Genomic DNA, 68,256 nt, shown 5'->3' with positions numbered 1-68,256 from the left:
AAGCACATATGGTCCTTAGCACACAGGGAGTACCCCAAAAGTTTGGATACTTTCAACAGCCACGAGAAAATCGAGATTCCCCTTTCTACTTGGAGGAAATCCAGGATCCCTCCCGGAACACTTCTGGGGTGGGCAAACTTCAGTCAGGAGAGGGCCCCAAGGCCGAAACATGGGTCTGTGCTTAGCCTGACTTCCTCCAGATTCCCAGGTCTGGTGCGCCCCTCCAGAGCAGGGCAGGTGGGAATCTACATCCTTAAACCAGGAGAGAAACCTGGTGCAAATCTCAGCCTTACCACCTCCTCAATGCTACAGATACCCCCGAGGAAATCCCTAACCTCTCTAGGCTTAAGTTTCTTTCTTTCTTTTTTGGAGACAAGAGTCTCACTACGTCTCCCAGGCTGGAGTGCCGTGGCGTGATCTCAGCTCATTGCAACCTCAGCCTCCTGGGTTCAATCGATTCTCCTGCCTCAGCCTCCCGAGTAGCCAGGACTACAGATGTGCGCCACCACACCCGGCTGATTTTATATTTTTAGTAGAGATAGGGTTTCACCATGTTGATCAGGCTGGTCTCGAACTGCTGACCTCAAGTGATCCACCCGCCTGGGCCTCCCAAAGTGCTGGGATTATAAGCATGAGCCACCCCGCCGGCCTGGGCTTAAGTTCCTTTAAGAGGACTAAATGGGCCCTTCCCCTTACACCACGCGACATGGCAAACTCTTCAGAAAGGTCAGATTTCTGAAAGGAGAAGCGCCTTGGAGAATCTGACGGACCCTGGGAACCCTTTCTCCAAAACTGGGCAAAGGCAGGGATGACCGGGTTGTGAAATGTGTGTTTCGGGGTTGGGGGGATGGTGAGTCCAGGCTCTGACCTGGTTCGTGGAAGATCTTTTATCCAATGGGGGGCTTGGGGGACACTGGGGAGGAGGGAGGGACTCTGAAGTCACACAGCTGGGGCTTTAGGCAAATTATTTAACTTTCTTTGTGCCTCGGTTTCCTCCTCTACAAACTGGGGCTGTTTTAAAGAAAGGAATTCGGTATTTGTCAAGTGATTAGGTCGGAGTCTAGGACATACTATCTTCCCGATCCGGCGGGCTCGGCCTTGCCATCCGTGCAGAGTAAGGGGGGGCTCACCTTCTCGGGGCGCAGGGACCCCCGGCCCCCACCCCTCACCTGTGATACTGAGCTTGCAGTAGCTGAAATTCGTCTTTGATGCGGTCGCAGGAGTCCGAGGTGGTGAATTTGAGTTGCTGGGGTAGGTGCGAGGAGCCCTGTGGGGAGGGGGGGGGCGCCCGGGTCAGGCCGAGGCGTGGGCCAGGCCCCCCTCGAGGGCGGGCCAGGAGGGAGCGGCCGCGCAGCTGCGGCGCCCCCCCTCCTGCCCCACTTCCTGGGCCCCTGTTTACCGCCCCTGGCAAGGCCCCCACCCGCGCTTCCTGCCCCCGCCTCTCCCCGGGGGAAGCTGAGGGGGTGGGTGCGCCCGGAGCCGCCCCGTCCCCCGCCACCCCCAGGCAGTGGGGGTGCGTTTTAAGGCCCGCCCTGGATGGGGGGCAGGGTACGCCCTCTACCGCCCCTCCAAAGCGCCGGGAGTGGGTGCAACCGAGGGGGGTGGAAACGCGCCCTAGGGAGCCCCCTCCCCAAGTTGAGGGGCAGCGAGTCTCCCCTGCAAAGTCCCCTTGGGGGAGGGGGTCTCTCGGCGCCCAAAATCTTCCGGTGGGGGGAGCCCACCCCAGAATCCCAGCGCCCTTCCTCGGGGACGCGCTCTTTTCCGGGAGGGGTGCGCCCCGGATTGTCCCCCCCACCACAGGCCCCCAAAGGAGCCCCTCGCTGGAGGTGCCTGGCGGGGCTCCCGGAGATCCCCAGGCCCGAGGCCAAGGCCCGTCCGAGGCCCTGCCTGTCCCGGCGGGCGGGGGGGGGTTCGGGGCCCGGAAGCTGGGGGAGAATCGGGAACGGAGGGGGTGTCCGGGGGTCGGCGGCAGGAGGGGGATCGCGCAGGGCTCGCAGCCCGAGACCGAAGACAGGGCCCGGGAGTTGGGGGGGCGCCGGCCTTTGGGTGGGGGACGCGGGGAGGGGGCGCCGGGCGGGCGGGCCCCGCTTACCGAATGCCTGCTTTGTGGAAACATCATGTCAGTCGCGGCGGGGGGCGCGGGTTGCGCCCCGGCTGTGCGCCCCGGCTCGGGCTGCTCGGGGCGCCGGGCGGCCGCGCCTTTGTCCCGGCGCCGATCGGCAGCTCCCGGGGCCGCCGCCGCCGCCTCCCGCGCCCGGCCTCGCCCGCTTCCTGCGCCCCCTCCCCGCGCGCCCGGCCCCGGCGCGCCCCGGGCCCCGCTTCCTGCGCGCCCGGCGCCCCTCCCCGCCCCTCCCCGCCGCCCGCCTCCCCGCGCCCCGGCCCCACCGCTATTGTCTAATGGCGGCGACGCCGGCAGTGGCCGCGGCTCGGCTGCTGCGGAGGCTCCGGCTCCACCTGCCGCCGCCGCCCGTGCCCCGTGCGCGCCGCCGAGGGGGGGGACGCGCGCGCCCGGGGAGGCCTGCGGATCCCCACCCCGGCCCGCCTCCCCGGGGCCCGCCCGCCGCGGTGACCTTGGGCCCGGCGCGCCCCCGCCCCGGGCCGCGGCCCCCGCCACCCGCCCCGGCCTGGCGGCCGGCCTGGCCTCGGTTTCCCCATCTGTCAAAGAAAGGGACCCGGCTGCCCACGTTGAAGCCGCCGGCCGTGCGGTGGCACGACCTGGACGCGTGCCAGGGACGTACTCTGTGACCTTGGCTCGGGCTGGGCTGTGGTTCTCGCCGGGCCTCAGTTTCCTTTTCTGCAGAAAGGCAGCGGTCATGCCGCCTTCCTCAGGGAAGCCATTTTTGGAGAGCCTGTGTGCCAGGCCCGGCTGCTCCAGGGCCCTAGGGTGGGGGTGGGGGGGGGGTTGCAAGGTCCCTGCCCTGGTGAGGTGCGTGGAGACAGACAGAGACAAATTCACGAGCTGAATTCCCGGCAGGTCAGATGGTGGGGACAGCTCTGGGGAAAAAGCAGCTGGGAGAATGGCGGGCTAGGAGGGTGCAAGGTTGAACAGAGGGCAGGGAGGATCACAGAGGGCTGCCTCCACCCCTAAATGAATCCCAAGAAGGAGCAAGAACGGGGGGATGGGGGGCAGTGCTAGTCAGAGGCAGGACGGGCAGGTGCAAAGGCCCTGGAGCAGGACTGTGCCTGGCACGAGGGTCCCTGGGAGGAGGTCAGGAAGACCGGGAGGGAGGCAGGGCCTGGACCGGGGGCTTCATGCTTTTGCCCAGGCCCCCTGCCCCCAGCAGTGCTTCTGCTTGGGTTAATCTTTACTGCTGCATTTTGAAATTCCTAATCATTTTTGAACAAGGGGCCTTTCAGTTTTCTTTTGCACTGGGCCCTGCCAACTCTGTAGCTGGCGACGCAGGCCAGTCCCAAAAGGGCTTGTGGGCCGAGGAGAGAGAACAGGGCTTTTGCTCTGAGTGAGGTGGGAGCCCTCGAGGGCTGTGGGAGGAGGAGGGGCAGGGCCTGGTGGTTTTTTTTTGTTTTTGAGATGGAGCCTGGCTCTGTCACCCAGGCTGGAGTGCAATGGCACATCTCGGTTCACTGCAGCCTCTGCCTCCTGGGTTCAAGCGATTCTCCTGCCTCAGCCTCCTGAGTAGCTGGGACTACAGGCATGCACCACCATGCCTGGCAAATTTTTGTATTTTTAGTAGAGATAGGGTTTCACATGTTGGCCATGGTGGTCTTGAACTTCTGACATCAGGTGATCCTCCCGCCTCCTCCTCCCAGACAGCTGGGATTACAGGTGCTTTTGCTGTGAGTGAGATGGTAATCCTGGAGGGCAGTGGGAAGAGGAGGGACCAGACCTGGTGGCAGTTATGAAAGGATCCCTCTCTCTGCCATGCAGAGAACAGGTCCCAAAGAGGCTGCCGAAATAAGGCTGTGACTTTAGGGTCCTCCTCTGCTAAGTACAGTCTCTTCATCATCATCATCCACTAGGCAGCCTGCTCCCTCAGATGAATGGTTAGGCCTCGACTGTTCCTATCTGTAAAATGGATCTGGAACCCGAGGCTCCTTACGTTGGCAGATAAAGGTGAGAGCCCTCAGTGATCAAGATTAATAATCTTTTTATTTCTGTTCCTTCTCCACCTCCACTGCTTCACTTGACTAGCTTTAAAAAAAATTAATAATAATAATAATTTTTTTTTTGAGACAAAGTCTTGCTCTATCGCCCAGGCTGGAGTGCAGTGGTGAGATCTTGGCTCACTGCAACCTCTGCCTCCCGGGTTCAAAGGATTCTCCTGACTCAGCCTTATGAGCAGCTGGGTCTTCAGGTGGCCACCACCACCCTCAGCTAATTTTTGTATTATTAGTAGAGATGGGAGTTTGCCATGTTGGCCAGGCTGGTCTCGAACTCCTGACCTTGTGATCCGCCTGCCTCGGCTTCCCAAAGTGCCGGGATTATAGGCATGAACCGCTGCACCTGGCAAAGTGATGTTTTAATTTTTTTTTTTTTTTTTTTTTTTTTTTTTTGAGACGGAGTTTCACTCTTGTTACCCAGGCTGGAGTGCAATAGCGCGATCTCGGCTCACCGCAACCTCCGCCTCCTGGGTTCAGGCAATTCTCCTGCCTCAGCCTCCTGAGTAGCTGGGATTACAGGCATGCACCACCATGCCCAGCTAATTTTTTGTATTTTTAGTAGAGACGGGGTTTCACCATGTTGACCAGGATGGTCTCGATCTTTTGACCTCGTGATCCACCCACCTCGGCCTCCCAAAGTGCTGGGATTACAGGCTTGAGCCACTGCGCCCGGCCTTTAATATTTTTATTAAAAATAATTTTTTAAGAGACAGTCTTCTGTTGCCCGGGCTGGAGTGCAGTGGTGCAATTATAGTTTTCTGCAGTCTCTCACTCCCAGGCTCAAGTGATCCTCCCACCTCAGCCTCCTAAGTAACTGGGACTGCAGGCACGCACCACCTTGCCCAGCTAATTTTAAATTTTGTTGTAAGCCGGGCGCAGTCGCTCAAGCCTGTAATCCCAGCACTTTGGGAGGCCGAGGCGGGTGGATCACGAGGTCAACAGATCGAGACCATCCTGGTCAACATGGTGAAACCCCATCTCTACTAAAAATACAAAAAATTAGCTGGGCGTGGTGGCGCGTGCCTGTAATCCCAGCTACTCAGGAGGCTGAGGCAGGAGAATTGCCTGAGCCCAGGAGGCGGAGGTTGCGGTGAGCCGAGATCGCGCCATTGCACTCCAGCCTGGGTAACAAGAGTGAAACTCCGTCTCAAAAAAAAAAAAAAAATTTTGTTGTAGAGCTGGGGTCTAGGGTTGGGCGCAGCAGGCCACACCTGTAATCCCAGCACTTGGGGAGGCTGAGGCAGGAGGATTGGTGGAGCTCAGGAGTTCGAGACCAGCCTAGCCAACATGTCGAAGCCCCATCTCAACTAAAAATACAAAAGTTGGGGGGCGGTGGGAGCAAAAAACAAAACAAAAGTTACCTGTGTGAGGTGGCGCGCGCCTATAATCCCAGGTACTGGTGAGGCTGAGGCAGGAATTGCTGGAACGTGGGAGGCAGATGTTGCCAGTGAGCCAAGATCACGCCACCTACTCCAGCCCGGGTGACAGAGCAGGACTCCGTCTCAAAAAAAAAAAAAAAAAAAAAAGGAAGGAACGAAGATTAGGATTTTGGACTTTTTCTTTTTTTTGAGACAGAGTCTCACTCTGTTGCCAGGCTGGAGTGCAGTGGTGTGATTTCGGCTCCCTGCAACCACCTGCCTCCGGGGTTCAAGCAATACCGCTGCTGCAGCCTCCCAAGTAGCTGGGACTACAGGCGCGTGCCACCACATCCAGCTAATTTTATTTTTAGTAGAGACAGTTTCACCATGTTGGCCGGGATGGTCTCAATGTCCAATCTGCCCTCCTCAGTATCCCAGAGTGCTGGGATTACCGGCGTGCACTGCTGCACCCAGGCGTGGATTTTTTTTTTTTTTAAATTTTTGTATTTTGTATTTTTTTTTTTAAAGACGGGGTTTCACCATGTTGGTCAGGCTGGTCTTGAACTCCCGACCTCAGGTGATCCGCCTGCCTTGGCCTCGAAAGTGCTTGGATTACAGGCACCTGGCCGTGAATTTGTAAGAGGAATACTGTTTGTTAGGAGTCAGGCCTTCAGCCAACAACAAAGCTGGTCTTTTTGAACCCTGCCGCCCCGCCCCCACCGCCATGGGGACCAGACGCCCTCTCTCCTGGGAGGCCACCTGCCAGGGTGTATTTAGGCAGGCGCCTTCCAGTATCAACGTGCCCTGGACCAAACACTCCCATTTTCGAAGCCCCCACACATTCGGGGGAAGCGGAGCTGGACACAGATACCTTCAGCCGTGAGGTCAGGGTGGGGCCACCCAGGGGGACTCAGGCCTGTGAAGGAGTCATTGGGAAAGAATCATTTTTCCAAAATATGTTTTTTGTTTTGTTTTTGTTTTCCCGCCTAGAGGGAAGCCCAGAATTTTGGGCCACACTATAAATAAACAGCCAACCGACACACGCCTGTATGTTTGTTTTTTTCTTTTTCTTTTTTCTTTTTTATAAGATGGGGTTTCACCAAGATGGCCAGGCTGGTCTTGAACTCCTGACCTCAGGTGATCCACCCACCTCAGCCTCCCAAAGTGCTAGGATTACAGGCCTAAGCCACCCAGCCTGGCCCTGTATGTATTTTCTACGCACCAGGGGCCTTACCCACTTTAACCTTTAGGGACTGTGGTCACGCCCGTTTTAAACATGGGGAAACCAGCCGCTGCGGTGGCTCACGCCTGTAATCTCAGCACTCTGGGAGGCTGAGGCAGGTGGATAACTTGAGGTCAGGGGTTCAAGACCAGCCTGGCCAACATGGCAAAATGCCATCTCTACTAAAAATTCAAAAATGAGCCGGACGTGGTAGCGGGTGCCTGTCATCCCAGCTACTCCGGAGGCTGAGGCAGGAGAATCACTTGAACCTGGAAGGCGGAGGGTTCGGAGAGCTGAGATTGTGCCACTGCACTCCAGCCTGACCAAAATAGCAAAACTCCGTCTCGAAAAAATAAAAATAAAAATAAAACAGGCCGGGCGTGGTGGCTCATGCCTGTAATCCAAGAACTCTGGAGGCCAAGGTGGGCGGATCACCTGATGTCGAGAGTTCAAGACCAGCCTGACCAACATGGTGAAACCCCGTCTTAAAAATAAATCAATAAAATAAAATAAAACAAAAAAGAGATGGGGAAAAGTTCTCCCTGGTCGAGTCACAGAGAGCTGAAGTGACTTGGCCAAAATCACACAGTGGGTAGGGGACTGAACATAGATGTAATCCCAGGCCGTTGACCTTGACCCTGGGCCTTTGACCACCATGCTGTGTGGCTTCTGGCAGGGACACGATGGCTGCAGGTGCTGCTGGATTGGGGAGCTGGGATTTTACCTGGAGGGCACTGGGGAGCCATGGCAGGTTTTAGAGCAAGATCTTCCTTCCTTCCTTCCTTTCTTTCTCTCTCTCCCTCTTTCTCTCTTTCTTTTTTTTTTTTTTTTTAAAGACAGGGTTTCACCATGTTGGTCAGGCTGGTCTTGAACTCCCGACCTCAGGTGATCCGCCCGCCTTGGCCTCCAGAGTGCTTGGATTACAGGCGTGAGCCACCGCGCCCGGCTTATTTATTTATTTATTTTTACTTCCTGCAACTCTCTGGCAGTCTTGCCACGAGAGCACCAACACTTTTCAGTTCGCGCCACTGCACTCCACCCTGGGCGACAGAGTGAGAGGCCATCTCAAAAAAAAAAAAAAAGAGATTGTCTCAAAATAGTGTTTATCCTGATGACTTAGGTATTTGGCATTCCCTTAACTTTTTAATCTGATTTTTTATTTTTCGAGACAGGGCTGTCACTCTGTCACCCTTGCTGGAGTGTGGTGGTGTGACTTCTGCTCACCGAAGCCTCGACCTGGGCTCAAGCAGTCCGCCCACCTCAGCTTCCCGAGTATCTGGGACGACAGGCATGTGCCACCACGCTTGGCTAATTTTTGTTTTTTGTAGAGATGGGGTCTTGCCATGTTACCCAGGCTGGTCTTGAACTTCTGGACGCAAGCAACCTTCCTGCCTCGGCCTCCCAAAGTGCTGGGATTACAGGTGTGAGCCACCCCACCCGGTCTCTCTTAAGTTTTACGCCTGAAGAAAGGAACTCACTCCTGAGTACACCCACCCTGGTCCTCCTCTGCCTCAATCAAATGGGAAAATCTGGTTTTGCTGGGTGTGGTGGCGCATGCCTGCAGTCCCAGCTACTCGGGAGGCTGAGGCGGGAGGATCGCCCAGGAGTTCTGGGCTGTAGTGTGCTATGTTGATTGGGTGTCCGCACTAAGTTCGGCATCAGTATGGTGACCTCCAGGGAGCGGGGGACCCCCAGGTTGCCTAAGAAGGGGTGATCTGGCCCAGGTCAGAAAGGGAGCAGGTCAAAACTCCCGTGCTGATCAGTGGTGGGATGGTGCCTGTGAATAGCCCCTGCACTCCAGCCTGGGCAACATAGCGAGACCCTGTCTCTAAAAAAAGAAAAGAAAAGAAAGAAAATCTGGTTTTTGGACATTCTGGCCCAGATAATTCATTCTCTTGGGGGGGAAAGGGGCATCCTGGGCACTGCAGGGTGCTGAACCATGTCCCTGGCCTCTCCTCACTCCATGCCAGGAGCACCCCTGAGGTGTTCCCCCCACAGATGCCCCCAGACATCGCCCAGTGTCCCATGGTTGGGGGCACAATGACATCAGAATGAGAACCCCTGGCTTAAAGCATGGAAGAGACAGGGAAGCTCCTCCCTGGTAGCGTGATGGGAGGAAGATCAGGCGAGAGACGGGCAGCCTGGGCTGGACCCACTGCAAAGGCCTGCTTTGGGGGTATAGCAAGAACAGAACGCGGCGGGCGGGGTGGGCGAGGAAGGGCAGACAGCTGGACTCAGGAGGGAACGTGTAATGAATTGGGGAGAACGGAGGTTTTGGCGCGTCACACTGGATGGCTGCCACTGCCCCCTCTCCATCCCTGACTCCACGTGTCCACCTCCACGTGCTTCCTCTCCCTGGGATTCTCAGGGCCACATCTGGGGCCAAGGCAGGGTGGGGATCTGTCTCAGGGCTCCAAGCGTCTGAGACCAGACTCAAGGCCTGGTTACAAATGAGCGCTGGGCCCCTCGGCCTCCAGGGCAGAGCCCGGCGCTGGTGCGTGATGGATGGGGCTGCACGACCATTAATCACAGGCCGGGGAGGAAACAGGTGGTCGCCGTGCAGGCGGGGACCTCCCTCCGATAGGCCCAGGCGGAGGTGGGGCTCAGCTGTCCAGCGCTGGAGTTGAGCCGCTGGATCACCGCTACCTGGCCGGGTGACATGGGGCCTCGAGAGCTGACTGCTCCAACTGTTTCCCCCAACCCCCTCCCAAATGCAGTTAGCAAATACTTAGTGAGCACTTACTGTGTGTCAGGCACGGGTGTAAGCAGAGGTTCCGAGTAGTGACAAAGGAGGAGAGGAATCCCCCTTTTCTCTTTTTGGAGCTCATACACTTAAAACTTTTATTGATTTATCTTTTTTTTTTTTTTTTTTTTGAGACGGAGTTTCGCTCTTGTTACCCAGGCTGGAGTGCAATGGCGCGATCTCGGCTCACCGCAACCTCCGCCTCCTGGGTTCAGGCGATTCTCCTGCCTCAACCTCCTGAGTAGCTGGGATTACAGGCACGCGCCACCATGCCCAGCTGATTTTTTTGTATTTTTGTATTTTTTTATTTTTGTATTTTCACCATGTTGACCGGAATGGTCTCGATCTCTTGACCTCGTGATCCACCCGCCTCGGCCTCCCAAAGTGCTGGGATTACAGGCTTGAGCCACCGCGCCCGGCTGATTTATCTTGAGACGGGGTTTAGCTCTTGTTGTCCAGGCTGGAGTGCAGGGGCGCGATCTCGCCTCACTGCGACCTCCGCCTCCTGGGTTCAAGCGAGTCTCCTGCCTCAGCCTCCCAAGTAGCTCAGATCACAGGCACGCACTTGGCCAATTTTTTTGTATTTTGAGTAGAAACGGGGTTTCACTATGTTGCCCAGGTTGGTCTCGAACTGGCTGCTTCAGCCTCCCCAGGAGCTGGGATCACAGTCACTCGTCAGCACACCCGGCTAATTTTGTATTTTTAGTAGAGACAGGGTTTCTCCATGTTGGTCAGGCTGGTCTCAAACTCCCGAACTCAAGTGATCCGCCGGCCTCGGCCTCCCAAATGCTGGGATTACAGGCGTGAGCCACTGCGCCTGGCCTATTTATTTATTTATTTATTTCTGAGATAGAGTTTCGCTGTTGTCGCCCATGCTGGAGTGCAACAGTGCAATCTTGGCTCGTTGCAACCTCTGCCTTCCAAGTTCAAGCCATTCTCTTTTCTTAGCCGCCTGAGCAGCTGGGATTACAGATGTCTGTCGCCACACCCGGATAAATTGTTGTATTTTTGTAGAAATGGGGTTTCACCATGTTGGCCAGGCTGGTCTCGAACTCCTGACCTCAGGTGATCCACCCACCTCAGCCTCCTAAAGCGCTGGGATCACAGGGTGAGTCCCCAGACCTGACCCCCGTCTTGATTTAAATGTCACTCTCTCAATGAAACTGCCTTTGACTCTCCTATTTGAGGCAGGGCTAGGACCAGGGTGAGTATACTTGTGAGTGAGGTCCTTTCTTCAGCCATAAAGCTTAAAAGAGGTGGGGCAAGGTGGCTCCTGCCTCTAATCTCAGCGCCTGGGAGGCCAAGGAGGGCAAACTCCTTAACCCCAGAAGTTCAAGACCAGCCTGGGTAACATGGTGAAGCCCCATTTCTACAAAGAACAAACAAAATATAGCCAGGAGTGGTAGCATCTGCCTGTAATCCCAGCAAATCAGGAGGCTGAGGTGGGAGGATCGCTTGAGCCTGGGAGGTGGAGGCTGCAGCGAGCCAAAATCATACCACTGCACTCCAGCGTGGGCGCCAGAGAGAAACACTTCTCAAAAAAAAAAAAAAAAAAAGAAAAAAGAAAAAAGAAAAGAAAAAAAGAAAAAGTACAGTTAAGGGGATGTTAAATACCTAAGTCATCAGGAGAAACTCTATTTTGATGCAGTCTATTCTTTTTATTTTTTATTTTTTTGAGACGGAGTCTGGCTCTGTCGCTGGAGCGCAGCGGTGCGATCTCCACTCACTGCAGCCTCTGATCTGCGCGCCTTCCCCTCCCAAAGTCCTGGGATTACAGGTATGAGCCACTGTGCCTGGCCAACAATATTTTAACAAATCTAAATTAAGGGGAAAAAAATCCACAATGAACAAAATATCAAAATGTTAAATAAAAATCTTGCATAACTCACCCAGAGTGCCTCCTAAGCCCAGCACATTTGTCATGCAGGGAATGAGGTCAGCATTTTCCCTGCTCTGTGGGACACATCACTGTCCGACGTGTAATGTGCTTTGAGTGTTTATTTTGTTGAATATCAGCGCTGGGGGACAGGGGGTTTTGTGAGTATTAGTCACTTTTGTATCCCCAGCATCAAGAACAGGGCGGCAGGGCGCGGTGGCTCACGCCTGTAATCTCAGCACTTTGGGAGGCCGAGGCGGGTGGATCACGAGGTCAAGAGATCCAGGCCGGGCGCAGTGGCTCACACCTGTAATCCCAGCACTTTGGGAGGCTGAGGCAGGTGGATCACGAGGTCAAGAGATCGAGACCATCCTGGTCATCATGGTGAAACCCCGTCTCTACTAAAAAGATACAAAAAATTAGCTGGGCATGGTGGCACGTGCCTGTAATCCCAGCTACTCAGGAGGCTGAGGCAGGAGAATTGCCTGAACCCAGGAGGCGGAGGTTGCGGTGAGCGGAGATCGCACCATTGCACTCCAGCCTGGGTAACAAGAGCGAAACTCCGTCTCAAAAACAAACAAACAAAAAAAAAAACAGGGCTTGGCTCAGAATATGTGCTCAATGAATAGTCACTGAATGAGTGAATCCATACATGAAAGGATGATGAGGATACACCACGTTGTTGCAGCATTTAATGAGATAGGATCCTGGAAGTACTTACCACACAGTACCCACGTGGCACCTGACATCCTTAATCCTCAGTTTAAGGCCTGAATAGAATGCTCTGATTGGCCAGCCTTGGGTCACATGATATCCTTGATCCAAATTTTGTGGTCTGAGTAGAATACTGATTGGATAACTGTGAGTCACGTGACACCTTTGATTCAAACCTTATGACCTAAGTCGAATGCTCTGATTGGCCAGGCTTGGGTCACATGACACATCCATGCAATAATTATCTGCTGAATACCACATTCCGATTGGGTAGAAGGGAATCATATGACTTACCCGATTCAGGCTGTATGGTCTTGGCCGGGCTAGGTGGCTCACACTTGTAATCCCACCACTTTGGGCGACCCAGGCAGGTGAATCACAGGGTCAGGAGTTCGAAACCAGCCTGTCCAACGTGGTGAAGCCAAACCTTCTCCCTCCTAAAAATACAAAAATTGGCTGGTTGTGGTGGCTTGTGCCGTAATCCCAGCTACTCAGGAGGCTGAGGCAGGGTAATTGCTTTAACCGGAGAGGTGGAGGTTGCAGTGAGCCGAGATTGGACCCTTGTACTGCAGCCTAGGGGACAGAGCAAGATTCCATCTCAAAAAAAAAAAAAAAAAAGGGCCAGGTACAGTGGGTTACACCTGTAATCCCAACCCATTTTTCCCAGAGGAGAAAAAAAAAAAAAAAAGGTTTTATGTTCTCAGTAGATGCTCTGATTGGCCAGGTTTTGATGATGTCATTCTCCAAATTCACTGAACGAGGAAATGAGTAATGATTATTATTACCTTATTATTTTTTAGTCCTCCCAACTTCATTTGTTTACAAAATGCCTTGTATTTCCAAGCCTGGCAGGAGAAAGATGGAATAAACCTGGATAAATTACAAGCTGAGCACCTATTATAAACCTGGTTGGGCCGCTCACGGTGGCTCAGGCCTGTAATCCCAGCACTTTGGGAGGCCGAGGTGGGCAGATCCCCTGAGGTCATGAGTTCAGGGCCAGCCTGGTCAACATGGTGAAACCCCCGTCTCTACTAAAAATACAAAAAAAATTATCTTGGTGTGGTGGCACACGCCTGTGATCCCAGGTATCGTGGAGGCTGAGGCAGGAGAATCGCTTGAACCCAGGAGGTGAAGGTTGCAGTGAGCCGAGATTGCACCACGGCTCTCCAGCCTGGGCAATAGAGTGAGACTCTGTCTCAAAACAAAAAACAGAAAGTTGATTCTGCCTCACGTCTTTGCACGTGGCTGTTCCATCTGCCGGAAATGCTTTTCCCTGCATCTTTCCATGGACTTAATCCTTTGTTTGTTTTTGAGATGGAGTCTCTCCCCACCGCCCAGGCTGGAGAGCAGCAGCGGGATCTTTGCTCACTGCAACCTCTGCCTCCAGGGCTCAGGTGCTCACTGTCAGCCTCCCGAGTGGCTGAGACTACACGCACCGGCTACCACCACTGGCTAATTTTTTTAAATTGCATTTTAGGTTTTGGGGTACATGTGAAGAACATGCAAGATGGTTGCATAGGTACACACATGGCAGTGTGATTTGCTGCCTTCCTCCCCGTCACCTGTATCTGGCATTTCTCCCCATGCTCTCTCTCCCCACCTCCCCACCCCCCGCTGTCCCTCCCCTATTTCCCCCCAACAGACCCCAGTGTGTGATGCTCCCCTCCCTGTGTCCATGTGTTCTCATTGTTCAACACCCGCCTGTGAGTGAGAACATGCGGTGTTTGATTTTCTGCTCTTGTGTTCTCTGTAGAGAAGAGGTCTCACTACGTTGCCCAGGCTGGGGTGCAGCGGCCCGATCTTGGGGAACACCTGGGCTCAAGCAGTCCTCCCACCTCGGCCTACAGAGTGCTGGGATTACTGGCATGAACCATTGTACCTGGCCAAATTTTATTTTTTTAGACGACGTCTTGGGCTGTCTGGCAGACCGGAGTGCAGTGATTCCGTCATAGCTCACTGCAGCCTCGAACTCCTGGCCTCAAGTGGCCCTCCCACTTCAGCCCCTCACAGTGCTGGGACTAGATGTGTGAGCCGTCAGGCAGGCCACTTGCCATCTTTATCTGTCAGCCTGAGAGATCCTGGAGAGGAATGGGTGGGGCCACCTTCCTCACTGCTGCGTCCCAGGGAACAGCCTGGGAACAGGCAAAGAACTTCTACTCAGTGCAAACTTCAGGTCTTAGTGAAATGAAAGAATGAGTTAGTATGTATGTACGTATGTATGTTTCTGTATGTATGTATGTATGTATGTATGTTTTGAGATAGATTCTTGCTCTGTTGCCCAGGCTGGAGTGCAGTGGCATGATCTCGGCTCACTGCAAACTCTGCCTGCCGGGTTCAAGACATTCTTCTGCCTCAGCCACCTGGGCAGGTGGGATTACAGGGGCGCACCACCACACCCGCTAATTTGTGCATTTTGAGTAGACATGGGGTTTCACCATATTGGCCAGGCTGAACTCCTCAGGCAATCCGCTCTCCTCAGCCTCCCAAAGTGCTGGGATTATAGGCATGAGCCACCATGCCCGGCCCGTATTTATTTATTTATTTATCTGGAGTCGGAGTCTCACTCTGTCCCCCAGGTTGGAGTGCAGCGGTGCGATCTCGGCTCACTGCAACTTCTACCTCCTGAGTTCAAGCAATTCTCCTGCCTCAGACCCCCAGATAGCTGGAATTAAAGATGTGCCGCCTGGCTAATTTTTGTATGATTAGTAGAGATGGGGTTTTGTCATGTTACCTAGGCTGATCTCCAACTCTTTTTTTTTTTTTTTTTTTTTTTTGAGACGGAGTTTCGCCCTTGTTACCCAGGCTGGAGTGCAATGGCGTGATCTCGGCTCACCGCAACCTCCGCCTCCTGGGTTCAGGCAATTCTCCTGCCTCAGCCTCCTGAGTAGCTGGAATTACAGGCACGTGCCACCACGCCCAGCTAATTTTTTGTATTTTTAGTAGAGATGGGGTTTCACCTTGTTGACCAGGATGGTCTCGACCTCTCGACCTCGTGATCCACCCGTCTCGGCCTCCCAAAGTGCTGGGATTACAGGCTTGAGCCACCGCGCCCGGCCTGATCTCCAACTCTTGACCTCAGGCGATCCACCTGCCTTGGCCTCCCAAAGTACTGGAATTACAGGCGTGAGCCACCATGCCCGACTGATAGTAATTATTTATTTATTATCCCCATATTCCAGATGAGGAAACTGTAGCTTACAGAGGGACACCCCCAGACTCAGTCACACAACATGGCTTTATTGAACATTTGCACGCCTGGGGTCCATCTAGATGCTGGGGATACAGTGACCCACATAAGCTTCAACTTTACCGTCTAGCAGGGGAGCGGATATTAATCAAATCACCGTACAAACAGATACGTGGTTATAATCCCTCAGCAAGCCCATTGCTTCCAGCATTACAAATACACCCAGAATCCAATCAATTCCCACCAACTAGGCCGGGCGTGGTGGCTCACGCCTGTAATCCCAGCACTTTGGGAGGCCGAGGTGGATGGGTCACCTGAGGTCAGGAGTTCAAGACCAGCCTGGCCATCATGGTGAAACCCCATCTTTAAAAAAAAAAAAAACCACCAAGTATAGGGTTACCATCCTGACTGCCGTCCCCATCAACTTGCTCAGTGCAGCCGTCTCTCATCTCATGTAGGATTTTTCGAGTGCATGTGGCAACAGCAATAACAACAAAAACAACAACAACAACAAAAAAACCCAGAATGGCTTAAGTGCATGGAACTGAACATTCATGACATTAGGGCTGACTTCAGGCATGGCTGGATCCAGGTACTCCCACGGTATCAGGATCCTGTATCACTGTGCATAGCTGGGATACTTGTCTCCCATGGCAGCAAACAAACACAGTTTCCCAACAGCTGTAGGCTGGCATCCTCCCAGCTCAGCAACTCCAGCCTGTTCCTTCTGCTTAATTACAGCATGTCTTAGGACTCTCTTTTTTTTTTTTTTTTGAGACGGAGTTTCGCTCTTGTTGCCCAGGCTGGAGTGCAATGGCGCGATCTCGGCTCACCGCAACCTCCGCCTCCTGGGTTCAGGCAATTCTCCTGCCTCAGCCTCCTGAGTAGCTGGGATTACAGGCACACGCCACCATGCCCAGCTAATTTTTAGTATTTTTAGTAGAGATGGGGTTTCACCATGTTGACCAGGATGGTCTCGATCTCTTGACCTCGTGATCCACCCGCCTCGGCCTCCCAAAGTGCTGGGATTACAGGCTTCAGCCACTGCGCCCGGCTTTTTTTTTTTTTTAAGATGGGGGTTTCACCATGATGGCCAGGCTGGTCTTGAACTCCTGACCTCAGGTGATCCACCCACCTCGGCTGCCCAAAGTGCTAGGATTACAGGTGTGAGCCACTGCGCCCGGCCCAGGACTCATTCTCATTGGCCAGGCCTGGGTTACCTGACGCCCTGGGTTTAATCCCTGTGGTCCAACTGGAATACTCTGATTGGCCAATCTTGGGTCACATGACTTTTCCATGTCTCTATGGCCTGCAAGGAAATGTTCTGATTGGCCAGAATGGAATCACATGACTTTGTTGGAGCCATTTTTACTAAGGGTGTGGGGTCAGTCCCAGTGGCACGGCTGAGTGTGAGTGTGAAAAAGGAAATGTTCGTCAGTGGGAGGCCACAGACATTTGTGGCACATTCGGGCGTGGGGGGGGTGTCGTCATTTTTTCTGCCTCCAGGTGCCCTTCGATGCTATCCAGGCAGGATTCTGCATAGGCATCCTTTGAACAGCTTTGGACGCATCTCCCGGCCTCAGTTTCCCCTTCTGGGAAATAGGGGCAGAGTAGCCGGGACTACAGGTGCATACCACCACACCTGGCTAATTTAAAAATTCTCTGGGCCGGGCACGGTGGCTCACGCCTGTAATCCCAGCAGCTTGGGTGGTGGATCACTTGAGGTCAGGAGTTTGAAACCAGCCTGTCCAACATGGCGAATCCCCGTCTTTACTTAAAATACAAAATTAGCCGGGCGTGGTGGCACGTGCCTGTAATCCCAGCTACTTGGGAGGCTGAGGCAGGAGAATTGCTTGAACCTGGGAGGCGTGCCACTGCGCTCCAGCCTGGACAGCAAGAGCAAAACTCCGTCTCAAGTAAAATAAAATAAATAAAATTCTCTGTAGAGAAGGGGTCTCCCTGTGTTTCCCAGACTGATTTTGAAATTCCGAGCCCAGTCGATCCACCCGCCTCGGCCTCCCAAATTTTTGGGATCACAGGTGTGAGCCACTGTACCTGGCTAAATTTTGTAGGGTTTTTTGTTGTTGTTGTTGTTTTTTTTGGGACACAGTCTTCCTCTGTCGCCCACAGGCTGGAGTGCAGTGGCACCATCTTGGCTCACTGCAACCTACACCTCCCAGGTTCAAGCGATTCTCCTGCCTCAGCCTCCCGAGTAGCTGGGATTACAGGCTCCCGCCACCATGCCCTGCTAATTTTTGTATTTTGAGTAGAGATGGGGTTCGCCATGTGGGCCATGCTGGTCTCGAACTCCTGACCTCAGGTGATCTGCCCATCTTGGCCTCCCAAAGTGCTGGGATTACAGGAGTGAGCCACCGTGCCCAGCCCATTTTTTTTTTTTTTTTTAAACGGAGTTTTGCTCTGAGCTGTGTAGTCCTGACTGGCATGAAGACCCTTTGTCCCTTCCCGTGGGTCAGTGCTACCGTGGTTACTACCGCCTGGCTGGAAAATGAGGTGTTCCCGGCACAGTCGAGGGCTTTTTCTGCTCACAGCCCGCAGCACACCCTGGCCTTCCTGCCCGGAGTGAAAGTGCTGGGGGCGGAGGGAAGCATTCCTGATGGTCAACTCAGCACCCAGCCCTGGGCTAGACCTCCCAGAGCAATGCTCTCATAGGACAGGCACTTCCTTTTTCTTTCTGGTTTTGTTTGTTTGTTTGTTTAAGAGTCTTGCTCCGTTCTTATTTATTATTATTTTTTAAAGATGGGGTTTCACCATATTGGTAAGGCTGGTCTCGAACTCCTGACCTCAGTTGATCCGCCCACCTCGGCCTCCCAAAGTGTTGGGATTACAGGCGTGAGCCACCGCGCCGGGCCAAATGTGTTTTGTTTTTGTGCTTTTCACTGTCCCCAGTGCCCCCAGCTGCTGCCCTTCGGAGCCTGGCATTGGCAGGACGGAGTCGCTATTGGGGAGTTCAAGGGCCTTTAAAAGGTGTTCCCAGCATTTCCAGGGGGCCGTGTGCTAATTAGGTGACTAGTAGGCTCACTTCAGCAGATGTGTCTCTGGGGGTACCTCGGGACCGTGGGGACTAGGGAGGTATGGCTGCCCACCTGGCATGCCCTCCAGAGGCCCCACTGCCTCCCCGTAGACACCCAAGGGGCAAGTGCCAGCCTCAGCTTTGTGACGGGTGGGCTGTGTGTCTCTAGACAAGTGGCTGTCCCTCTCTGGTCCCATCTACCTGCTTTCCCATCTGTCTAGTGGGCTGCGGTCCCGCAGGGCTCGGAGCCATTATTCTTGCTCCCTGGTGCTCAGATACTTCTAACCCCTCTTCCCGACAAAATGATCATCCCCTTTATCAGAAATGGCTGAGCTTTACCAGAGTCCCCCAGAACCCCAGCACTGATCCAGGCCTTCAGAGTAGGAACAATTGGCATTAATTTTTTTTTTTTCTTTTTGACGGAGTCTCTCTCTGTCGCCCAGCCTGGAGTGCAGTGGCGTGATCTTGGCTCACTGTAACCTCCGCCTCCCGGGTTCAAGCGATTCTCTTGCCCCAGCCTCCTAGTAGCTGGGACTACAAGCGTGTGTCACCACACCTGGCTAATTTCTTTTTATTTTTAGTAGAGACGGGGTTTTACGGTGTTAGCCAGGACGGTCTTGATCTCCTCACCTCGTGATCTGCCCGCCTCGGCCTCCCAAATTGTGGGAGGTGTGAGCCACCTGATTACAGGCGTGAGCCACTGTGCCTGGCCTACTTTTTTTTTTTTTTTCTTTTTGAGACGGAGTTTCGCTTGTTCGCTTGTTACCCAGGCTGGAGTGCAATGGCGCGATCTCGGCTCACCGCAACCTCCGCCTCCTGGGTTCAGGCAATTCTCCTGCTTCAGCCTCCTGAGTAGCTGGGATTACAGGCACGCGCCACCATGCCCAGCTAATTTTTTTGTATTTTTTAATAGAGACGGGGTTTCACCATGTTGACCAGGATGGTCTCGATCTCTTGACCTCGTGATCCACCCGCCTCGGCCTCCCAAAGTGCTGGGATTACAGGCTTGAGCCACCGGGCCTGGCTTTTTTTTTTTTTTTTTTTTTTTTTTTTTCCAAATGTTCAGAGACAGAATCTCACTCTGCTGCCCAGGCTGGAGTGCAGTGGTATGCTCGAAGCTCACTGCAGCCTCCACCTCCCAGGTTCAAATGATCCTCCCACTTCAGCTTCCTGAGCAGCCGGGATTACAGGTGCATACCACCATGCCTGGCTAATTTTAAAATTAGTAGAGAAGGGGTCTCCCTGTGTTATTCAGACTGATTTTGAAATCCTGGGCTCAATTGATCCACCTGCCTCGGCCTCCCAAATTGTACCTGGCTACATTTTGTGTTTTTTTTTTTTTTTTTTGAGATTGAGTTTCGCTCTTGTTAGCCAGGCTGAAGTGCAATGGCGCGATGATCTCGGCTCACCGCAACCTCCGCCTCCTGGGTTCAGGCAATTCTCCTGCCTCAGCCTCCTGAGTAGCTGGGATTACAGGCACGCGCCACCATACCCAGCTGATTTTTTGTATTTTTAGTAGGGACGGGGTTTCACCATGTTGACCAGGATGGTCTCGATCTCTTGACCTCGTGATCCACCCGCCTCGGCCTCCCAAAGTGCTGGGATTACAGGCGTGAGCCACTGTGCCCGGCATGTTGTTTGTTTTTTTTGGGATACAATCTTGCTCTGTCGCCCAGGCTGGAGTGCAGTGGCACCATCTCGGCTCACTGCAACCTCTGCCTCCCAGGTTCAAGTGATTTTCCTGCCTCAGCCTCCTGAGTAGCTGGGATTACAGGTGCCTGCCACCAAGCCTGGCTAATTTTGTATTTTTAGTAGAGACGGGTTTTCTCCATATTGGCCATGCTGGTCTCGAGCCCCAGGTCTCAAATGATCCGCCCACCTTGGCCTCCAAAAGTGCTGGGATTACAGGCCTGAGCCATTAGCATTTAAATTAATTGAAATGAAAGGAAATAAAAATTCACTTCCTCAGTTGCACCAGGCACCTTTCAAGTGCTCAGAAGCCACGTGTGGCCCGTGGTCTCCGTGATGGACAGTTCATCATGGAAGGATGCTTGGCCGACGGCACTGTCACCCTGCACACTTGGGGACAAGGCTTCTCTGCCAGAGATGCCTGCCCTCCAGGAAACACTGGTGATGTCTGGGGACATCTGTGGTTGTCACAGCTGGGGCGAGGGGTTCCTGGAATGGGATGGGTGGAGGCCAGGGATGCTGCCCAGCACTCTGCTATGCCCAGGATGGCCCCATCCTGGAGAATGAGCGGGCGCCAATGTCCGCAGTGCCTGGGGGAAACACGGTGTTTTCTTTCTTTCTTTCTTTTTTTTTTTCTCAGATACAGAGTCTCGCTGTCACCAAGGCTGGACTGCAATGGTGCAATCTCTGCTCACTGCAACCTCTGCCTCCCAGGCTCAAGCGGTTCTCTTTCTTCAGCCTCCCTGGTAGCTGGGATTACAGCCGCCCCCCACCACACCCGGCTAATTTTTGTATTTTCAGTAGTGATGGGGTTTCCTCATGTTGGCCAGGCTGGTTTTGAACCCCTGACCTCAAATGATCCGCCTGCCTTGGCCTTCCAGAGTGCTAGGATTACAGGCATGAGCCACGGCGCCTGGCAGACCCCGTGTTGATTATTTGGGATAAGACTGAGTCCAGTCTTTGCTCACGCCAGACACAGGATAAACTCCCAGTGGGGCAGACAGCATAAACCAGGGACCCCAGCTCCTGGGACTCACCTCCCCTCTCCCTCCTCACTCAGGGTGTGGGTTTCAATGTGTACAGCCTCCTGGGACCTCAGCACGGCACAGGATCATGGGACAGAGTCTCTTGGGGGTCCGTGGGATCCCCTAACTCAGGGGATCTCAACCAGGGTAATTCTGCTCCCAGGGGCACTGGGTGATGTCTGGGGACATTTGCGGTTGTCATAATGGGGGGTGCTCTTGGCATGGGGTGGGTGGAGGCCAGGGACGCTGCTGAGCACCCTGCAGTGCCCAGGACAGCTTCCCCACAGAGAACAATCTGGCTCCAAATGTCCGCAGCACCCAGGGAAGAGACCTCATTCCAGAGTTCCGTAGTCACCCACCATGCACGGTTACTTATGTTTACACTGAGATGGATGAAAACGGGCCGGGCTGTAATTAACCCCAGCGCTTTGGGAGGTCGAGGCAGGAGGATTGATTGACCCCAGGAGGTCGAGGCTGCACTCCAGCCTGGGGAGCAGTGACATGCTGTCTCAAGAAAAAGAAAAAAGGATAAAAATGAGATGAAAGATGCGTTTCCTCAGTTGCCCTGGCCATGGTTCAGGGGCTCAGCAGCCACCAGTGGCCGCCACGTGGGATGCCACAGAACTAGAATGTAGGCGTTGTGGCAGAAAGTCCCAGTGGGCGGCGCTGCACAGAGACCTCCCCGGTGCCGGCGCTCCCCGCCCCCACCCACGCGGCGCAGGTGCCGCCGGCCGCGGTTCCACGGATGCCCACACGGGGGCAGTGTGTCACCAGGATCCCGCGCACCTTGGCTCAGGTCGCCTACACCTGTCTGCCCCTTTCCCCAGGGACCGGGAGCAAGGCCACTGTGCGTTTGGAGACATCAGCCCCTCAGCTTGCAAATTCTTGCCGAGCACTGCCTGTGTGCCAGGGTGTGTGTTGGAACGGCTGAGTAGATCAGAGAGTCTCATCCAGGCCTTCCCCACCCGCTCACTGTATACATTACAGGAGGGACGGTTCTCTAGGGTGAGGCCATCCTGGGCACGGCAGGGTACTGAGCAGCGTCCCTGGCCTCCACCGCTCCATGCCAGAAGCACGCCCCCCGTGGTGACAATCACAGATGTCCCCAGACATCACCCAGTGTCCCATGGGAGCAGAATCACCCTCCAGGTGTGACCCCCTGGGTTAGAGGGTCTCATGAACCCCCAAGAGACTCTGCAGCCCAAGATCCTCTGCCCCGCTGAGGTCCCAGGAGGCTGCACACGTGGAAATCCCACCCCGAATGGGGAGGGAGCGAGAAGCTGAATCCCTGGAGCTGGGCCCCCCCCTGGTTTGTTCCATCTGCCTCACCAGGGGTTTATTCCACTGTCTGGTGTGAGCAGGGAGCAGAGTCTATTTTTCCCCCCAAATAAGTAAGAGCTCTCCTCTGTAGGCTCTGTGGCCATTCAGGGCTGGATCGTTCTCTGGGGTGAGGCCGTCCTGGGCACTGCAGGGTGCTGGGCTGAGCGGCGTCCGTGGCCTCCACCCGCTCCACCCCAGGAGCACCTCCTCTCCAAGTCCTGACAACCAGGACTGTCCCCAGACACTGCTGTCTGTCTCTCGATCAGAGGGTGCGAAATCACCCCCACCTGAGAATTCAGTCCCTTTCTAGTGAATCAACTCATCACACATATAAGCATTTAAATTATGAAATAAGCCATTATATACGGTGGGGGGCCTGTTAACTTTCCTTGACCATAACATCGCTCATTACCTCAGCCTCCCGAGTAGCTGGGAGTGCAGTTGTGTGCCCCCACGCCTGGCATATTTTATTATTTTTTTGTGGAGACAGGGTCTCCCTACATTGTGCAGGCTGGTCTTGAACTTTTGGGCTCAAGTGATGTGCCTGCCTTGGCCTCCCAAGGTGTTGAGATTACAGGCATGAACCACCTTGCCCGGCCCAGAAGGAGGGGTTTTGAAAGCGCAAAAGGGACAGACAAAGCTAGATTGTAGGGACGGAGCTTACGCCATGGGTAGAGAGTTCCAGGCAGAAGGCACAGCCTGTGCAAAGGCCCTGGGGTAGGACCGTGCCTGGCGAATTGGAGGAACAGTAGGAGGCCTTCACGGCTGGAGCAGAGTGAGGAAAGGGAAGGAGGGAGGGAGGGAGGGGGGGAGAGCTGGGAGGTGCTGGGGCCGCTCCTGCAGGGCCTTGTCCGGCGAGCTTGGGCTTTTCCCACAGGAAGGTGGGAGCCATGGAGGGCTGTGGGGTGAGGAGGGACAGGCTCTGACTCAGTTATGAAGGCCGGGCGCAGTGGCTCACGCCTGTAATCCCAGCACTTTGGGAGGCTGAGGCGGGAGGATCACTTGAAGTCAGGAAACCCCATCTCTACAAAGAAATACAAAATTACAAAAACTAGCCGGGCGTGGTGGCGTATGCCTGTAGTCCCAGCTACCCGGGAGGCTGAGGCAGGAGGATCGCTTGAACCTGGGAGGCGGAGGTTGCAGTGAGCTGAGATTGCACCACTGCACTCCGGCCTGGGCGACAGGGTGAGACTCCAACTCATAAACACATAGCTAAACAGAATTCAGTGTGAATTTGACCTGAAGAGGCTTCTCTGCTAAATCCACGCCTGCAGAAAGCGGGCACCAGCTGTCCTTGGCTGTGCATGGGGTTGGCTGTGGATGCTCAGACCTCCCCGGGCTCAGAACGGGCTTCTTTCGAGCGCAGCTTCCTGGGGCTGCCTCTCTGCACGGTCTGATTCGGCAAAGGCGGGGCAGAGTCTGAGCTGTGACCCCGTGTCCCGGGTGTTTCCCGAATCATAAGATCAGATGAGCCTGGGGGGGGGGGGGCAGGAGCTTTGCAGGAGGCCGCGTGGCCGGAGCCTGCCGCCCGGGGTGTATTCTGTTTTGCCCTTACTTGGGAATAAGAAACTCAACCTGCTCACAGGAGGAAATGGTTTCTAATGTTTGTTTTTCTGAAAGAGAAAGTCTTGGCTCCGTCTTTCCCTGGAGCCAGAATTGGGATAATCAAGGAGCTCAACCAAAACGTTCATTAATTCGTTCAGATTGAGTGCATTTCTTTCTTTTTATTTTCTTAGAGACAGGGTCTCGCTCTCTTGCCTGGGCCGGAATACAGTCAGGCGATCATAGCTCACTGCAGCCTCGACCTCCTGGGCTCAAGCGATCCTCCCTCCTCAGCCTCCTGAATAGCTGGGATTACAGGTGTGCGCTGTGGCGCCCTGCCATATTTAATATATATGTTTGAGATGGAGTCTTGCTCTGTCGCCCAGGCTGGAGGGCAGTAATGCAATCTCAGCTCGCTGCAACCTCTGCCTCCCCGGTTCAAGTGATTCTCCGGCCTCCTGCCTCAGCTCCCAGGTAGCTGGGACTACAGGCTTGCACCACTATGCCGGGCTCATTTCTGTATTTTTAGTAGAGCAGGAGTGATCCTGACCTCAGGTGACCTGTGAGCCTCGGTTTTCCAATATATATATATATATTTTTAAGAGGCAGAGTTTCGCTCCTGTTGCCCAGGCTGCAACCTCCGCCTCCCAGGTTCAAGTAATTATCATGTATCAGCCTCCTGAGTAGCTAGGATTACAGGTGCCTGCCATCAGGCCTGGCTAATTTTTGGAATTTTAATAGAGACCGGGTTTCACTATGTTGGCCAGGCTGGTCTCAAACTCCTGACCTCAGGTGATCTGCTTGCCTCAGCCTCCCAAAGTGCTGCGATTACAGGCGGGAGCCACCACGCTCAGCCACAGGCAGTTCTTTTTTTTTTTTTTTTTTTGAGACAGAGTTTTGCTCTTGTTGCCCAGGCTGGAGTGCAATGGCGCGATCTTGGTTGACCAAAGCCTTTTGCCTCCTGGGTTCAAGCGATTCTCCTGCCTCAGCCTCCGGAGTACCTGGGATTACAGGCAGGTGCCACCACATCGGGCTAATTTTGTATTTTAAGTAGAGACAGCGTTTCTCCATGTTGGTCAGGCTGGTCTTGAACTCCCGACCTCAGGTGATCTGCCCACCTTGGCCTCCCAGAGTGCTGGGATTACAGGCATGAGCGACCGCGCCCAGCCACAGGTAACTCTTATATCCCTGTTTTGCCAAAACAAAATGGAGAGAGGCTGAGTCCGTGGTTCAAGGTCACAGCTCAAGGTCACAAACTTGGGAGGGAGAGCTGGGAATTTTTTTTTTTTTTTTTTGAGACAGAGTTTCATTCTCATTGCCCAGGCTGGAGTGCAGTGGCTTGATCTTGGCTCACCGAAACCTCTGCCTCCTGGGTTCAACTGATTCTCCTGCCTCAGCCTCCTAAGTAGCTGGGATTACAGGCATGAGCCACCATGCTCGGCTAATTTTGTATTTTTTTTTTTTTTTAAGATGGGGTTTCACCATGTTGGTCAGGCTGGTCTTGAAATCCTGACCTCAGGTGATCCACCTGCCTTGGCCTCCGAAGTGCTTGGATTACAGTTGTGAGCCACCACGCCCGGCCTAATTTTGTATTTTTAATAGAGATGGGATTTCTCCATTTTGTCCAGGCTTGTCTTGAACTCCTGACCTCAGGTGATCCACCTGCCTTGGCCTCCCAAAGTGCTAGGATTACAGGCGTGAGCCACTGTGCCTGGCTGAGAGCTGGGATTTGAACCCAGGGATTGTGGGTGCAGGGTCTGTGTTGTTATCTGCCTTGACGCTTTTCCCCATGACACAGCCTCCACCTGGGCCCAGCCCCATCCTCCCTCACGCTGTCCAGCCAAGTCCTGTCTGCTCTGGTCCCCTTGATGCAGGGTATGTGAGCCCCAAAACTGGGGCTTAGCCTGGGAGGGTTCTTGGCTTCACCCAGGAAAGAATTCAAGGGCAGATGGTGTTAGAAAGGAACTTTTCTTTTTTATTTGGAGACATAGTCTCACCCTGTTGCCCATGCTGGAGTGGTGGCATGATCTCTGCTCACTGCGGCCTCTGCCTCCCGGGTTCAAGTGAGTCTCCTGCCTCAGCCTCCTGAGTAGCTGGGATTACAGGTACATGCCATCTCACCCAGTTAATTTGTGTGTTTTCAGTAGAGACAGGGTTTTACATGTTGGCCAGGCTGGCCTTGAACCCCTGCCCTCAGGTGATCCTCCTGCCTTGGCCTCTCAAAGTGCTGGAATTACAGGTGTGAGCCACGGTGCCCAGCTTGTTTATTTTTTTGAGACAGGGTCTTGCTCTGTCGCCAAGGCTGGACTGCAGGGGTGCAGTCACAGCTTACTGCAGCCTCGACCTCCCAGGCTCAAGTGATCTGCTCACCTTAGCCTTCTGAGTAGCTAGGACTGCAGGTGCGGGCCACCACAACGGGCTGATTTTTTCATGTTGTATTTTTAGTAGAGGTGGGGTCTTGCTATGTTGCCGAAGCTGTTCTCAGATTCCTAGGCTCAAGTGATTCTCCCGTCTCAGTCTTCCAAAGTGCTGGGATTTCAGGTGTGAGGCACTGGGACTGGCTGAGCATCTTTTCATGTGTCCATTGGTATATGGACATTTTTATCACCGCACTTGTTTCAGCGATGAAGAGATGGAGATTCAGAGAGGGGAGGCTGGCCGCTGAGAGTCCCACAGCCTCGGGAGGGTGCGTTAGATGAGAACCAGAGAGCTGGACTCTTAGCTTCCGGCGGCTTAAATGACGGCTGTTGTGAGCATGGAGCGTAGGCGTCAGTACTGACAGGTTTTCATTTCTTTCTTTCTTTTTTTTTTTTTTTTGAGACAGAGTTTCGCTCATGTTACCCAGGCTGGAGTGCAATGGCGCGATCTCGGCTCACCGCAACCTCCGCCTCCTGAGTTCAGGCAATTCTCCTGCCTCAGCCTCCCGAGGAGCTGGGATTACAGGCACGTCCCACCATGCCCAGCTAATTTTTTGTATTTTTAGTAGAGACGGGGTTTCACCATGTTGACCAGGATGGTCTCGATCTCTTGACCTCGTGATCCACCCGCCTCGGCCTCCCAAAGTGCTGGGATTACAGGCTTGAGCCACCGCGCCCGGCTCTGATGATCTTCTTTACGGCAGGCAGTGCCTACTCATTTTCCGCCCTGGGGCCTGGAGGGGGCTGGCATTTGGGCACGGAGGGCCCTGCGCCCTGACTCTGGAGCTGTCGTTCTGGCAACAGGTCCTCTTTCACCCTGCCTGTCCTCAGCCTGGGTCCCTGTCACCTTTGTCCTCACTCGCAGCTCTGTGCCAGGAAATGGCCTTGTTCTCCGCCTGGACCCCTCATAAAATCCAGTTCCTCAAGGTCCAGGAGGCCAAGGCTGTAAGGCAGGGAGGGAGCCGAGGAGGGAGGGAGGGGCCGTGAAGGCAGCGCTGTGAGTGTGGACTTTGTCACTCTGGGCCTCTGGGTGGGGACGCTGGAGTCAGTGTTCAGCTCCGGGTTGGGCCCTGGGCCAACTCCGCATCTCTCCATAGGCCTCAGTTTCCCCACCTTACCCGCTGGAGGCTTTCTGGGTCCTGCCTGGTTCCCAGCACACAGCGGCCACTGAGAAAATAGCCCTGTTGTTCTGTTGTTTCTTTTCTTTCTTTCTTTCCCTGGTTCTTTTTCATTTTCTTTTTTATTTGAGGACTCTCTCTGCCGCCCAGGCTGGAGTGCAGTGGTGCAATCTCGGCTCACTGCAACCTCCACCTCTCAGGTTCAAGAGATTCTCCAGCCTCAGCCTCCCGAGTAGCTGGGATTACAGGCGGCCACATCCATGTTTGGCTAACTTTTTTGTATTTTTATTAGAAACGGGGTTTCAAGCCGGGCGCGGTGGCTCAAGCCTGTAATCCCAGCACTTTGGGAGGCCGAGGCGGGTGGATCACGAGGTCGAGAGATCGAGACCATCCTGGTCAACATGGTGAAACCCCGTCTCTACTAAAAATGCAAAAAATTAGCTGGGCATGGTGGCGCGTGCCTGTAATCCCAGCTACTCAGGAGGCTGAGGCAGGAGAATTGCCTGAACCCAGGAGGCGGAGGTTGCGGTGAGCCGAGATCGCGCCATTGCACTCCAGCCTGGGTAACAAGAGTGAAACTCCGTCTCAAAAAAAAAAAAAAAAAAAAAAAAAAAAAAAAGAAACGGGGTTTCACCACGTTTGCCAGGCTGGCCTGGAACTTCTGACCTGGTGATCCATCCGCCTCAGCCTCCCAAAGTGCTGGGATTACAGACGTCAGACCCGAGCTGAGTCTGTTCCTTTTCTTTTTTTCCTGTTTCTCTCTCTCTCTCTCCCTCCCTCCCCCCTCCCCTTCTCTCCTTCTCTCCTTCCTTCCCTCTTCCCGTCCCTTCTTTTTCTTTGCCTTTCTTTTCTTTTCTTTTGAGGGAGTCTCACTCTGCTGCTGGAGTGCAATGGCGCATTCTCAGCTCTGACCACATCCTCTGCCTCTCAGGTTCAAGAGACTCTCCAACCACAGCCTCCTGAACAGCTGGGATTACAGGTGTCTGCCACCACATCTGGCTAATGTTTTGTATTTTTAGTAGAGACGGGGTTTCACCATGTTGGTCAGGCTGGTCTCAAACTCCGGACCTCAGATGATCTGCCTGCCTTGGCCTCCCAAAGAGCTGGGATTACAGGCATGAGCCACTGAGCCCGGCCTTTTCTTTCTTTTTTTTTTTTTGAGAAGGGGCCTCACTCTGTCGCCCAGGCTGGAATGCAGTGGAGCAATCTCAGCTCACTGCAACCTTCATCTCCCGGGTTCAAGCGATTCTCCTTTCTCAGCCTCCTGAGTAGCTGGGATGACAGGCATGAACCACCACACCTGGCTAATTTTTGTATTTTTAGTAGAGACAGGGTTACTCCATGTTGGCCAGGCTGGTCTCAAACTCCTGATCCCATGATCCGCCCGCTTCGGTCTCCCAAAGTGCTGGGATGACAGGTGTGAGCCTCCGCGCCCGGCCTGTTATTGTTTATAACAGAGACAGGATCTTACTATATCGTCCAGGCTGGTCTCGAACTCCTGGGCTTGAGCAATCCTCCCATTTTGTCCTCCCAAAGCGTTGGGATGAGAAGCAGGAGCCACCGTGCCCGGCCAAGTGAGTGACAAAGGTTTCGGTCACAATTTGCCCTATGGTTGTAAGTTTCACATGCAATTGGAGATTTGATTTATTCAGGGGCAGCTGAGGTGGGGTTGGAAGCGCAGATGAGCTTTTCAAGGAGCTAATCTTTCGGCCAGGCGAGGTGGCTCATGCCTGTAATCCCAGCACTTTGAGGGGCCAAGGCAGGTGGATCACGTCAGGTCAGGAGTTCGAGACCAGTCTGGCCAACATGGTGATACCCTGTCTCTACAAAAAGACAAAACTTAGCCGGGCATGGTGGTGTGTGCCTGTAATCCCAGCTACTCAAGTGGCTGAGGCGGGAGAATCGCTTGAACCTGGGAGGCCGAGGTTGCGGTGAGCCGAGATCACGCCATGGATTGCGTGCCTGAGCAAGGAAGAGAGACTCCAACCACCCCGCCCAAAAGGAAAAGGTGCTGATCTTCCCACACACTCAGGGAACTGATAAATGGAGACTTTGACCCTCCCTGGATCCTCTTCTATCAGGACAGGGGAGAAAGGTATATCAAGGCTCTGCTGTAAGATGAGGGATGGGCACCTATGGTTTGGAACCTGGAAAGGGCAAGGTAGAGGGAGGAGGTGGTGGGGAGGTCACACCGGGTCAGGGGCTGGGGGAGGTGCCGTAGTCAGAGAAGTTATGTGCCATGGTGCCTCAGTTTCCTCCTCTGTAAAATGGATTTCTAGCTCCAAGAACAGTCCGGCCTCTAGTATTCATTTTTAATGTTTTTCTTTTCTTTTGTTGTTGTTGAGATGGGGGTCTCACTATGTTGCCCAGGCTGGTCTTCAGCTCCTGGGATCAAGTGGTCCTCCTATCTTGGCCTCCCAAAGTGCTGGGATTACAGGCGTGAGCCACCGCACCTGCCTTAATTTCAGTTTTTGAGACAGGGTCTTGTTCTGTCACCTAGGCTGGAGTTCGGTGGTGCAATCATGGCTCCCTGCAGCCTTGACCTTCTGGGCTCAGGTGATCATCCTGACTTGGCCTCCTGAATAGCTGGGACTACAGGCACACACTACCACGTCTGGCTAATTTTATTTTATTTTATTTATTTATTTTTTTGAGACGGAGTTTTGCTCTTGTTACCCAGGCTGGAGTGCAATGGTGTGATCTCGGCTTACCGCAACCTCCGCCTCCTGGGTTCAGGCAATTCTCCTGCCTCAGCCTCCTGAGTAGCTGGGATTACAGGCACGTGCCACCATGCCCAGCTAATTTTTTGTATTTTTAGTAGAGACGGGGTTTCACCAAGTTGACCAGGATGGTCTCGATCTCTTGACCTCGTGATCCACCAGCCTCGGCTGGGATTACAGGCTTGAGCCACCGCGTCCGGCTTAATTTTATTTTATTATTTGAGACAGAGTCTCACTTTGTTGCCCAAACTGGAGTGCAGTGGTGTGATCTTGGCTCACTGCAACCTCCACCTCCTGGGTTCAAGCATTTTTCCCGCCTCAGCCTCCCGAGTAGCTGGAACTACAGGTGCACACCACCACGCCTGGTTACCTTTTGTATTTTTAGTAGAAACGGGGTTTTGCCATATTGGCCAGGCCGGTCTTGAATTTCTGACCTCGGGTCATTCGCCCGCCTCGGCCTCCCAAAGTGCTGGGATTACAGGCATGAGCCACCGAGTCCAGACAATTTTATTTTTACTTTTGTAGAGTCGGGGAGTCTTGCTATGCTGCCCAGGCTGGTGTCAACCTCCTGGCCTCAAGCAATCCTCTTGCCTCAGCCTCCCAAAGTTACAGACATGAGCCACTGTGCCCAGACCAGGCTCCTTTATTTCTTTCTCATCATTCCAGACACATGGATGGGCACGGAGTGTCTGTTCAGGCCTCATTCTGGGTCGTCTCCGTCTGTAAGGGGCTGTGTTGGAGACTTCATAATGCTCCCCTATGAGGTCTCAGTTTGGAAATCCATGGATGTGGCTGGCTTCCAACAAAACCTGGACATTGAAATTTGGGTTCCACATAATATTTATGTGTCCTGAAATGTGACTTTTGACTTTTTAAAACTGTCTAGGCCGGGCGCGGTGGCTCACACATGTAATCCCAGCACTTTGGGAGGCCAAGGCGGGCAGATCATGAGGTCAGGAGTTCGAGACCAGCCTGGCCAACATGGTGAAACCTTGTCTCTACCAAAAATAAAAAATTAGCCAGGCATGGTGGCTTACGCCTGTAATCCCAGCACTTTGGGAAGCCGAGGCGGGCAGATCATGAGGTCAGGAGTTTGAGATCAGCCTGGCCAACATGGTGAAACCCCGTCTCTACCAAAAATTAAAAATTAGCCAGGCGTGGTGGCGCACACCTGTCATCCCAGCTACTCAGGAGGCTGAGGCAGGGGAACTGCTTGAACCCAGGAGGCGGAGGTTGCAGTGAGCCGAGATCGTGCCACTGCACTCTAGCCTGGGTGACAGAGCAGGACTCCATCTTGAAAAAAAAATCGTTTAAAAATGTAAAAGCCATTCTGAGCTTAAGGACCATATGAAAAACAGGTGGCCAGCCAGATCTGACAGAGGGTCGTGGTTTGCCAATCTTTGACCTAGGTGAACCAGGCAGGCTCTGACCTATGGAGCTGAAGATCAATTGGGGAAACCGAGTCTACAGAGAGACACCCAGAAGAATATATAATTTTTTCTTTTTTGGAGTTGGAGTTTCAGTCTTGTCACCCAGGATGGAGTGCAGTGGCACAATCTCTGCTCACTGCAACCTCCACCTCCTGCGTTCGAGTGATTCTCCTGCCTCAGCCTCCCGAAAAGCTGGGATTACAGGCGTTCACTAATTTTTTTTTGTATTTTTTTTTTTGTGTGAGCCAAATAATTTATTTCTTCATTTTTTGCATTTGAAGTACTCTTCGATGACATCCTTGGCCTGAGACTCCTTGCCATAGTCCTTAACTACCACACAACTGCAACCAACCACTTTCCGGGGCTTCCCCTCTCTGTCAGTTTTACAGAGGCTGACCCATTCCCCTAGTTTCTTGCTGTCATCAACCTTAATTAGGTTGATCTGGTGTTCAGCACAAAGGGCCTCCACCAACTTGACATACATAGGCTCATCACAGTTGGATGCAAGCACACAAAGATGGGCTTGGCGCTTGTCTAAGGCTTTGGCAGCTTTGCGAATTCCACGTGCTAGGCCATCATGGATGAGGGCGGTCTTCAGCACCTCTTGTAAAGCAGTGTTAACGTCCATTACACCTCCAGCAGCAATGCCTTCCTCGGCCATGGCAGTGGGTTACGGGTGAAGCGGAATCTTGAACGCACCCAAGCCTCCGCCTCCGCACGACTCGGCGGCGGCAGGGAAAGAGCTTTTTTTTCTATTTTTAATAGAGATGGGGTTTTCTTTTTTTTTTTTTTTTCTTTTTTTTTTTTTTGAGACGGAGTTTCGCTCTTGTTACCCAGGCTGGAGTGCAATGGCGCGATCTCGGCTCACCGCAACCTCCGCCTCCTGGGCTCAGGCAATTCTCCTGTCTCGGCCTCCTGAGTAGCTGGGATTACAGGCACGCGCCACCATGCCCAGCTAATTTTTTGTATTTTTAGTAGAGACGGGGTTTCACTATGTTGACCAGGATGGTCTCGATCTCTTGACCTCGTGATCCACCCGCCTCGGCCTCCCAAAGTGCTGGGATTACAGGCTTGAGCCACCGCGCCCGGCCGAGATGGGGTTTTCATATGTTGGCCAGGCTGGCCTCAAACTGCTGACCTCAAGTGATCTGCCTGCCTTGGCCTTCCAAAGCGCTGGGATTACATGCATGAGCCACCACTCCTGGTATTTTTCCTTTCCTTTTTTTTTTTTTTTTTTTTTTGAGACGGAGTCTTGCTCTGTTGCCCAGGCTGGAGCGCAGTGGCACAAACGTGGCTCATTGCAACCTCTGCTCCCAGGTTCAAGCGATTCTCTTGCCTCAGCCTCCTGAGTAGCTGGGATTACAGGCACCTGCCACCACACCTGGGCCATTTTTGTATTTTTAGTAGGATGGGGTTTCACCATGTTGGCCAGGCTGGTCTCGAACTCCTGACCTCAGGTGATCTGCCTGCCTCGGCTTCCCAAAGTGCTGGGATTAGGGATTAGAGGCATGATCCATTGTGCTCGGCCCTTTTTTTTTTTTTTTTTTTTTTGATACAGGGTCTCAACTCTTATTTCCCAGGCTGGAGTAGCTGGATCTTGGCTTACTGCAGCCTCTACCTCCTGGGCTGAAGTGATCCTCTTACCTCAGCCTCCTTAGCAGCTGGGATTACAGGCATGTATCACCATGCCCAGCTAACTTTTTGTATATTTAGTAGAGATGGGGTTTCACCATGTTATTCAGGCTGGTCTTGAACTCCTGGGCTCAAGTGATGCACCTGCCTTGGTCTCCCCAAAGTCCCGGGATTACAGGCGTGAGCCACCGCGTCTGGCCAGAATACACAATTTTGATTTCAAGTTGTGGCTCAAGAGGAAGTACCTGGCTTGATCTGAGGAGTCAGGAGAAGTCTCCTTGAGGAGCTGACGTTTGAAGGGAAATCAAGAGGGTACCCAGGGGTTTGCTGAGGAGGCCAGCTAGAGAAAAGGGTTTCCATTGGTCAGCAAGGTGGTCGGAACACACTTGTTTTTACAAATTCTGGTAGTCACTTCCATTTCACCGGCAAAAAATAAGGATGAAGACTTGGCCAGGCGCGGTGGATACTGTCTGTAGTCCCAGCACTTTGGGAGGTCAAGGCGGGAGGATCACTTGAGGCCAGGAGTAAGAGACCAGCCTGGCCAAAATGGGGAAACCCCGTCTCTATTATAAATCCAAAACATTAGGTTGGGTGCGGTGGCTCATGCCTGTAATCCCAGCACTTTGGGAGGCTGAACTGGTGGATCATCTGAGGTCAGGAGCTCGAGACTAGCCTGGCCAACATGGTGAAACCCCGTCTCTAGGAAAAATGAACAAATTAGCTGGGCGTGGTGGCACATGCCTGTAATCCCAGTTATTCAGGAGGCTGAGGCAGGAGAATCTCTTGAACCTGGGAGGTGGAGGGTGCAGTGAGCCGAGATCATGCACCTGCACTCCAGCTTGGGCGACAGAGCCAGACTCCATCTAGAAAAAAAAAAAAAAAATCCCCTGGGTAGAGTTAGTTTAACCGGCTTACACAGTGCCTGGTACATACAGTAGGCATTCCATTAATGCTTGTGCCTGTGCTGAAATGTCCGATTTATACCTGTCTTACAGTAGGTACTCTGTTGCTAATGATTGTGCCCTGTGTGGTACACAGCACGTGCTGCATTAATGCTTGGCTCATACCGCATATACAGTGGGCACTCCACTATTACTTGTGCCCTGTATGACATACAGCATGTGCTGCATCGATACCTGGTCCGTGCCTGGTTTACAATAGGGACTCTGTTGATCCTTGTGCCCTGTGTGGTACACAGCAGGTGATGCCAGCTTCATACGTGGCATACAGTAGGCACTGCATCAATGCCGGTGCCCCGGATCCCTCTGGGGTCAGCCCCTCACCTGTGCTGTTCACGTTGGTACCTGGGACCCTCCTGGGTGGTCATGTGGCATATGGCAGGCACCGCTTTCATGTCTAGCTCATACATCGTATGCAGTAGGCACTCCATGAATGCTGGTACCTTGTATGGTAAAAGCAGGTGCTGCATTTATGCCTGGGTAGTGTCTGCTGCACAAGCCGCCCTCCATTAATCTCTAGTCCGTGCCCGGTATATAGAAAGCGTCCCATTAATGCCTGATACACAGTAGGTGTCCCACTAACGCTTTTTAAATTTTTAATTTATTATTTATTTATTTATTTATTTAGACGGAGTTTCGCTCTTATTACCCAGGCTGGAGTGCAATGGCGCGATCTCGGCTCACCGCAGCCTCCACCTCCTGGGTTCAGGCAATTCTCCTGCCTCAGCCTCCTGAGTAGCTGGGATTACAGGCACGCGCCACCATGCCCAGCCAATTTTTTTGTATTTTTAGTAGAGACGGGGTTTCACCATGTTGACCAGGATGGTCTCCATCTCTTGACCTCGTGAGCCACCCGCCTCGGCCTCCCAAAGTGCTGGGATGACAGGCTTGAGCCACCGCGCCCAGCGCTTTTTTAATTTTTTTGAGATAGAGTCTTGCTCTGTCGCCAGGCACCAGGCTGGAGTGCAGTGGCAACATCTCGGCTCACTGCAATCTCCGCTTCCTGGGTTCAAGCAATTCTTCTGCCTCAGCCTCCCGAGTAGCTGGGACTACAGGTGAGCACCACCACGCTCAGCGAATTTTTATATTTTTTAGTAGAGACGGGGTTTCACCATGTTGGCCAGGCTGGTCTCGATCTCTTGACCTCGTGATCCGCCTGCCTCAGCCTCCCAAAGTGCTGGGATTACAGGCGTGAGCCACCGCGCCCGGCCCCACTTAACGCTTTTTAACGGATGAGAGAAGGTTCCTGTTAGGCAATGTGAGGGCAATTCCCGGGGGGCAGCGACGGCTGCCCTGGCACCCAGTGACCCAGAGAACGCAGTGGCCGCTGGCACCTCTCTCCTTCTCGGCCTGGACCGAGCGGGCCGAGCCGAGCGGGGCCGAACGGGGCCGAACGGAGCCGAGCGGAGCCGAGCCTGGCCGGCTAAGTCCGCCACATTCCCACAATCCCGGGCGGCCCCGCCCCGGCTCCCGGCTGCGCGTCCCCCTTCCCACGTTGGCGCAACCAAACCCGCGGGCCCCCCGCCCTCGCTCCGCCCCGCCCCTTTCGCGCCCGCTGACGCCCCGCCCAGGCCGTTATTCCCGCCCCAGCGGTGGGCGCGCTTGGACGCCGGCTCCTCCCATTGGTCGCACTGCCTGCCCGTCGCGGGCTGCGCTCTCAGCCAGCTAGGTTGTCCCGCGCTGTCGCTCGGTTGCGGCGACTGCGGTTGGCGGTGGCTGCGGCGGCGGCGCGGGCTAAGTGCGGCCGCGCGGGAGTCCGCGGCTGGCGCGGCCCGAGCGGGGACCCGGCGGCTCGCAGGCAGCGGCCGAGGCGGGGCGGGCCGGCCCGGGGCGGAGGGCCGGGGGCCGAGGCCGCAGGGCCGAGGCGGCGGCGGCGGCCGAGGCGGCTCCGGCCAGGGCCGGGCCGGGGGCTGGGGGGCGGCGGCGGCGGGCAGGCGGCCGCGGCGGCCGGGGCCGGGACGATGACTCTGGAGTCCATGATGGCGTGTTGCCTGAGCGATGAGGTGAAGGAGTCCAAGCGGATCAACGCCGAGATCGAGAAGCAGCTGCGGCGGGACAAGCGCGACGCCCGGCGCGAGCTCAAGCTGCTGCTCCTCGGTGAGTGCGGCCGCCTGGCCTGCCGGCTGCGGGCCCTGCCCTGCATGCGCCTGCCCTGCCCGTTCGGGTCGGGCCGGGATCCCCCCGGGGTCAGCCCTGCCTGTGCCGTCCGGGTCGGGGACCCTCCGGGGTCAGCCCTGCCTGTGCCGTCCGGGTCGGGGACCCCCCGGGATCAGCCCTGCCTGTGCCGTCCAGGTCGGGGACCCCCCGGGATCAGCCCTGCCTGTGCCGTCCGGGTTTCGGGACCCCCCGGGGTCAGCCCTGCTTGTGCCGTCCAGGTCCGGCCGGGACCCTTCGGGGTCAGCCCAGCTTTTGCTGTCTAGGTCGGCAGCTGGGATCCTCCGGGGTCAGCCCCGGGGCCCAGATTCCTTTGTGGTCCGCCCCTGCCTTAACTGTTCATGTTGGCAGCAGGGACCTTCCGGGGTCCGCCCTGTCTGTCATGTCCGGATCAGGCCCCCATCCCTCCCAGGTCAGCTCCCAGTTTCTGCCGTCCACATTGGGCAGGACCCTTGAGGATTTGCCCTCTGCCCCTTTTCAAGAGACCAGTCCGCTCCCTGCACAGGAGCTCTCTGACCTTACCTCGCCGAGTGCCCACCCCTCGCTACCTCTGACCCCCCAGCATCTCAGGGCCAGAGCTTTGGGATGTAACCCACGGGTCTCATCCACCCCTCACCTCCCAGGGTCCCGCGTTGACCCTTCCCACCAGGCAGAGCCCTGTTCCCTCCATGCAGGCCCCATCCACCCCCGTGAAGACTCCTCGCGCCCCCTATCCCCCTATTCCTTTAGGGGCTGTCCTCCTGCCTTCCTGCTCCGGGAAATCCCATCCTTCTCTCGGCTGGAATCCGCCCTGTGGGAAAAAGACCGTCTTTCCCCTCCTCAGGGTTCTGCTCAGCCAAGGGCGGGGCGGTTGACACCTGAGGGAGCCTTTGCGCCCTGTCAGAAGCAGCCACCTCGGCAGCCTCCCCCGCCCCCTTCCCTAGAGTCTTGGTGGGAGCCACACGGAGCCCCAGTGGGGAGCAGCCCCCCACATCCCGGCTCCTCCCCACCTTCCCGGAGAGGGTTCGCGGTGTGCCTCCTTCTCTCCAAGGCACACCTGCTGCAGGAAGCCAATCGGGCCAGCTGTAAAGTGTTGTCACCCAAAATAAGGGCCCTTGCAGTCGTTTACAAAACAAGCCCTTGCCCTGCCCTACCCCCGCCCTCGTGAGCTCTTGGGCCGGAGGGGCGCTGGGGAAGGTCTGAAATGCCTGCAGAGGCTGCGGTAATGGAGGAGGAGGGGCCCTCTGGGGTCAGCCCCTGCCTGTGCTGGTGGTGGCGGCTCTCGGGAAGGAGACAGGTCACTTGTTGCGCGGGGAGCAGACTGCCTCTCCTGCCGTGACCCTCCAATGTCCCGCATTAGAGAGGTGCCTTGGATGAAATGCCTTCCTGATTGTTTTCCCCCCAAACTTGCATTTTGATTTACCTAAGGCAGGCGTCCCCAAACTACGGCCCCGCAGGCCGTGTGCGGCCCCCTGAGGCCATTTATCCGGCCCCCCCACCCGCCACACTTCAGGAAGAGGCACCTCTTTCATTGGTGGTCAGTGAGAGGAGCACAGTATGTGGCGGCCCTCCCACGGTCTGAGGGACAGTGAACTGGCCCCCTGTGTAAAAAGTTTGGGGACGCCTGCCCTAAGGGTTCTGAAATGGGCCGTCTTTCCAGGGCATGCGGGTGGGCAGAGCCGTGTCCCTAATGCTTGGAGGGAGTGTTGCAGGGGGCCCGCATGGTGGCACTTTGGACAGAGTGGCACTGGCTGGCTTTTGCCGTGAGTCGTGGACTTTGTGTAGATGGAGGGGAGTTAGGAATTGCTGGTGTCATAAAGATCTTACCAGATGGCCTTGCCCTGTGGCTCTGTGACCTCCGGAACCCCTGCTGCCTCTCCCGCATGCACCCAGGCTTCTGTGCCTGCACTTTGGACTTGAGATTGACATGGGGTTCAAGGACGAAGGTCAGGGGCCCCCGTGTCTGCAGCCTTGGCTACCTGGAGGGAGTCTGGGAATGATGGGACCTGTCTCGCATCCTCTGTCTGGTGCCCACCTGTGGCCCAGGGGATATCTGCTGTCCCACCCCTCTGTGTGAGCCTGGAAGTTGACCCCATCAGCCTGTAAGATGGGAGGTTGCTGCCAGGCTCAGGCCAGGCAGGGCAGATAGGACAGTCAGGAAGACGTGAGCTCCCATGCGACCCAAGAAGGACAGGTGTCCGTGCCAAGCAGCGGGCCGGGGGCTGCCAGGGGGTAGGGAAGGCTTAACACCCGAGGTGTTGGGGCCAGGAAGCCCTTTGGGAATCTGATGCAAAAACCCTCAGAACGCTTCCTAACCAAGCCACCTTGCATCCCAGCTGGAGAGTCCCTTGCTTTGAGGACTTTGACCACCAGACGTCCCGGGGCTGGGGTCTGGGGTACAGGGGAGCGGACCTCTGTGAGGCTCCTTGCCTGCTTGTGGGAACTCATTCCACTTTCCCAGTGGGCCAGCCCCGAGCTTGCGATTGCCCTGTTTTTTAGGGAACAGCTGGAGGGTGAGGCCGAGACTCCCCGGGAGGAAGGGCTGTTGGGCTGCAGCAGGTGGTTCTGGCGCCTGCACCCCATGGAATGTCGAGACCTCTGGGCGGAGGTCCTGGCGCTGTGCAGGAGGCCAAGCCCGGCCGGGCCTGCTTCTCCCTGGAATTCTTTCCTCCCCTGCTCCTTAGCGTTGGGGCTCCAGCCCTTCTTCTCCCTCATGGCTCCGGTGCTGCGTTGTGGAGTGGAAGTTGGGGAGGCAGGGGCCTGCCGCCCTGTGGCATCTGGGCCCCGGGAGGGTCTTGTGTGTGTGGGTGGTGCTGGTTCCTTCCAGGCTCGGGGCCGCAGGGGTCCAGGGTCCTGCCTGATGCCTGGGTTTGCAACCAGGGGGAGCGTGTTCTGAAAGAACACCGTGACCACGAGCTCTCATCAGCTGCCTTCCTGGGGCTGCCCACGGCCTGTGAGGGGGGTCAGCCTGTGAGGACTTTCCATGCCCTGTTTCTGAGTGTGGAGGGACCGTATCGAGCCCTAGAGCTGGACGGGGCCATAGCTGCCATGCCTCCTCCCCCGCAGCGGTGCGCATGTGCTGTTCACGCCTCAGATGGGCCCCTCCGTTACACACAGCAGGTCTCCCCGCAGCCCTGTGCACAGTGGGGTGGGGCCGCCCCGGGCACTGCAGGGCGCTGAGCAGCGTCCCAGGCCTCCACCCACTCCGTGCCAGGAGCTCCCCAAAGTCATGATAACCTTAGATGTCTCCAGACAGGGCTCATCGTCCCTGGGGGTGCGTGTTGCCCCGGCTGGGACTCTGCCGGGTGGTAGCATACACCGTCAGACGCTCGGGCAAAGCTGACGGATAATCAGTGCAGATTGTTTTCTTAGAAGTTTTCATGAGGGCTTAGAGAGTTTTTTTTTTGAGACAGTCTTACTCTGGTACCTAAGCTGGAGTGCACTGGTGCAGTCTAAGCTCACTACAACCTCAGCCTCCCCGGTTCAAGCGAGTCTCCTGCCTCAGCCTCCTGACTAGCTGGGGCTACAGGCATGTGCCACCTTGCCTGGCTAATTTTTCTGTATTTTTGGTAGAGACAGGGTTTCACCGTGTTAGCCAGGATGGTCTCGACCTCCTGACCTTGTGAGCCACCCGCCTCGTCCTCCCAAAGTGCTGGGATTACAGGTGTGAGCCTCTGTGCTGGCCTTGAGTATTTATGTACGGTCAAAGCCGTGTGTGCATGAATCACTTCTGAGTATACGCATGGATGTGTATGCGTACATTGCTTTATACCTGTGGTGTTCCAGGTGTGTTCTCATGAACACTTCTGTGGATGGTGGGGACAGCTGTGGATGGGAACGGGAGTGACGGTCATTACATGGCGCTTAGCATACGTGCTGCTCCAGCCGCCGTGCTGCGCCGCCGTCATCCTGGGGCCCCATTCCCCAGGCCGGCTGGGCCTCCGCCTCTCACAGGGCAGTTCTTGGCTGTTAAGTTTCCGTCTCGCTGGTGAGCTTTGGAGGGGGCCCCGGGCAGTTCCTTGCGGCAGGTTTGTGGTTGGAAATGTGAGGACTTCCAGGGGAAGCCTGTTCCTGGAGGCCTGAGGCTGCTAGCGGGGCTGAGCCGGAGCGGCTCCAGGCATTCTAAATAAAGCCGGATGGTTAGTTCCCGAGGCTTCCTGTCCTGCCTGCGCCGGCCCCCACGGGGCAGTGACAAGGCCCGGGATCCAGCATGGGGCGTGGTGGCCCCACGGGAAGGGCCGGGCCTCTGTTGGCCCAGTGTTGGGAGGCGTGGAGCGTGGCCTCTGGCGCCTGGCAGGGTGGCTGTGCCGTGTCCCAGAAGACTCCGGGAGCAGGAAGCGCCCTTGGATGGCCTCGTCCAGCTTTGACTCCCCGAGCCCCAGCCCAGGCTGGGAGATGTGGGGACTCGGTCCGGGGCCCGCTCTCACGTCCTCTGCGTTTACACGTAATCAGTTATGATGACTGTTGCTGGAAGGGTCTGCTTTTCCAGGCACGGTCTGGGGAGCCCCGTTCCACAGCCGTGAGCTCCGTGGAGCTCCCCCGTCCTCCTGAGCCTCGTGCTGCGGTGAGAGTGGAGGAAGCGCCTCCCTCCGAGATTTAACCACGAGAGGTTTCACTTTCTGAGTCTTGTGGTGGAGCCCGCTCCTTCTGGGACGGGGACCCTGGGCAGCACGGGGAAGACGCCCTGGCGTCGGGAGCTTGAAGGGGTGTGCGGCAAAGTCCCTTGGGCCTTAGAGGGGCGTTCGCGGCCCGCTCAGCCCTACCCTGTGGACAAAGCGGGGACCCAGTGCTCCTTCTGGCTCCCCAGCTTGTGAGTGGAAGATGGAAAGCCTCGTGTGGCCTGCCCGCCTGGGTGACTGAGAGTGGTGGGTGTTACTGGGGCGGCCAAGGGCTCTGGGAAGGTCTATGTGCGAGGTCACTGTTTGGCAGAACCGGGATCCTCAGCGCTGGGTTGCTGGCTTGGGGTGGCTACAGATCCAGGCAGCCCGTGCCCCCGGCCCTGCGTGGAGTATTCCCTCCCCGGGGCCTCACGCCGTGTCTGTCCTTCATAGGGCACCTGGCGGGTCTTCTGGGCTGTCTGGAATTGGCCGCCCTGGATCCAGACTCTCACTGTCACCTGGGCCTTTCCACTTCACCTGTCAGGATGTCAGTGGTCCAGTCTCTCGCCCTCCACCCCCACTCCCTGCCTACGGGTCGGAAGACCTCATTGGTCTCTACTACCAGGGTTTCTGGTCCAGCCAGGCCTCCTGCGGCTGCCAGGCTCTCAGTACAGCACGGGTGGGTAGGGCGTCGGGCCATCCGCAGGGCCTGGGAGCAGTGTGGTGTCCGGGTTAGGTACGTGGCCTGGGGAGACTCTTGTACAGAGCCCACCCCTGCCACTTGTAACTGTGGGACTTTGGGTCTTCGCCTCAGTTTCCTCAGGGGGCGGTGGGGTGAGGACTCGGTGGTGATCCCCATCCCGCCGCATGTGGGCACCCGCTGAATGCTGATTGCTGCCCCTGCTGCTGGCATGATGATACCTTGTCTTGTCCTCAGCACCTGGCGTGCGTGGCACACGGTGGGTGCTCTGTGAGAACCTGCTCCGTGGAGGATCCTACCCTGGGATCTGGGATCTGGGATCGGCCCACAGATGCCTTGATCAGGATTCCCCAACCTCAGCTCCATGGATGTTTTGCACCGGATCTTTCTCTGGGGAGGGCCTGTCCTGGGCACTGCAGAGTGCTGAGCAGCGTCCCTGGCCTCCCCTTGCTCCAGGCCAGGAGCTCCCCCTAGTTGTGACAACCACAGATGTCCAAAGACATGGCCCAGTGTCCCCTGGGGGCAGGACTCCTGGCCTGGTTGTCTTAGGAGCCTCTTCCCTTCTCGTGGCCGTCGGTCAGCCGTGTGTCCTTGGTCCCCTTCCTCCTTGCCCATGGCACTGAGCGGGCCTCAGAGATGCTGTCGTTGGCTCACTGAAGGCAGATCATGCAGGGCAGTGGAGAGGAGGGACGCGGCACGCCTTGACACTCTCCAGGCTGGCCTGGTGCACGCCAGGGGTTCTGTGGGGGCAGGCTCTGTGGCCACCTGCTGTGGGCCTGTGCACCAGGCAGAGGGGCCCCTGGGGACAGTGTACAGCTGGCTCCTCAGAGGCTCCTTCCTGAGTCCTGCCTGTGGCCCAGGCTGCCCTGGGCCGGCCCGCCTGGGGCAGTGGGGGCACACTCTGTGGGGGGAGGGAGCCACGGGCAAGCCATTTCCCTCTTCTGGCCTCAGTTTCCCCATTGGTCACGTGGGAAAGATGTCCCTCCCCCCGTAGGATTGTCGAAGGATTAAATGAGGTGAGGTCAGCGCAGCAGACAGCAGGGAGGGAGCCCTCCTGTCCCCTGTGGCTGCCCTTGCTGCTGGCCACTCTGTGCATGTTCTTACCGAAAAGCTGCCGACTAACCCTGGGCAGTGGTGCCCCCTGGATGGCGTCCACATGGGGACTCCAAGCCCGGGAGCCTCCAGGAGGGAGGTCCTGGCGCACGTTTCTGTCTCCGTTCTGATCGCAGAGTTGGCGCTCTGCGCACCGCACTGGCTGGCGCCCCAGCCCCCGTTTTCTCTTCAGACCCGTGTGGTCACACTGAGGTTTCAGGGTCCCTGCAGGGATGGAGCGGGTGGGGGCTGAAGGGTGCGGTCAAGCTGGAGGGCACTGTGTTGCCATTGTTAGCCGTGTCCACTGATGGGTGCTGGGCCCGCCACCGGACAGGACTTCTGTGGCCTGTGCAGATGTGGCTGTTGTTACCTGTCCTAGTCCCCAAGGCCTGTGGCGGTGCCGGGTCCGTGCTGTGGGATGGGTGAGGTGGTGGAAGCACCTGGTCGTCCGGCAGCGCCAGTCTGCTGTTTGCAGAGGTTGCCGTGAGCTGGCCTCCGTCCCACTGGACGGGACGAGGGTTGACTGCTCAGGCCCCCGCTGGTGGCCTGGGCAGGTGTCTGGAGAGCAGGTCTGGGCCTCCAGATGCCTCCTCCTCCCCCATCAGTGATCTCATCCCAGACTCCTTAATGACGGTCAGAGCTGGGCAGGAGGGGTCTGTCCCTGTTCCCCAGGTGGCAGTGTCCAGGCCTGTGCCCACAGCTGGGTTGGATGGGTTGGGCAAGGCTGGGGCCCAGTCTCCCAGGCTCTCAGGGGCTTTCGCAAGGGCTGTGGTAAGACCCAGCATGTGGGGATAGGGAGCTCAGAACACTCGCGTGGCCAGGTGCGGTGGCTCACGCCTGTCATCCGAGCATGTTGGAATGCCGAGTCGGGCAGATTGCCTGAGTGCAGGAGTTTGAGTCCAGCCTTGCAACATGGTGAGACCCCCGTGTCTACTAAAAATGCAAAAAATTAGCCGAACGTGGTGGTATGCGCCTGCAGTCCCAGCTACCTGAGATGCCGAGGCGGGAGGGTCACTTGAGTCCAAGAGGCAGAGGTTGCTGTGAGCCGAGATTGCACTACTGCACTCCAGCCTGGGGGACCGAGGGAGAGACCCTGTCTCCAAAAAAAAAAAAGAAAAGATAAGGTGGAGTCAGGAGAATCGCTTGAACCCGGGAGGCGGAGGCTGCAGTGAGCCAAGATCGCGCCACTGCCCTCCAACCTGGCAACAGAGCGAGACTCCGTCTCAAAAAGAAAAGAAAATATGGGTGAGTGACACCAACCACTTCCAGTGGGGAGAGCCACTCCCACGTGGAGCCTGTGTGCACGGAAGCCTCCACGGGAATAGAACAAGCCGGCGTGGCCCCTGGCTGGCGAGGGGCAGTCAGGATCTGCACCGGAGGCACCTGGGGACTCTGGGCTTATGTTCTCCTGCAGAGGCTGTCCTGCCATCGCTGCCCCGCTTGTCATGCCTCACTTGGGGCAGTGAGTTTCAGGGCGGCGGGGCCGGCTGGGCGCGTTCCTCTCTGGGCACTGCCTTGTCCTCTGAAGCTTTGCCTGAGGGTTTGAGGTGGAGCAGAGACGGAGCACGTCCAGGACGGCCAGGAGGAAGCTGGGAAGCCAGGAGACCCAAGTCTGTTCAGGCCCTGCTGGTAGGGGCTGTGTGACCTCAGGGAGGCAGCTTGACCGCTCCGTGCCTCAGTTTCCCCTCCAGTCAATTAGGCGCTGAAGTGCTGTCTGCCTCCTGGGGTTCTGAGACTGAAGCGGGCAGGCATGAGGCCCCTTGAGAAGCCGGATCGAGGGCGTCCGTCCTCCGTGGTGGGAGGCTTGCCCCTCTCGGGCCCCTGTGTCAGGTTGGGGCCTGGCTTTGAGCCCATACCCGCTGCCACAGCTCGTGGTCAGGGTTAGATGGCTGGGCTGTTTCCAAGAGCTAAGATCACAGGCATACGCGTGTGCACACCAACGGGCTGCTGCTGACCTGCCTTCTCAGGGTGCTGACAAGCCGTTATGTCATCCCCTGGGTGGAGCTGTGTGGCTCTGGCCTTGCTCCCGGTGTGTGCTGGACCAGGCCTCCCTGCAGCCCTGTGGGGGCTTCCTGGCTTCTTGGCCCACATCTCACAGTCTTGGGCACTGACGAGGTCAGCAGGGGTGCCGTGGATGGGAAGCAGCCTGGAACCCTGGGTGTCTGACTCCCAGGCACCTGCGCCCAGGTCTCAGCCCCTTCCTGCCTCCGGGGTCACGGGTTACTTACATGAATCTTTATATGTTTTCTATTTTTATGATTTATTTATTTATTTATTTTGAGATGGTCTCACTCTGTTGTTTAGGCTGGAGTGCAGTGGCACCGTCTCAGCTCACTGCCACCTCTGCCTCCCGGGTTCAAGTGATTCTCCTGACTCAGCCTCCTGAGTAGCTGGGACTACAGGCTCTTGCCACCACGCCCGGCTCATTTTTGTATTTTCAGTAGAGACGTGGTTTCACCATGTTGGCCAGGCTGGTCTCGAACTTCTGACCTCAGGTGACCTGCCTGCCTTTTCCTCCCAAAGTGCTGGGATTACAGGCATGAGCCACCGTGCCTGGTTTTGAATCTTTTTTTTTTTTTTTGGAAACAAGGTCTCACTTGTCACCCAGGGTGGAGTGCAGTGGTGCGATCTCTGCTCACTACACCCTCTACCTCTTGAGTTCAAGTGATTCTCGTGCCTCACCCTCCTGAGTAGCTGGGAGTATAGATGCCCACCACCGCACCGGGATAATTTTTTTTTAATTTTTGGTAGAGATGGGGTTTCACCATGTTGGCCAGGCTGGTCTCGAACTCCTGACCTGAAGTGATCCACCTGCCTTGGCCTCCCAAAGGGCTGGGATTCCAGGGCTGAGCCACCGCGCCCGGCCTTGAATCTTTAGCATCAGATGAGCCTCCAGTCCCTGTTCTCCAGGCTGCGCCCTCTTGGGCTTGGAGCCCTTTTCTTCTTTTCTTCTCCGTGGTTTGGGGATGTTTGCCGGGAGCTGGGGCACAGACTTTGTTCCTCCTGGTTGGCCTCTGCGGATCTTGGCCTTACGGTCCAGCTCAGAGGGTGGTTTTCTCTGGAAGCCAGCTCAGTCGCAGCAGTGGGCGGACTCTGGCCCCCCCTAGTGGCGGTGTCCTTCGTGTACCTGTGCGTCCCGCAGGCTCCCCAGCATCTGGGGTCCACTGTTCAAGCCCACCGGGAACCAAGCTTGCAAAGGCAAAGCACCTGGCTTGTGGTTGCGTGGGGGCCCCCTGGACACCTAGGCTCCCCCAGGTGTGGGAAATTTGAGCCCCATTCTCCCAGGAGCTGTGGCTGGTGACACGCAGTCAGGTCCATCCTGAGGGGCTCTAGAGTGTGGGGGTCCTTATGGGGACCTGAGGGATCTGGCACCCTGGACCAGGGCCAGGTTCATTGAGTTTGCTCAGGAAACGTACGGAGCGCCTTCTGCGTAGGGCCTGGGGATGCATGTGGTGCTGTGGATTTGGTGTGGGGAGGTTGTGTTTCGTAGATGGTGCTGTGGATTTGGTGTGGGGAGGTTGTTTCATAGATGGTGCTGTGGATTTGGTGTAGGGGAGGTTGTGTTTCATCGACAGCATCTTCTTGCTGTGTCCTCATGTGTAAGTGATCCCTCCTGGGATCATCAGTGCCCTCATGAAAATGCCCCCCAGAGCTCTGCGGCGGAAGGATCTGATCCCACCGCAGGCACCTCACCCATCACCACCTGAGGCCCCACCTCACATCGCACTGTCTTAGGGGCGAGGATTTCAATATAGGAACTTTGGGAGGATCACAGACATTCAGTGTTATGGGTGGGACCACTCGGTGTGTGGCCCTCACCGTGGTGGCGCGGTCGGCGGCCCGTCCTTCCCAGCGCTGAGCAGCGTTCTGTGTGTGGGTCTCTGTGCCTGTGCATCTGCTGAAGGGCCACTGGAGCTTCAGCTTTTTGGCTTTTAGGAGTAATGCTACTGTGGTGCTGTGTGTGGTGAGTAGTGGACAGAAGGCTCCGCCCTGGTGGGTGCCCTGCTGTGGCCTGAGCGGGAGATTAGGGCTGGCAGGGGCCTGTGGACGAGTCCAGAGGGAGGTGGAATCTCCGAGGGGCTCCCGCGCTGTGTCCGGAGGAGTGGGCTGGCTTTTCTCTCCAGTGGGCAGCTGTTGAAGGTTTGGGAGCCCAAAGAGCCTTCCAGCTCAGATATCTTTCAGGAGGAATGTGGCTGTGGGCTGGGCCGGCTGGGTCGGGGTGGGTCCATGTGGGCGGAGGCTTGAGCTGGGGCCTGCGCGCTGGGGCCACATGGCGGCTGGCTCGATGGGAGGGAGCCTCTGCCGACCAGCACCCCGGATGTGGGATGTGAGGTCTCAGGGGAACCAGGCATCCAGACATTGGGTCTGCTGCGTGAGGACCCCTGTGTCCCAGCTTCACAGCGCTGTGTGACGGGATGTGGCAGCGGCTGAGTTGGCAAGGGAGGCAGGGCGACTTGAAAAGCAGGCTGGGCCCAAAGCACCTTGCAAAACCACACCTTGTCGCCTCGCCTGGCTTGAGTGCTGTCCCAAGCCTCGCCCTTGGTCCCCCCCATGGCTGGGCCAAGCAGTGGCCAGCAGCTCATGGCCTCCAGAGGCCCTAGGCCACCTGGGCCTGGCTCGGCTTCTGGGGCCCAGGGCCCCTGCCTCCCTCTGCAGCTTCTCCTGGCTTTGGTGAGTTATGCAGGAGACACAGGTGGCTTCCACTCAGCTGGGGTGGTGCACACGAGGTAACACGCAGCCACCCAGCTGTGCACGTGCTGCATACGTATGTCCACGTGCGTGCCTGTGTATATTCATGTGTGCATGCAGCATGCACGCGTGTGTATGCACGTGCGTTCACGCGTGTGTGGCGTGCACAGGTGCGTGTGTGCATGTTGGTGCTTGTGGATGTGTGCACGCAGAGGTGTGTAGGTGTGAGCCGCTCCCCTCCCCCATCAGTGTACCGGATCCCCTCCCCCATCAGTGTACTGGATCCCCTCCCCCATCAGTGTACTGGATCCCCTCCCCCATCAGTGTACTGGATCGCCTCCCCCATCAGTGTACTGGATCGCCTCTGCAGAGCTCCGTGAGGTCCTTGGCTGCAGTTGTCATTTTTGCCTTGGTTAAAAAAAAAGCAAAAAAGGCCAGATGCAGTGCCTCATGCCTGTAATCCCAGCACTTTGGGAGGCCGAGGCGGGTGGATCACCTGAGGCTGGGAGTTCAAGACCAGCCTGACCAACATGGGGAAACCCCGTCTCTACTAAAAATACAAAATTAGCTGATTGTGGCGGTGGGCGCCTGTAATCCCTGGTACTTGGGAGCCTGAGGCAGGAGGATCACTTGAACCCAGGAGGCGGAGGTCTTGATGAGCTGAGACTGCACTGTTGCATTCCAGCCTGGCCAACAAGAGTGAAACTCCGTCTCGAACAAACCCCACAAAATCCCCAAACAGTAGTACCCAGCCAGTTCTCATCTGGGCAGTGACCTGTGGCTTTTCAGACTCCTTGCTGGCCATCTTGGTCTCCCGGCATCGCGGCTGAGCACCGAGGCTTGCTTGTTCATTTCATAGGTCAGGAGTTGATGGCCTGAGGGGCCTTGTGACGTGGGTGCAGAGTTACCAAGGGGTGGTGCCTTCTGCCCCGAGTGCAGGCCCTGCTGGCCTCCTGCTGCTGTGTGAGGCCTGTGCCCGGGTGCAGGCTCGACGTGCGTGCCGGTCCTGGGCTGCGGTGTAGCGTTAAGCACGTTCGGGGCCTGTGCCAGGTGCAGGCTTTCAGTGTGCTGCTTTTGTGTCAGATGTGGCTTTCTGCGTGTGCTGTTTGCTATTTCCAGGTGCTGCACCCTTCCGAACAAACCCACAGAGCGGCCATCTTTTATGATAGCGTTGTGTTAAAAATAGAGTCTCAGCCACGTGTGGTGGCTCACAGCTGTAATCCCATCGCCCTGGGAGGCCGAGGTGAGTGGATCATGAGGTTAAGAGATCGAGACCAGCCTGGCCAACATGGTGAAACCCCATCTCTACTAAAAATACAAAAATTACCCGGGCGTGGTGGCGCGTGCCTATAACCTTCGTGGGCTTTCTGGTCCTACTTGGGAGGCTGAGGCAGGAGAATCAGTTGAACCCGGGAGGTGTAGGTTGCAGTGAGCCGAGATCGCGCCACTGCACTCTAGCCCGTTGACCGAGTGAGACTCCATCTCAAAAAAAAAAAAAAAAAGGTCTCACCTGGGGTCAGTCCTGACCCACAGGGGACACTGGCAGTGTCTGGGGACATCTGTGGTTGTCAGTTCAGGGGCGGTGCTCCTGATGTGGACTGGGTGGGGGCCTGGGATGCCACTGAGCACCCCGCAGGGCCCAGGGTTCAGCGCCCGTCAGCAGAGCTGAGTCCTCAGGTGGCATCCCTCCATGCCACTGCCCTTCTCTTCAGGGTGTGCTGAGGGAGGGGGTGTGGGGATCCCTCTCGGGAGAAGGCGGTGTCACCTGCACACTCACCCTCATCCCTCCTATTCTGGAACATGGGCGGGTTGGAGCTTTTGTGGATGAGAGGGCAGAGGACGACCCGAGACAGAATTGAAGTCCATTTTCTTGATTCTGAAAAGGACTCAGGGTGGTAGAGGAAACTGACGAGGAGAGGCGTCGGCCTGTGGGGCTCCCTGATAGTGATGTGTCCAGTGTTGTGCGAGACCTCCCACAGGGAGCTCAGTGGCTGTGGGCAGTTCCTGGGCTTCCTGAAGGCAGCACTGTGTGTGGCCACTGTGGGCCACACGGAGCCTGTCTCTTCTCCAGGAGCTGCCAGGAGAGGGGGCCTGTGACAGGCACCTGCACAAAGACGTCTACTGTGGGCAGCAAGGAAGGTTCCAGAAAGTATGGGAGAGTGGTGCTGGGGCTCGCGGGCTTTCTGGAGCAGAGGCTGTGAGAGGAAGTGAGCTGGGTCCCCAGCACCAGGCAGCCTTTAGACAGCGGGGATTGGGACAGCTCTGTGGGCAGAGGGCCCAGCTCAGGACGACGTGCGCAGAGGCCGGGAGGTGCCGGGAGATGCAGAGACAGCAGGTGGTGAAGGCCAGCCTGGAGAAGGGGGCGGGGCACACTGGGAGGCGGCAGGGGCGCGGGGGCACGAGCGGGGTTATGACTTGAGTAGGGAGTTGAGGCAGGCTCTTTTTAGAAAGTAGAAGTTAACTATTGCTGTGTAATGAGGTCACCCCAAAACTTTGTGCCTTAAATTAGCAACTTATTTCAGATAGTTTCTGAAGGTTGGGAATTTGGGAGCACCTTGGTGGTGGTCCTGGACTGGGGTCTCAGAAGCTGTAGTGAAGATAGCAGCCGGCCAGGGCCCCGTCATCTGGCGGCCGGCGCGAGGCTTGGGGAGCCCTCGTGAGCTGGCCCCTCTAGTGGCTGTGAGTGGGAGGCCTCAGGTCCGCACCCCGCGTGGGCCTCTCCGTAGAGCTGCTTGAGGGGCCTCACAGCATGGCAGCTGCCTGCCCCCGAGCCCGTGACTCACAAGTGAGAGCAAGGAGGACGCCCTGTGCCTTCGTGAGCTGGCCTTGGAGATGGCGCACTGTCACTTCCGTCACATTCTGTTCACTAGAAGGTCACTAGAAGTCCAGCCCGTGCTCAGGGGGAGGGAGATAGGCTCAAGTATTGGAAGGAAAGAGCATCAGAGGCACACTGTGGGCACACTGAAAACCCAGCAGTGGCATCGCGGCTTGTGAGCCTGAAGACAGTGGGGGAACAGAGTCTCTGCCCAGGGGCTGACCGAGTAGAGAGGCCAAGGTAGGGGAGGGGTTGGAGTGAGGACCCCACGTCACCCAGAATGCTTGGGGGCTCATCTGGAGGACGGGGTGAAGGGAAAGCTGGCTGCTGGGCCCTTTCCCAGTAGTTTTTCCAGGCTGACTTGCTGATCCTTTGGATCCTGTGGGGCCCTGGGAGCCTCAGTGTGCCCGTCTCTGAGATGGGGCGGTCATGTGCTCGTGCCTGGAAGCGCTGTGGGTGTTAGCAAGGTCATGGCCGGCATGGAGACACGGAGTGGTTCAGGGACGTGCTCAGGGCCACCCACGGCAGGCACAGCGGTCCTAGCTGACCCTGCCACAACACCAGGAGGGAGAGGGGGAGGCTTGTGGGCGCCCGGCGCACAGCGGGCGCTGTTGCTGTGACGCTGAGAAGGCTCCGGGGAAGGGGGCGCCCGGTCCTCAGGGTGGTGCTGACATTCCCCTGGGGTGAGCCCATGCGGGTCCCTGCCGCTGCGTCTGTGCGCTGTCCCTCCAGCTGATGTTGCTCATAAACTGGTGTGACCATGGTGGAGCGGCACAGTCCCAGCTGTGGGCCGGTGCCCTGCGACTTGATTTGGCTTGAGACCTCACGGTCTTTGATGTAAATACCAAACTACTGGCCCCCAGGGAAGAGTGTTCTTGCAGAACTTCTGGAAAAGGTGGTTCCAGTAAGACCCTGGCTGGATGGAGGATGGGTGGAAGGGCGCTTTGTAAACTCTACCTGAGGTCCGGTGGAGACGGTCAGCCGCATGCAGCTTCGTTTCCGGGCTGGGCGCTGTGGCGCAGCGGGGTCTGGGTGGGCAGGGCGGCAGCAGGACAGCCAGGCCCCCGCCGCCGCCCGTCCTCACGTGCCCTGTCCCGCAGGCACGGGCGAGAGCGGGAAGAGCACCTTCATCAAGCAGATGCGCATCATCCACGGCGCCGGCTACTCCGAGGAGGACAAGCGAGGCTTCACCAAGCTCGTCTACCAGAACATCTTCACCGCCATGCAGGCCATGATCCGCGCCATGGAGACGCTCAAGATTCTCTACAAGTACGAGCAGAACAAGGTGAGCCGCAGGTGTGGGGTGAGGGCACTGGGCAGCTGCGGCTGGGGCGGGGTCCGGGCCGGCGCAGGTTACCCTTGCTCATCTGGCTGTTCTGTCGTGGACGTGGAAACAGCACCCGCTGCCTTCCTGGGGGCCGACGGGAGAGTTAAGATGGGCATTGCCTGGCCCAGCCCCACACTTCCCTCCCAAGTCTCTGTGGGCGCTGCACCCTGTGGGTGGGGAAGCTGAGGCCTGCGAGGTGAGCTGTTCGCCCAGGCTGCCTCGGGAATAGGCAGCACGAGCCCCTGGTTCCGGGCAACCCACGGGGCCACACTTCTCACCTTCTTGCCCTGGTGTTTTTATTCTTTGAAAACGGTCTCACTCTGTCGCCCAGGCTGGAGTGCAGTGGAGCGGTCAAGGCTCATGGCAGCCTGGCCCCTGCGCTCAGGTGATTCCGCCTCAGCTCCCTGAGTAGCTGGAACTGCAGTGTGTCACGACGCCCCGCTGACTGTCATATTTTTTGTAGAGATGGGGTTTCTCCTAGTTGCCCAGGCTGGTCTTGAACTCCTGGGCTCGAGCAGTCCTCCTGCTTTGGCCTCTTAGCCCCGTCCCTGTTGGTGGCTGAGTCCCATTTCAGTGTGTGGAGGGACCAGGTGTTTGCTCATTTATTCCCTGGTGGACATTTGAGCATCTTCCTGTGTGGGCTGTTGGGAACGGAGCTGCTGTGACCGTCTGTGGATGTGCGTTTGTGTGGACACTGCGCTCCCTTCCCTCAGTTGTACCCCAGGTGGCAGAATTGCTGGGTCTAGGGTGACTCTGGAATTGCCCTGTGAGAAGCCTCCCCCGTGGCCACCTGAGGGGCAGGCCTAGCAGCCGTGCCACCGTGATTCCTGCCAGTGGTCTCTCTGGGCCCTTCCAGCCATGGAGCCACTGATCCCACTTTTGTAGCCCGGTTTTCCGGGGTGGGTCTGTTGCTTCTGGATCTTCGTTTACCACATGCCCTGTCTCTGCTGTGATCCCTTCCGGCAGTGGCCTCTCTCAGAGTCCAGGTTCACAGTTGGGCTCAGATTCCATCAGCATCTGAAGCTGGCACCTGCAAACTGCAGACTGATATTGTCGATAAAGTTTTATTGGCACGTGTCCACTTCTGCCATGTTGCCCGTGTGCTGTGGCAGCAGCGGTGGAGCTGAGTTCTGGAGGCCATCCGTGCGGTCGGCAGAGCTGGGCGTGCTCTCTGGCCCTCTGCAGAAGCAGATTGCTGGTCCTGAATCGGGAAGTTTCCAGGGAGTGGGATTTTTGGGATTTGTGTCTCTTTCGAAGTCCCCCGAGGTGTGCTTAGCCCAGATTGAGAGGCTGGGGGCAGGGCGAGGGAAGGGCTGAAGCTGGAGTTGGGGCCAGGGAGCGTTGTTCACAGGGGACAGCAAGGGCAGAGTCTCCGCTCTGGGGGCCCTGGGAGGGCCCCGCCGCTCTCAGAGCACAGGGCAGGACTCCCTTCTTCCCCATCTTGGATCCCACCCATTGGGTCCCCTCTCCAGTCCCTCAGCCAGCGAGGCCTGGAAGAGGGGCCATCACGAGCTTTCTGGTGGCTCCGTGGCCCCTGGCAAGCCCTTGGCCTCTCCCCCCACCCACCCTCACAGGCCAATGCGCTCCTGATCCGGGAGGTGGACGTGGAAAAGGTGACCACGTTCGAGCATCAGTACGTCAGCGCCATCAAGACCCTGTGGGACGACCCCGGCATCCAGGAGTGCTACGACCGCAGGCGCGAGTACCAGCTCTCCGACTCGGCCAAGTAGTGAGTGCGGCCGCATGTCTGTGGGGGGCGGCGGCAGCTGCAGGCTGGCACTGGGGCCCTTCAGGAAGCCCCCTGTAGCCCCCGGGTTGCCCCCTGCCCGCTAGCCTAGGGCACGGACGTGGTGGGCCCCGGCCACCTTGCCGGACGGAGGGACCAGAGCACACCCGGGATGGGCGATGCCTTAGCGGGAGCCCGTGGACTCTGGTGTAGCACCGGCCTCCCTGTGCGCCGGGCCCTGCTGCCACCCTCCCTGGGGGGCACTGAGCTCCTGGCCGTCCTTGATGCCGGAGCTTGGCCTATCACCGCCAACCCAGGGTCTGCTCCTCGGAGGGCCGTGCGATGGGGCGGATACACTGCAGCCCGTCTTGCTCCTGTCTGTGGCATCCCCCCAAGGCCACGTCTCCCACCAGTGACTGGCCGTGGCCCTGACTGACGTTGGGGCCTGGCTGTGCTGATGGGTGGCGGGGCCGCGGCTGCAGGCACAAGGCGGGCTGTGCGCTGCTGCCCTGCATGCTCTGCAGGCCGAGGCCCCGGACCTCCCCAGCACTGGGAGACACCCTAAGGGGACAGGGACAGGCCCATCCCCCGCCCCTCCTGCCTGTCCTCTCTGTGTTCCCTGCCTCTGGGGGCCTCTGGGAGGGCCCAGATCACCAAGCACTTGGAACCAAATGCCGGGGCCTTTGGGCAGAACCGGAAAGGTCTGAGAAGGCATGCGGCCTCCCTGGCCTCTTACAGCCCCGACTCAGGGAGACCACTTGAGGGCCCAACTCAGGACTGCCCAGGGCATCAGAAACGGGAAACTGTCACAGCCCAGAGGGCCTCAGGAGATGCCGCAGCTGAACGCCATGTGGGGTCCCAGAGAGGGGTTGCAGGGCTGGGCAGGAAAGGGCATGAGGGGAAACTGAGGAAGCAGGAATCAAGCACGGACTTGGGTAGCTGCGCTGTGTAGACACTGGCTCACTGCTCGTGGTGGGGGCTGCGCCCAGTGCAGGGAGCGGCAGGGAGATGGCGTGGGGCTCCGCCGGGGCTGTGCCAGGGGCTGTGCCTGGGCTGTGCCGGGGCTGTGCTGGGGGCTCTGTAGCCCCGCTCTCCTCATAGTGGGCTCACTTGTGAAGCCTCAAGCCTGGGCAGCCGGGACCCTTGGGCGTGCCCTGCCCTGGGGCACGATCTCCCGATAGGTGGTCATCTCTGGGCAGCTCCAGGACAAGGTCCTAGACTAGCTGGAGTCCTCATCCTGGGAGTGTCTCTTGTGCTGGGTCATTTCTCTCCCACAAGGCCGCAGAGAGGAACCCGTGCCTCCTGCCCAGATGGAGCTGGGAGGCTCGCACCCGACCCCAGGATCTCCCTGCGGCCGCTTCAGACCCTGCTGTGGGTGGCGCGGTGCACAGGCCACACCCTCCCAGTGGCTTCCCGTCCCCTGCTGGTTTGCGTGCTGTGTCCCTGTCCGTCCTGCCCCCACCCCGCAGCCAGCCTGAGCACCCCGCCGCTGTGTTGCAGCTACCTGACCGACGTGGACCGAATCGCCACCTCGGGCTACCTGCCCACCCAGCAGGACGTGTTACGGGTCCGTGTGCCCACCACCGGCATCATCGAGTACCCTTTCGACCTGGAGAACATCATCTTCAGGTACGGCCCCACCGCTGGCGGGGAGGGCACCTCGTTCCCCAGACACCAGGCGCCCGGCTGTGGGGGCCGCTCCGACGCTCGTTTCCCAGTGCGTCCGCTCACACCTGCACAGCCAGCACTCGGAGGCCAAGGCAGGGGCATCGCCTGAGTCCAGGAGTTTGAGACCACCCTGGACAACAGAGCAAGACTTCATCTATACAAAAAACATTTTAAAAATTAGCCGGGCGTGGTGCTATGTCTGTGGGCCCAGCGACTCGGGAGGCTGAGGTGATGAGTCACTTGAGCCCAGGAGGTCGAGGCTGAAGTGAGCCGTGATCCCACCATGGACTCCAGCCTGGGTGACGGGGAGACCCTGTCTCATCTCAGTAAACGCAGAAAGCCCATTGATCTTCATCCTCAGACTGTTTGGGCCCATCAGGAGACAGGGTTTATCTCTGAGTATATGTGAGCCAGGGCCACACAGGGAAGGGCTGGGCCCGGACGGAGCGAGCGTTGGGCTGGGGCCTGCAGTGCCGGCCAGAGCAGGGACTGCAGGGGCCGTGGGCATAGAGGCTGTGAGGGGAGGAGGTCACGGGATGGAGGCTGTGAGGGGAGGGGCTCCAGGCTGGGGAGGACCAGGTGGCATGGATTCTGTTCTTCGTGGGCTGCCCCTGCAGATCCCACCGGGCTTCTGGGTCTCCAGGGTCCAACGTGGCTGGGGCTGGTCAGCCGAGTAGCGTTCTCCCTGGGGACCCTCAGTGCTGGGGGGCTGCGCAGCTGCTGGCTTCCGCCCTCCCTGGGAATGTGGGCCCTGCCCGTGTGGCTCCTGGCCCTGCGTACCGTCTCTAGCGCGAGGTCCTGGCTGCCGGTGCGGGGCGTGAGGCTTCACCCGCAGGCCCGATTTTCACCCGGTGCTGGAGGCCAGAAGGCTGACATGAAGGTGTGGGTGGGGCCGGGTCCTTCTGAGGCCGAGGGCATCTGCCCGGGCCTCTCCCAGCTCCTGGTGGTGGCCATGTCCTTGACGTTCCTTGACTTGTGGCCGAGTTGTGCACCTCTTCCCTCATCGTCACGCGGCGTCCTCCCTGCCTGCGTGGTCACCTCTGTTCTCTTCTGAGGACCCTGTCCTTGGCCAGGGTCTCCACCTCTGTGTGGCATCATCCTAAACAGCGGACCCGATCCCCAGGTTTTAGCGTGTGTGCAGGTGCCAGCCGGCTCTGCCCCGGAGGGCCTCTCCAGCCGGTACCCTGCCGAGGCCGCTGGGAGGGCTCCAGCGAGTCTGTGAGGTTTTCCTGGAGACCCCTGTCCTGAGACCCATCCCAGGACCGGAGGCGCCACCCCTGCCGTCTGCCCGTTTCCCCCACCCGTCCTCCTCACCCGTCCTTCCAGCCTGGCTTCCCAGTGCAGGCAGGGAGGACACCGCCTGAGGACGGAGGCAGCCTGGAGCAACGTGGCCTCAGGCCAAGGAACGCCAAGCCCTGGGGTAGTTCCCTTGCCCCGAGCAGGCGCTGGGCCTCAGAAGCTGTGGCGTCCTCGCTGGACGTGGGCGATGGTCGATTGTTAGGAGAATTCAAGGTTTTTTTCTTTTTTGTTCATATGGGGCCCATGACCCCAGGATAAAGCCGAGGCCAGCCGGGCACAGGCCAGGGTGTGGCATGAATGTCCCGTCCCCACCTCGTGTCTCAGGGCCCCCTTGCAGCCTCATGCTGGCCTCTTCACAGTGCAGGCCTTCTGTGCCATCTGTCAGGAATGTCTGTGCCCTCCCCGAGCTCACCGCCTCCCCTCGATCTCCTGGGCCGCTCCCGCTCCGGCCGTGCCCTCTGTGCTGACTGCAGAGCCCTGGCCTGAGCCCGTGCCTACGCTGCCATCATTTCTCTGCCAGTCGCCTCTGTCCACCACGAGCCAGCAGAGGGCAGCCCAGGTGCTCTGGGACAAGCTGGTGGCCTGGTCTATGTCTGGGGGAGGCTGGTGGGACTGCCCCCGTGCACCAGGAGAGGCGTCTGCTCCCTCAGGTGGGGAGAAGACACTGGGGGCCCGGGTCCCAGCCTTGCCAGCCTCCGCAGGCGTGCAGGGGAGGCCTTGCGCTCCCTGCCGCCCTCCCACCTGGCTGCAGCTGCTGGTGCGTGCCCTCCTGTCCCTTAAGTCACCTGGCACGTCTGTGGTCCACCTGTGCCTGCTGGTCGCCCCCCCACAGGCCAGACCAGACCAGGCGGAATCTGCCGCTCATGTGCCAGCGCAGCCCTACTATCCTGGGCAGAGATTCAGGAACCCCGCCCTCCCCCCCCACCCCAGGGCCTGAGGCTGAGGCTTGAGGGGCCTCTCCACTTCTGCCTTTGTGTTTTGTCTTTTTGAGATGGAATTTTGCTCTTGCTACGCAGGCTGGAGTGCAGTATATGATCTCGGCCTCCTGGGTTCCAGCGGTTCTCCGGCCTCAGCCTCCTGAGCAGTTGAGATTACAGTTATGCCCCGCCACGCTCAGCCAATTTTGTATTTGTAGTCGAGACAGGGTTTCTCCATGTTGGTCAGGTTGGTCTTGAACTCCCAACCTCAGGTGATCTGCCTGCCTCAGCTTCCCAGAGTGCTGGGATTACAGGCGTGAGCCATTGTGCCCAGCCTGTCTCTTTCCTCGTTCTAGAAAACTTAGAAAAGTCACAAGTGGAAAGAGGCGACTCTCCTGTAACGGAGCCCTGCCCCAGGCGGCGTCTCAGCGGCCGCTCTTTGTCCTCCTGTTGCGTGTGGCTGAGTGTGGGGTTGAGCTGCTCACTGTGTGAGGCAGGGGCTGCCCCGGCCCTTCTCCCCAGGCGGAGGCCGGCAATTCCGCCCTCTGCAGCCGTCACACTGTGGGGCACTGCGGAGAGTGACGGTGGCATCAGTGTGGACTCCCGTGAAAGATGCTGGGTGAGGGCCGGGCGCGGTGGCTCAAGCTTGTAATCCCAGCACTTTGGGAGGCCGAGGCGGGTGGATCACGAGGTCAAGAGATCGAGACCATCCTGGTGAACATGGTGAAACCCCGTCTCTACTAAAAAAAATACAAAACATTAGCTGGGCATGGTGGTGCGTGCCTGTAATCCCAGCTACTCAGGAGGCTGAGGCAGGAGAATTGCCTGAGCCCAGGAGGCGGAGGTTGCGGTGAACCGAGATCGCGCCATTGCACTCCAGCCTGGGTAACAAGAGCAAAACTCCGTCTCAAAAAAAAAAAAAAAAAAAAGATGCTGGGTGAAATCTGTGCCCCTGACCCCAGCGAGGGGAGTGCCTCTGTGCTTAGGGGGATGTCTGACGTCCGGACGCCGGCTGTAGGGTCACGGGGCACCCATTGCAGGTTCCCTTGGCAGCTGGCACCCAGAATCCCCTGGCTTCTCATGTCCCCACCCTAGCGCCCGCTTCCCTGGGCCCTGTGGCCTCTGGGCCCCTTCGCCTGTGATGGAGGGGCCTGCGACCGGCACTTCTGGAGGTGGCGCGCCCACTCTCAGGGCACGTCCTTGACGGTTCTAACACTGGGAGCTCTTGTGCTGCAGCCGCCGTCCAGTCTGGTGTGGCGGCGGCCCGGACTGGGGGCCGTCCTTGGACAGCAGACGGGGCCTTGGGGCCACAGGTGGCTGAGTCCTGGTGCCGTGTCCTTCCAGGATGGTGGACGTGGGGGGACAGCGGTCAGAGCGGAGGAAGTGGATCCACTGCTTCGAGAACGTCACGTCCATCATGTTCCTCGTCGCCCTCAGCGAATACGACCAAGTCCTGGTGGAGTCGGACAACGAGGTGGGTGCTGCCCTGAGCAGGCCCAGCGTGGGGAGCCGGGCCTTTCCCGCCCGCTGAGCCCGGGTCCCCTCGGCTGTCCGCGGGTGCATGCCGGGGGGTGGGGGCCTCTCTGATCCCTGCTGCCTTTGCTCCCGCAGAACCGGATGGAGGAGAGCAAAGCCCTGTTCCGGACCATCATCACCTACCCCTGGTTCCAGAACTCCTCGGTCATCCTCTTCCTCAACAAGAAGGATCTGCTGGAGGATAAGATCCTCTACTCGCACCTGGTGGACTACTTCCCCGAGTTCGACGGTGCGTCCGGTGGCTGAGCTACGGCTCGTGGGCAGGCCCTGTGGGAGGGAGGGGGCTCACGGGAGGGAAGTCTCAGGTCTCATATGACGGGGGTTCCTGTACGGGAATGAGTTCTCCATCGTGTGTGCCTCATACTCATTGGAGGACTCTGTGAGGCAGGGGCATCTCGGATGGGAGGGGTCTCAGGTTGGGGTATCTTGGGTGGGAGGGGTCTCGGGTTGGGGTATTGGGTGGGAGGGGTCTCGGGTTGGGGTATCACAGGTGGGAGGGGTCTCGGGTTGGGGTATCACAGGTGGGAGGGGTCTCGGGTTGGGGTATCACAGGTGGGAGGGGTCTCGGGTTGGGGTATCGGGTGGGAGGGGTCTCGGGTTGGGGAATCTCGGGTGGGAGGGGTCTCGGGTTGGGGGATCTCGGGTGGGAGGGGTCTCGGGTTGGGGGATCTCGGGTGGGAGGGGTCTCGGGTTGGGGGATCTCGGGTGGGAGGGGTCTTGTACAAAGAGGGCACCATGCGAGAGAAGTCTTGTATCCGTGGGTCTGGTGTGGGGGGCGTAGTTGTGTGGGGTATTCTGTATGGGGAGTCCCCTACGGAAGGTGTCTCGCAGGAGTGGCTTGTGCACACTGCCAGCGACAGCCCTGTGGGGACCTTGGCGGTAGCGCCTACATCCTCATCTATGTCCTGGTGCCCCCCTGGAGCCCTCCTTCCCTCCATGGCCCCTGCCTCATGGGCTGTTGGGGCAACTGAGCACTGGGGTCTCCACACACCCAACTCCCTCTGGGCCTGGGCATGGCGGCCAGGGAGGTTGTGCCCTTGACTGTGCGGTCAGCAGTGCCTTAACTTAGCTCTGTCACCACTCGGAGCCGTTACTGCCGGGCACGGCGAGGCCCCAGCCGCTCTGCCCCCTTCCTTTCCATCCGGCTCAGCCCTCCTCCCGTGGGTCTTGGGTGTCATTTACTGGAGGGGCAGCAGGAGGGAGGGGTCTGGCACACGGCGTGACCTCGGCCCGGCTGCCCCTGCTGCCCCTGCTGCCCCTGCTCCGGCAGCACGTGGCCCCTGCCTGGCAGCCTGTCCTGTGGGCTCAGGGAGCCCTGGCGGGGGAAGCCCAGGGCCTGGATATGGGCCCCTGTTCCGCCAGCCCCCGGGCAGCCTCCTGAACACCCCCAGGGCCTTTCCATCCAGCAGGCAGGAGTTCCCGTGCGGGGCGCCCACGTTGTTCAGGGTGGTGGAGGGGCAGGGGCGGTGGGTGGGAAACAGCGCCCCTGCTGGAGCCTTTGGGACGCCTCCCAGGCCCCTCCTGCAGCGGGCACTGTGTGGTGGGTGGGGGCCGCTGTTCCTGCTCTGGGGACTCTGTGCCCAGCCCTGGGGGCCTCCTCTGACCCTGGGCCCTCACAGGGCAGCCGTGCAGGAGTCTGGAAGGCTGCGGCTGTGGAGCTGAGTGGGTAGAGGCTGGCGGCGGGTGAGCAGAGGGCACAGTGCGTGGTTCAGAGCTGCAGGGCGGAGGCCCCGGCCAGGACAGCAGTGCCCTGGGGCTGGCCCCGCGGCTCGCCTGGGGAGGGAGGCAGCTGCTGCCCGCCGGGCGCACAGTGGGCTCTGGGCTGGGGTGGAGCCGGGCGGGCCGTGCCTTGCCTAGTCATCCCCCGAGAGTGAGAAAGGGGCCCGTGTGTCCTTTGCCCTGGGCCGGGCTGGGGCACAGCCTCCCCTTCCGCCTCCCCCAGGGCCCCAGCGGGACGCCCAGGCGGCGCGGGAGTTCATCCTGAAGATGTTCGTGGACCTGAACCCCGACAGCGACAAGATCATCTACTCGCACTTCACGTGCGCCACCGACACGGAGAACATCCGCTTCGTGTTCGCGGCCGTGAAGGACACCATCCTGCAGCTCAACCTCAAGGAGTACAACCTGGTCTGACGGCGCCCCGGCCCAGGGAGACGGCGGAGACAGGCAGGGACCGCCCTCCTCCCCGGAGCGCGCCGGCCGGGCGGGGGCGCTGCTGAGCCCGGCCCGAGGCCTCTGCCCGCGGGAGGAGGTGTTTGTTTTTTTTTCGTATTTTTAGCAAATGGTTTTTATTTCACAGTTATCAGGGGATGTACATCTTTCCGTGCGTCTTCTCACCCTTTGTCAGCGGCAAAGGCGGCCTTTTTCTGGCCTTGACTTACGGCTCGCTTTTTTCTAAAAAAAAAAAAAAAAAAAAAAAGGAAAAGAAAAAAACCCTCGAAACATAAAAAACACATGTGCGCCCTGTGCCCCCAGCGACTCTGGGCCTCACTGAGTCCCTGCGGCCGGTGGGGGCCCCGCCCGCCCCGCAGCCCCGTCCCCGCCCCGCGGCTGGCCTTCCAACCCCGCCTGCTTTTTCTTTCTCTTCCCCATCGCCAAAGGCGCGGAGACTCGGAGACTGACGTTTCCCTTTTAAGTTATTGATGCCCAGTGCGCCTCGCCTCTTCACAATTCAACGCTGTGTTTTGCCCACTGGACCCCTGAAGAGGGGGTGGGGGGCTCCCTCAGTCGCCCACCCTGGGAAGTGCCTAACCTTTTTTTTTTTTTTTTTTTTTTTTTTTGAGGAAAAAGAACACCTGACTGCACAGGTTGAAGAAACACCCTGGGCCCCCTCATGGCCAGGTCGCCCGTCTCTGCGGAGGCTGGGAAGGGTCCCTGGGCTGGAGCCATGGGGGCTCAGGGCCTCCTCCGGGCTGTGCCGCCAGGGCCAGCGTCGGCCGCTAGGGGCCGCCCTGCCCCGGCTGGAGCGCACCTCCCTGCAGCCCACGTGGGCTGGGTGGCTGGAGGGACGGTCCCCTGTGACATCGGGAGAAAGGCCACCTGGCTGGGGCATTTCTTTTCGTATTGTTCCGCTCTGTGTTGTCACCAATTCGGAAACAGTGAGGGTTGGGGTGGGGACTTTTACAGAATATTCTCAGGTGTGTACCCGAGAGGCAGAGAGAGGGACGTGGCCGGCAGCTCCGTGCGCGGCCTTGTCCCAAGCACTTGTGCCTGCCCCCAGCGCTGCCCCCGGGGGTTGGGGGGGGCGGGAACCAGCACTTGCACTTTGGCCAGGGGCACAGGGAAGGTGGCGGCGGGCACCGGCCTGGGCAGCTTCCCAGCATGGCTGGCCACGGCCATGGCCCGACGGGGAGCCCGCCAGGCCACCCGCACTGAGCCACAGCCCGGAGTCCTCCTCCTGGGGCCCCTTTAGGCACTGAGGCCCCGAGACTGGTTCTCCCCGGAGACTTGGCAGCTGCGGAGCGGGGACTGTTTTGGGGAGGCAGCTTTTCCTCTCCTGCTGACTGAACACTACAGCGCTTTGTGGGGCTGGGGCTGGCACAGCCGGCCGGGGTGGATCGCCCGTGCTGCCTTTCCCGCCTGATGCGGACTCTGCCCCGCTGCTTCTAGCCTTGACAGATGACAAAAGAAACAGCCCCAAAGGAAGAGCGCCCTGACCGGCAGTTCCTGCCGCCGCCGTCGGCCTGCCCCGGCCTCCTTGTCTGCAGGGCTGTCTGCCGGCTTCCTTGGGAAGAAGCAGGGGAGCCCGATGGAGGGGCAGGGGAGGTGTGTCTGGGAGGAGGGTCAGGGCAGCTCCATTTCTTGTGATGAGCGCTGTCGGGAGAAGGGCCTGGCGGGATCCCCCCAGCTCCCCCATGCCACTTTTCCTCTTTTGTCCCTCCCAGAAGCGTCCTTTTGTGCCAAGCGTCTACCTAAGAGGGTTGGTGCCAGAAGCCCCCCATGGTGGCTGCTGGGGTCCGGCGGTACCCTGGGGAGCAGATGGGGCCACCCCTGGCAGGGTTTCTGCATCCATTCCCTCAGTGGACTCCTCTGGGGGCCTGGGCTTGTGGCATCTCTGAAAGCCCAGATCGCACAAGGGGACCTGGCCCTGGCCTGAGGGTGCCGTTGGCCAGTACTCAGGCCCGGGTGCCGCTGAGTATTAGCTTTTCCTGGGGAGGGGCTGTGCCAAGCATCCCAGGGCCAGGCTGGGGCCGCCAAACTGTCTTGGCCCGGGTCCTCTGGGTCTGAGTGCCTGATCCCCGTCCCCCGAGGAAAGCGGGGACGGGTGCTGTAGGCCCCGGGCAGGGGTGCCTGCCCCAGTAGAGCCCCAGGCAGTGGTTCTTGTGCCATTGACACCCTCGGGTTGGGGAAGGGGCAGCCGACCCCCACCCTTGCCATGTGTGGGGCCACGTGTGGGGTGTCTGTTTTTACTTTGGTGACTCACCTGCCAACGCTTTCTCGTGAGTGCCGACCACCTTCTCTGACCACGTCACGCCCAGGCGGCAGCAGTCCCCGGCCACCGCAAGACCCACGCCCTGTGTCCCCCGGCTCCTCCAGAGGGGCGTCCCCGTGCCAATGTCCCCCAGTGGTGGCAGTGGGTCCTGCGGCCGGCCTGGTGGACGGGCCCGGTGTTACTTGTATATTACACAGTCCTGATTTCAGACAATTTCAACCTGAATCTATTTAAAAAAGAATATTCTATACAATGCTGTTTTTAAACCTTTTACCATTTGAAATGCATGTGTTGTGCGCAGTGGGGGATGGGAGGAGGGGCTGAGGCGCAGCTCAGTGTCACCTCCCGTGGCCACCGGCCCTGACCCTTCTTCTAGACACTGATGGAAGTCGACTTTTCATATCTTTCTCCTGAAATGAACTCTGTTTTAAATTGGAATAAATTTTGTTCCTAAATGCTGGCGGCCCCCTTCTGGTTAATTTCCTGTTGCCCTTCCAAGAGGCTTGGGGGTGAGTGTGCAGAGGCCTGACCCCAGGAGCCCTGGGCTTCCCAGGGCGTTGCCCGCCCCTCGGGGAGCCTCCTGGCCACATCCGCACGGTGGCCCGGGGCCTCTCCCCCGTTACCTTGTTTGATCCCGGGCTTCAGGTTCATTTCACTAGCACCAGGCCGCAGCAACCCCACTGGGACACCTTGTCTGGGGGACTAGGGAGTGAGACGGGGAGGAGCCCAGCTCCTGGGCCGGCCCACCCCCCACCCCCCACCGTCCAGGGCATCTGTGGGGAAGTCCTGCCCTCCCGGCCTCCGTTTCTGTAAGCTGCAGACGTGGGACCTTCAGTTATGTTTTCCTTTTGAAAAAAAGTGAATAGTAAAATACGGATCCCAGATGTCTAAGTGCACAGCTGAGTGGTGTTCAGTGCATCCATGCGGCTGTGCAGTCATCACCACCATCCTCTCCAGAACCTTCCCTTCCCAAACCGAAATGGACCTCATCAAACACTCCCCGCCTGTCTCCCTCCCCGCCCCCGCCATCCCCCCGCCATCCTACTCTCCGTCTCTGTGAATCTGATAGCTCTAGGGACCTCCTAGGGGTGGAACCACATGGGATGTGTCCTGTGTCTCTAGTATCTTTCACTGAGCATGATGTTCTCAAGATGCATCCACACAGCAGTCTGCGTCCAGGTTCCCTTTTCATGGCTCAGTAATATTCCACCGTGTGGATGGGCCACGCTGTGTTGATCTGTCCGTCGTCGATGGATGTCCATCCAGGTGGCTTCTACCTTGTGGCTTTTGGGAATTGTGCCACTGTGCCCCTGTGTGCACAAGCTTCTGCTTGAGTCCCTGCTGTCCTTCTGGGTGTGCATCCAGAGGTAGCATGCTGGGCCCTCTGCTCCTGTTTTTTTGTTTTTTTGTTTTTTTGTGTTTTTTTTTTGAGGCGGAGTCTCGCTCTGTCACCAGGCCAGAGTGCAGTGGCGTGATCTCGGCTCACTGCAACCTCCACCTCCCAGGTTCAAGTGATTCTCCTGCCTCAGCCTCCCGAGTAGCTGGGATGACAGGCACGTGCCACCACGCCCAGCTAAATTTCTTTTGTATTTTTGTAGAGACGGGGTTTCACCATGTTGACCAGGCTGGTTTCAATCTCCTGACCTTGTGATCTGCCCGCCTTGGCCTTCCCCCAAAGTGCTGGGATTACAGGCATGAGCCACCGTGCCCGGCCCGGCTCCTTCTATTTTAATTTTTTGGGGAGCTCCACAACTGTTGTCCACAGCAGCTGTGCCACACCCCATCCCGCCATTTGTGCATGAGGGATGTGATTTTCCCACATCCTCTTTCAGTTTCATTGAGTCTGATAGGCCTGTTGGTCAGATAGGCCTCGATAGCACTAAACGCTCCAGTACAGCAGAGAAGGTAGCACTGAGACCATGACTTCAGCTAGGAAGAGGAATGGAACAGGGAAATGAGACTGGAGGGGGAGATGATGGCTCTTTTCTTTTCTTTTCTTTTCTTTTCGAGATGGAGTCTCACTCTGTCACCCAGGCTGGAGTGCAGTGGTGCGTTCTCGGCTCACTGCAACCTCCGAGATTCTCCTGCCTCAGACTCCTGAGTCGCTGGGATTACAGGTGCCCTCTACCACGCCTGGCTAATTTTTGTATTTTTAGTAGAGACGGGGTTTCACCATGTTGGCCAGGCTAGTCTCGAACCCCTGACCTTGTGGTTCGCCCACCTTGGCCTCCGAAAGTGTTGGGAATACAGGCGTGAGCCACTGCACCCGGCCGATGGTGGCTGTTTCTGGCAGGCTGTTTAGGAAAGGCCTGAGAAGTACGTGGTTAGCAACCTGGGAGACAGGAAGGGAGGGAGCCATGCTGGGGCCTGAGGGGGAGCCAGGCAGAGGCACAGCCTGTGAGAGGCCTTGGGGTAGGACCACACCTGGTGTGTTGGAGGAACGGCGAGGAAGCCCATGTGGCTGGGGCAGAGGGAGGGGAAGAGAGGAAGGGGTGGAGGGCAGAGAAGGGACGAGGCTTTTACCCTCAGAGGAAGGTGGGAGCCATGGAGGGCTGCGAACAGAGCAGGGACGGGACCTGACTTAGGTGCTCATAGGTGCCCTCTGGTGGCTGCTGTGGGGAGGACAGGTGAGCAAGGGCGGGAGCCGGGAGACTGGGCACCTGCAGGCGGCGATGATGGGATGGACCAGGTGGCAGAAGCAGAGGTGGAAGAGTCAGCCAAGGGGCCCTGAGTGCTGGGGGGGAGCTGGGCCTGGCGTGGATGTCACAGGTGCGTGTTGTGCCCCCAGTGGCCAGCAGGTGTCACCCCAGATGGCTCCTTGCCTTCCCCTGGTCCCCTGCCCATCCCCAAAGAAACAGGCACAGCCTGGCGTGGTGGCTCATGCCTGTAATCCCAGCACTCTGGGAGGCCGAGGCGGGTGGATCACGAGGTCAAGAGATCGAGACCATCCTGGTCAACGTGGTGAAACCCCGTCTCTACTAAAAATACAAAAATTAGCTGGGCATGGTGGCGCGTGCCTGTAATCCCAGCTACTCAGGAAGCTGAGGCAGGAGAATTGCCTGAACCCAGGAGGTGGAGGTTGCGGTGAGCCAAGATCGCGCCATTGCACTCCAGCCTGGGTAACAAGAGCGAAACTCCGTCTCAAAAAAACAAACAAAAAACAAACAAACAAACAAACAAACAAAAAAAGGCACAGAAGGTGAGCGTCTTTCCTGAGGCAGCTTGCCCTGACGGCTGGGCGGCCCTTCCCAGGTCTTGACACCAGCACCAGCCTGGTCAGCTGGGCAGGCAGCTCCAGCATCCCCTGCAGAATCTGTAGGGCCTGGAGCTAAATGAAAAAATAGGGCCCCCATTTAAAAATTCAGAAAAGGCGGGGTGCGGTTGCTCACACCTGTCATTTCAGCACTTTGGGAGGTCCAGGCGGGCACATGATTTGAGGTCAGGAGTTCGAGGCCAACCTGGCCAAATTGGTGAAACCAAATTGGTGAAACCGACATCGCTACTAAAAATTCAAAAAATTAGCAGAGTGTGGTGGCACATGCATGTAGTCCCAGCTACTTGGAAGCCTGAGGCACAATCATTGCTTGAACCTGGGAGGCGAAGGTTGCAGTGAGCCAAGATCGTGCTTCTGCACTCCAGTCTGGGAGACTGAGACTCCTCAAAATAAATAAATAGCCCGATATGGTGGCTCATATCTGTCTCTACTAAAAATACAAAAATTAGCCGGTCGCAGTGGCTCACGCCTGTAATCCCAGCACTTTGGGAGGCCGAGGCGGGTGGATCATTTGAAGTCAGGGGTTTTGAGACCAGCCTGGTCAACATGGTGAAACTCTGTCTCTACCAAAAATACAAAAACTAGCCAGGTGTTGTGGCGGACACCTGTAGTCCCAGCTACTCAGGAGGCTGAGGCAGGAGAATTGCCTGAACCCAGGAGGCGGAGGTTGCGGTGAGCCGAGATCGCGCCATTGCACTCCAGCCTGGGTAACAAGAGTGAAACTCCGTCTAAAAAAAAAAAAAAAAAAAAAAAAATACAAAAAAAGAAAATTAGCCAGGTGTGGTGGTGGGCACCTGTAATCCCAGCTACATGGGAGGCAGAGGTAGGAAAATTGCTTGAACCTGGGAGGTGGAGGTTGCCGTGAGCTGAGATTGCACCACTACACTCCAGTCTGGGTGGCAGAGCAAGACTGTCACAAAACAGAAACAAAAAAAACTTGGGAGTTATTAGAAGTGTAAATTGGTCCATGCACTTTGGCAAAAGATAGTTAATATCTAGGAAACCCTTTATAACCCAGCAATTCTACCACTGGATATTGACCCACAGAAAGCCATACAGATAATTACAAAAGACACGTACCAAATGTCCATAGCTATCCTGTTCATTACAGACCCAAACTGAAATGGAACCAAATGCCCATTCCACGGTAGAATGGATGAATAGATTGTAGTTTTTTCACCCGGAGGAATAGTCTGTGACAATAAGGATTAATGAATCACAACCATGTGCAAAATATGAATTCATCACACACACATCATGTAAATGATAGAAGCCAGGTGCACCCGAATTCATTTTATGTAATTCTGTTTGCATAAAGTTCAAAACTGGCAAAAATTCACCATGATTTTTAGGATTTAAAAAGTCCAGCCGGTGTGGTGGCTCACGCCTGTAATCCCAGCACTTTGGGAGGCCGAGGTGGGTGGATCACCTGGGGTTGGAGGTTTGAGACCAGCCTGACCAACAGGGAGAAACCCCATCTCTACTAAAAATAAAAAATGAGCCAGGAGTGGTGGCGCACGCCTGTAATTGCAGCTATTGTGGCTGAGGCAGGAGAATCGCTTGAACCCGGGAGGCAGAAGTTGTGGTGAGCTGAGATTACGCCACTGCACTCCAGCCGGGGGAACAAAAGGGAAACTCTGTCTCCAAAAAAAAAAAAAAGAAAAGAAAGAAAGAAAAAGAAAAAATGAAAGTAAATACAATGCTACATAAACATAAATTTAAACAAATAAAAACAAAAGAAATCCTTTTTTTTTTTTTTTTTTTTTGAGACCAGAGCACGACTCTGTCACCCAGGCTGGAGTGCAGTGATTCGATCATAGCTCACTGCAGCCTCAACCTCCCTGGCCAAGCAATCCCACCTCGGCCTCCAGAGTAGCTGTGAGGCCACAGGCAAGAGCCGCCACCCCTGGCTAATTCATGTTTTTTTTAGAAATAGGGTCTCACTGGG

At 57.3% G+C, this 68,256-nt stretch overlaps 4 protein-coding genes across 5 annotated transcripts in view; 2 read left to right on the top strand and 2 right to left on the bottom strand.

Moving 5' to 3' along the window:
• TLE5 (TLE family member 5, transcriptional modulator) overlaps positions 1-2,821 on the bottom strand; it is a 10,995-nt gene extending 8,174 nt beyond the window's left edge. The window contains exons 1-2 of one of the 2 annotated variants that reach the window (XM_039465694.2): positions 2,739-2,821; positions 1,170-1,267 (exon numbers count right to left, since the gene is read on the bottom strand). Coding sequence is in view for 1 of the 2 variants with exons in the window: in XM_039465693.2 (XP_039321627.1) it covers positions 1,170-1,267; positions 2,093-2,119 (125 nt within the window). In the remaining variant the exon portion in view is untranslated. Of the gene's footprint in view, positions 1-1,169; positions 1,268-2,092; positions 2,419-2,738 lie in introns of those variants that run through there. The other variant, XM_039465693.2, reaches the window with a different exon arrangement.
• Positions 2,822-31,738: 28,917 nt separating this feature from the next.
• Positions 31,739-32,243, bottom strand: LOC120362764 (small ribosomal subunit protein eS12-like). Its single transcript, XM_039466533.2, has one exon. It carries the CDS (start codon positions 32,170-32,172, stop codon positions 31,774-31,776), a length of 399 nt encoding a protein of 132 aa, XP_039322467.1. The 5' UTR covers positions 32,173-32,243; the 3' UTR covers positions 31,739-31,773.
• Positions 32,244-35,902: 3,659 nt separating this feature from the next.
• On the top strand, positions 35,903-63,489 carry GNA11 (G protein subunit alpha 11). Its single transcript, XM_010349642.3, has 7 exons — positions 35,903-36,199; positions 51,230-51,414; positions 53,031-53,185; positions 54,683-54,811; positions 58,411-58,540; positions 58,678-58,831; positions 60,545-63,489. The coding sequence occupies exons 1-7, from the start codon at positions 36,064-36,066 to the stop codon at positions 60,733-60,735; spliced, it is 1,080 nt and encodes a 359-aa protein (XP_010347944.2). The 5' UTR covers positions 35,903-36,063; the 3' UTR covers positions 60,736-63,489.
• On the top strand, positions 61,245-63,489 carry PHGR1 (proline, histidine and glycine rich 1). The gene is given in 3 exon segments (XM_074384815.1): positions 61,245-61,838; positions 61,840-61,967; positions 61,969-63,489. Coding segments are annotated over 3 exon segments (939 nt in total). The 3' UTR covers positions 62,186-63,489.
• Positions 63,490-68,256: the final 4,767 nt, after the last annotated feature.

The sequence above is a fragment of the Saimiri boliviensis genome, chromosome 14 (assembly GCF_048565385.1).
Source record: "Saimiri boliviensis isolate mSaiBol1 chromosome 14, mSaiBol1.pri, whole genome shotgun sequence".
NCBI lineage: Eukaryota > Metazoa > Chordata > Mammalia > Primates > Cebidae > Saimiri > Saimiri boliviensis.
The sequence above is the reverse complement of the archived record's forward strand: the minus strand, read 5'-3'. Positions and strand labels throughout refer to the sequence as shown.

Excerpts from the sequence above, each read along its gene's own strand:
- LOC120362764 (XM_039466533.2), bottom strand. The coding sequence starts at position 32,172 with ATGGCCGAGGAAGGCATTGCTGCTGGAGGTGTAATGGACGTTAACACT.
- GNA11 (XM_010349642.3), top strand. The coding sequence starts at position 36,064 with ATGACTCTGGAGTCCATGATGGCGTGTTGCCTGAGCGATGAGGTGAAG. Across the intron at positions 53,186-54,682 it reads CTCTCCGACTCGGCCAAGTA|CTACCTGACCGACGTGGACC; the intron begins GTGAGTGCGGCC and ends GCTGTGTTGCAG. Across the intron at positions 54,812-58,410 it reads CTGGAGAACATCATCTTCAG|GATGGTGGACGTGGGGGGAC; the intron begins GTACGGCCCCAC and ends GTGTCCTTCCAG.